Raw genomic sequence first — 72,089 nt, forward strand, 5'->3', positions numbered from 1 at the left:
CAATTGAAATGAAAAGACTACAACACTTCAGTTTCACTACTGATGACGGCACGAACACCTGTAATGTGACAACATTGCAACCATGACGAAGTACCCCGGTTTACGGTATACCTTGCAACATATCAAATGAAAGGGTGTAAAAAAAAAGAAACAGATTGGTAAAGGATATATTGAAATAGAACAAGTGGTTCCCCAGTAATGACAGAAAATGTACTGTTTACAATTCGTTTGATTGCAGTTCCTATTATCGAATGGATACTTTGTAGAAACGTAATATCAGCAAGCAAGTGTGTTGTGTATTTGATAACAGCCAAAGGTTAGCAGTTATGACGAAAAGAACTACCATAGACATGCATAGGACAGTCATCCCGTTTCGATAGCAACAAACTCAGGAATTGTAACTCCAGCGTAGTGTAGTAGTGCATTCGTGGTGACTGTGACCTAGTTGATTACTATCCAAGTTGTCGTGTCATGTTTACAGTGGAGTGAAGTACCTATGGCGATTGTTTAAGTGGGTAATAGTACGATTATAAACAATTGTCACAATGGTGTATACTTTACAGGAAAGAGTGAAAATTATTTTTATTTATGGATCTACTGGGAGTGCCAGGAGAACTGCGAGACTTTTTAATGAAAGACATCCCGATATAAATGTGGTCCACTCGTAAGTCCAGCAATTAGTTACTAAATTTACCGAGACTGGATCGGTGGCTAACATGAAGCGGAGTGGTAACAGAGTAATTGATGAGCTAGCTAAAATTGAAGTGATGCAAACCTTCATAGCTTATCCAACAACATCAATACAAAACGTTGCCGCAAGTACTAGATTGTCTGTAGGGTCTGTGCAGAAAATGCTAAAGGTTCAAATATGTCATCCTTACAAAATGTACATTTTACATGAACTACAAAAAGAAGATAATGAGAGGAGAGTGCAATTCTGTGAGCAAATGACTGAGTTACTTCGACAAACGCCCAATATAGTGAAACGCGTTTGTTTTTCCGATGAACGCACCCTTTATTTAGTTGGGTTTGTCAACAATCACAATTACCGATATTGGGCAGATGAAACTCCACATTCTTTTGTTGAAGGTCATTCGCAAACTCCACAAAAACTCAATGTATGGGCTGGAATGTTTGTCAACGCTACTGTAGGCCCTCTGTTTCTTGATACCAATTTAACTGCTGACATGTATCTACATCTACTTGAGAACGTCATATATCCATTACTTACTGAGTTAGTTGAAAATAATATGGATGAAGATGGTCACTTCGAGATCGATGAACACCTTGTTCATTTTCAGCAAGATGGCGCTTCTCCTAATTGCCTTTTTGTAGTTTGCAACTGGCTAGATCGCAACTTTCCTGACAGGTGGATGGGTAGAAGAGGACTAATTCAATGGCCCGCCAGTCCGCCCGATTTATCACCACTTGATTTTTTCTATTGGGGCATCTTAAATCGGTTGTGTATACGACAGCAGCAGCAAGTTTGGAGGATCTCCAAAACAGAATAAACACACGGTGCCAGGCTATTCCTAGACATACATTCGAAAACGTACGGAGTAAATTTGAAAATAGATTGTACTATTGTATGGAGACGAATAGTGAACATTTCCAACAGCTGTTACGAACTAAAGTAAACTCGGTATACAATGACTGTAAAATGCTTATGGAAAGTATTATATTTTGGTTCTCATGCTAGATTTAGTTATTTTGTTAAACTGACACTCAATGGGTTACTAAAATTATTGGAGCATTTGAAGACGTTAGTCTCATTATACATTCATACTGCTTCATAGTCTAAATAGGGACACTTAATACTATAAAGGTAACCAAAGAAGTTCTGTCGCTTTTTCACCCACCACCTTCGAGCAACGATATGTCACCTAAGACGTATCTAAAGATCAAAAATAATCCCCATCGGCATCGATGACCTTCTGCCAAAGTTCCGGAAGGACATGGATTCCATCGCGGTAGAACTTCGTGGGCTGTGAAGCGAAGAAGGTATCAAATGCAGTTTACACCTCTACTACGGATTTGAACTGGTGTATCCTCCAAGGAATGGAACAGGTGATGATCGGACTGTAATATGACTGAAGTTAATTGGTAAAGGGTAAATTATATTTTATTAACTTGATATTAATATTTTGTAAATTTTCATATTTTAAATGGAAATAAAAACTCAATTCCCACTCTGGTGCTGTTAGGTCGTTCACATGTGTATAGCAATTAAGGAATTCTCATAATAACTCAAAACAATCCAATAAGTTGGCATTGGTTCAAGATCCGGACGTCTACATACACAATTTATATCCACACTTAGCTCATGTAATAATAACCATGTTAGCATGGGGTCAATTTAGATTGCAATCTCATAACAAACTTAACCATTTAATTTTAGGTAGAGCAATAATTTGTTAACATGGATAGTTTTGGTTGGATAAATAAAATTAGAGATATCAGATTAGATAATTACCCAAAACTGGTGCTGTGGCCTTATGACAAAATCAATAATAACTGTCATATTAAATTAGAAGCTAGATTTTGATGTAATTGAAATTGATAATGAAGTCGAATAATAGATATGTGTTATCAATTCGTAACCAGCATGTACTCATCACGTTTTGATCGGAAAAGAATTAAGAGGACGAACCTTCTTTTGTGATGGTCACTTCAAAACTCTCTCGAGTTCACTCCTCTCTTTGTCCACCTTCCTTTTCTTCCTAGTTTTTGGTAGCGTCAATTTTTCCGCTTACAATTACATTTTCAAGAATTTCCTCATGACTCAAAGTAGGAAGTGTTTGTTATTGAGTTCACACATTGCTGCATAATATAAAGAATGTTTTTATCCAGACATAGTTTTGAGTTGTTACGAGACTTCCTTAATTGCTCTACACATGTGAACGACCTAACAGCACCAGAGTGGGAATTGAGATTTTATTTCCATTTAAAATATGAAAATTTACAAAATATTAATATCAAGTTAATAAAATATCATTTACCCTTTACGAATTAACTTCAGTCATATTAGAGGACAGTGTAATATCTGGGAAGTATGGCGGATGCAATAGTGTTTCCCATCCAAGACGTAGGCTGATATTCTGAGTCATCCTAGCCATGTAGGGCTTAGCGTTGTCCTTTAACAGGAAAATCCCTTTGCGAATCAGAAGTGCTGGTTCCAGAGTTTTGAGTTTTTCTTCAACACTTCTGAACTACTGACAGTACACATTTGTATTGATGCTCTGACCAGCTGGTAGCAGTTCCCAATGCAGGATGCCGCGAGCAGTCCACCAAACACACAGATGGACCTTCTGGTGCAGTGCTGGTTTTGGCTGTTTTAGAACCGGTTCATGGGATGCTAACTTATGATATCGGCACCGTGGAGCTTCGTACAGGACCCACTTCTCATCACATGTTAACGGCTTGTCCAGAAGTGGTTCCTTCCTCAGACGAGGCAGCAAAAATCACAGGTGTTTGTTCGCGTTGCCTTCTGGCCCAGAGTCAGATCAGCGACCCAACTTGTAGTGCTTCCCAAGTTTACGGAGGTGAAGCCGAATGGTTTCTCCACTTATACTGAATTGTAGTTCCAGTTCCTACATGTCTGGCCACTATTTGACTCAATTGCTGCCTGAAGATCTTCATTTTGGACATGTGTTGATCTTCTATCACATGGTGTGTCTTCTAGTGTTTCATCACCGTCCTTAAACTTGTTAAACCACCGCTGCACTGTCCGCATATTCACGACACCCTCACCAAAGAGCTGGTATATTTTCCGCCCCGCTGCGGTGGCATTTGACCTCAATTTGAACTTGCACAGCAAACATGCCCTTATTACGCTCTGTGGAGGTCAAATATTCACTCTGTCCTCAAGCAAGTTCACGGTGTTACTGAACTGCCGCAACAAGGTAGTATGTTGGATATACCTACATCAACAACTGACCTTCGCCTTATCTCCATTCGTAATCAACTTACTGTGTGAGCTCCAATTGAACACAGACTTCCACAAAAAGCGACAGAACTTTCATTGGATACCTTTATATGAGAAAACGTTTTCATCCACATCATGTACATTTTTTGTTGTTGCTGGAAATCCAATTGTCGATTGGAATATTACTTTACCAACCTGTTTTCTTATTCACACCCTTTCATTTCATATGTCGCAAGTTATATCTTTCCTTTTGAAATGTTTTAGTTGGGGGGCTGAGGAAGTGAAGAGAGATTCTCGGGCATCATCAATAACATACACATACGTCCCCTTCACCGCTACACGTTTCCCATGAACAGCATGTTCATATCTACCGTATTTCACCAGTAATCGCACAAATGTACACCCTGTATATTACATTAATCTCATTCTTTCTGTGAGAGAAACGGGTATTTCCGCTGGTCATTTATATTAAATATAATAGCACTATATTTTAATAACTGCAGTCAATAAGGAAGTGCGTTATTAATTTTTTATTATCTATTATGAATTTTGTGCACACATGGCATCAAAGTTTGTATTCGCGACTGTCCTATCGATCTTTTACCTCCACTTGGAATCGATCTTTTGTACTCCTTTGGATTCAATGTTTTGCCCCCATTGGATAATTAATAAAGTTAGAAACCAACTTTCTGATATTACAATACCTACAAAGGGCCCGGGACTCATATTCAAAAATTACATTCACCAAACGTAAAGATCTCATACATAGGAAAATATTTGTATATTTGGGAGCTTAGATGGTTGGCCAATTTACTATTCATCATTCGTTTGCTATAACACTATGTTTCATTTTTTTAAAGAATTAATTTATCCAACTCTTTTCGCAGATATCAACTAAAGGAAACAAAGTTCTAACTGAAAGTTACAAATCAATAAATAAATAAAAGTGGAAATTAATGAAAGAGCTTTAATGTGGTAAGAAATTAAATAATAAATATACAAATAGGGGTAAATAAAAAGAAATGAAAATAATAGGACAAATAGCGCAACAATGAAAAATTTAAACAAATTGATGGAATTACACTGTGACCAGCCGCGAAAGCACAACACTTGCGGCATCTACATTTGCGGCACTGCGACATTTACGGTACTTCGAGTATGAACAGTTCTGCCGTGTCGTGACAAAACGCTGTAACTTTGGCGGAGAAGTTTTGCGAAAATGAGCCGTAAAGTTTTCATTCGAAAATGTGATCTGTATCGTGTAGAACCAGTGTATCTTGACTTTGGAAACACGTGGTTACATGTAATGTTACGTAAATGCATGTTGTGTGATTAAATTTGGTGAAAATTGATTGGTTGACCATTATTGCCCAGTTACACTGGTTCTACACGATACAGATCACATTTTCGAATGAAAACTTTACGACTCATTTTCGCAAAACTTCTCCGCCAAAGTTACAGCGTTTTGTCACGACACGGCAGAGTTGTAGTACTGGGACATTTGCGGTGCTGTTCGAAATAACTTCTTATTCTCCAAGCTAAGAGAGTATATTTTCGAATGTTCAGTTAGAGGATAAGCACACAGTAGCAACTGCTACACAAAGACTAAGTTTCATTACATTGGCGGCGTAGCCAGCAAGTAGTTCTAGGGTAGAATAACGTGACTTTTTCAGGAGACTCAGGCTTTTTTGCATACTAAAAACAGATTAAAGATTTTTTTTAAAGAATATGAAACTATTATTAACTCACCATACATACCTACATACAAACCTTTCTAAGAACACTAAGAACATGTAAACCCAAATATAAGGATCAATTACACAGAAAAGAAATAAATACTAGGATATATGGTAGACATACCTGAAAAGTGTAAGCAAATGCTTGTTTGTGATTGGCCAAAACTTGAAAATGTAAACAAATCCTCATCTCTGATTGACCAAATACCTGTCTATGATATTTAAAGGGAACTTTTAGAAATATTTATATTTTTTGGTTTCTTTTATAGCTTTCATTAAAGTTTTTCAATAACTATTTGTCAGTATTACTCAAAATTGAACTAGAACATTCTTCTTCCTTCGTTTATAACATATTGAGATATTGTAATTAGGAGCTGGGGATTGATTTATCACAAGTCACTCATTTTGTACACAGTTGCCCATTGTTATGAGCTTATTTAGAGATTTTTGGTCAGATTTAACTCAAAGTAACTATAAGAAACAAAGTCATTAAAGAATGGCGATTAAAGAATTAGTAATTTATTTTCATGATTTATAATAGAGTTCAATTAGTACGTTAGAAATAAACACATAACAGCGTGCTTTGAAACAAACGCAATGTATAAAATTTAGACACAGTACTACATATAGTTAATAATGAACAGGTGTTTCGAGTACTGTGATAGTTTTCATTAGATGGCCCATGTGAACTCCTATTATACATCCAAAATCAGCCATTCAGAATGAATCACATAATATTAGGGTGTTCTATCTCCATACCCATCCCCTTCATTATTATATTCATTCTAATTTGGAATAACGAGAGTGAAATTAATGCTTTTAGTTCACCTTCCATGGTGTGTACTGCAAATGTCCCACTGTCTAAGAGAAAGTTTTAAACAGTACCGCAAATGTCCCAGAAAAACTAGTTTTCTAATTGTACCGCAAATGTCCAGTACCGCAAATGTCCTGATACCATCAGCCGCGGCGATGAGAAATTGGCTCCATGGTAGTTCGCAATGGATACTTTGATGATCAACTATATCAATTTATGGATGGCTGATTATTAAAATGAAATGTTTAAAACACACCACTGTTCAAGTGCAATGTACAAAAATTCATTTCAAAGGGTTCAATCGTTTCGTCGTTAAAACGTGTCAGGGAACTACGATTTCATTTGTATAATGGTAGAAATATGTTGTAATATCCCGCACATGAATGTTTACAATCAACACATACTTGTATTTATAAATAGCACCATATGTGTCCTAGTATAAACTACTACAGTCGCAGATGACAGAAACACCAGATACACTATTAGTCATGTGACAAAGAACAACCATCAGCACCACTTCCATATTGGAGCAGCTACAAGTATAAAATCAAGAAGACCTCCACATCTGGTATCAGTCTTTGGTTGGTCAACTCCACTCTCTCAGCTTGTCTGGAGCTTTGACAAGGTATCAAACTCAAGCCTTTTAGCTTGCTTGGAGTTCTAAGGCCTCTTATCCTCTGCACTCTCTTGTCTGGAGCATTGTGGGATTCCTAACTCAGCCACCCAGCTTGAATGGAGCTTCGTGGCTTTCTGACCTCTCTCTGCGTGCGTGGAGAATTCTAAATCCATCCCACTTAGTGTTTGTGTCGAACTCTTTGGCGATCCTTCCCTAGGCTTCCTGGACCTTGAGATACCTATTTATCCTAGTTATCTGAGAAATTTATACTATTCATAGTGATATTGTATTATACTGTATATAACAGGAAATTTGGTAATAAAATTGGTAGTAGGAGAAAACGATCCCCATGAGTGTGATAAGTTCTACCAACCTGCATTAAACAGAACTTTACAATAGAGATGAAATAATATGAAACCTACGTTTCTACTAAACACAAAACATTATTTTAGTTCTCTAAACGATAGTTTTGCTGCTAACCACATAATATTCTGTACAAGACTATCCACTTGTTAAATTTTTCCCCTTCTTTGTAATCATTCTCATATTGTATAGCTTTATTCTTTCAGCTCTTGGCTTTGGGTAACTGAAATTAGCTTAAGAAACAAGCCAATCTCACTCAACACAGTTCTTTATCGAATTACACGAAGTTCCCTCTGTTAATTTATCTTATTCTTCTCGGATGCCTGTATACATGTAACAGTGGTTACGTATTTCTACTTGTATTGCTACTATCCGTTGTATTGTTTCGTTGTATGTAATGATAAGCCTCTTTCTCCCTAGAGACAAATTGTTAACCAAATTATCTTGTTACGTTTGGTGTTTTCATGAAACACGTTAATGGTTTTTAGTACTTTTGTTTTTGCACTGATGAAATAGAACATCAGTAAGGAAGGAAGAAGAAACTTCAATAAAGTGCACAATATTTATTTTATAGCATGTACCCTACTGTGCACTGTATATATATGTATATATCAAAAGTAAAGAATTACGAATACCGCCAAGCTGCTTGTATTACCATGGCGATGGCGACGTGACGTCATTGTTTAACAACGTTATTAGAATTCGTACGCACGAATTCACGCCAATGTCTGACCATTTCTGGCATCATCAAACCGTCGGTGCCTCTTGTTAAATGGCTTTTTCTGTAAATGGCCACGTTTCTCTTTCTTTATTTTTTTCCTTTTACATTGACTTTTGCAGTAGAGAAGGAGATGGTGATGTTTCTTTTTTTCGTTTCTAACGAGACCCCATCTTGCGGAAGACGCTGATTTCCGTTTTGCCCTCTTTTGATCACATCATACGAACGTATCTTGGTCTGTTTCAGCAGAATTTTTGCTGCAAGGAGACGTGTGTGTCTCGTCTGTGGTTTTCCTTTTGCTTATATCCAATGAAAGGTAAGAGAAGAGTAGAGTAAACCAACGTCTCTGTCTCTTTCTTTCTCTTGCACCCCACATAACCACACACACACACACACACACACACACACACACATATATATATATATATATATATATATATATATATATATATATATATATATATATATATATATATATATATATATATATATATATATAATGAGTTACGTGGAAAGACAAGCAAAAACAAAATAAGCAATGAATTAATTAATGAATTTGTGATCATTTCACTACGTTTCACTTGTTCATCTTAGCGGTTAAGGCCAGTATATCCTCCCACACATCTAATTTTCCAGGAGCACACCTGCTAGGTCCTTTGTAGGCTAATGATCGGCAAGGTTGAGAATGGGTAGTTGCAAGATATACAGTAAAAAATGCCTTGGTCCTATTTAGGCTAATAGTCGGTATGGTTGTTAACGTGTAATTATAAGATATAAAGTTAAAAATGCATTATCCCTATGTAGGTTAATGGTCGGCAATGTTGGAATGGGTATTACAAGATATAAAGTTATAAAATACTTTCATCCTATATAGACTGATTGTTGGGGTGGTTGCAAATGAATAATTGGAAGATATAAAGTTTAAAAATACGTTGGCCCTATGTAGGCTAATGGTCCGCATGGATGAAATGGGTAATTGCAATAAATAAAGTTAAGAACAACGTCGACCTTATATAGGCTAATGATTGGCATGGTTGGGAATAAATAATTAAAAGATATAATTATTATAACGTTGAATAGAGCTTTGTCTATCATACGGTAAGAGGCTTTGTTGAATTGTTCATAACACTGAATCTCGGCTCCGCTGCTCCTGTTCTCTGGTCAATATACGACTGATCTAGCTATGATTTTACATATAAACACAATTTTTGTCTGAAAATGAATAATAACATGACGAACGAAAATAATCATACATTAGATCTGGTTCTGTCTAACATAACGAATATAAAAGACAGTAGGGAATGTTGTTAACTAATTCCGTAAGATGTACGTCATCTACCATAGTAATAAGCGTGATGCACCAGTGGACCGTGAAGATTAAAAAAAGAGTAATAATATTAGGATACAATTTTAGGTTAGCTGACTTCTTAGGGCTCTATCTTGAATTCTCTTGTATTGACTGGAACTGCCTAAAGAACTATGAATTGCCAACGACCTAGATAATAACCTCTATAATATTATTTATAGTGTATTCGACAAGTGGGTGCCACTTAAAACCAACTCGAGTACAACCTACTGGTGTTGGTTTACAAAAGAAATTATAAAAAATTCAAAACTAAAGAATTCTATCATTAAAATAACACAAATGTAATAACGGAGTAAATTTTCTCAATGAATTTAATGAATTACGTAATAAAATAAAGAAAGATACTAAACTGACGTACAGAACGTTCATACAAAAGTCCAGAAATAACATCAATAACAATACTAATGAATTGTGGAACTTTATAGAAAGCAAGACCAAACATTCTCCTGGGGACAAATTGAATTATGAGTAACATTAATTTTATCATAGTGTTGAAATAGTTAATGCATTTGAACGAAATTTCTCTTTCGTATTTGTGCCTGACACAGACGTTATTAATCATTACACTGATGTAAATAAAGGACTAGAGTCACTTAGCGTAGATGAAATAATTCAATCTGAAATAGAAATGGTAACGAAACATTTAAAGCCCAGAACTGCTGTTGGACCTGATGGAATACCTCCATAAAGCGGTATTTTGGTGTACTTGTATATCCGCCATGGATTGCACTCAAGCTCTCTTTAAAAACATGCATTTTTCAGACAGTTTGCCCAATACCAAAGACTAATAATAATTATAAAATAAATAACTATCTTCCCATATCAATTTTTCCTACTTTTGCAAAGATATTTGAAATATTTGAAATCCTAATCTAACCAAACATATTTGAAATCCTATACCGACGGATAACTGACCATATACATCCAGTAATCTCATCATATCAACATGACTTTATACACACAAATCAATACCAACAATCTTTGTAATTATCACAGACTCATAGCAAATTTGTTAAATGTAGAATGTCAGGTGAATGATATATATATATATATATATATATATATATATATATATATATATATATATATATATATATATATATATATTGTTGAGGCATGTCATTGATTTTATTCAGAAAGATATTATTTTATATATCTTTAATTAATAAGTATATTTAATAAATTGAATGTTAAGAAACTAAATGTTATCACGTAACGTAAACACGTGTGTGTGTTTATGTGTTGACATCAATGTTGTGTGTATGTAATGAATGTTTCGCTGCGGCTAGACGCTTGGTCGTCAGTTCGTAAGATATTGTAATTTGTATTTGTAATGTTTTTGAATTGTCATCAGATTGTCACATTGTAACATTGACACACTTTGACTGTGATATAATCGTTGAGTTCGCAGAAATTTGTGAGTCTGAGAATTTGATCACGATGTAATTCGGGTGAAACCAACGTTTTACCAATAGCTGAGATATACAGAAAGTCGACGACAATGAATTCCAAGATGTCTGGAATCTTCGTATAAAACCTTATAGTTTTTAGAGATTAGGAGTCTCTGGAGATCAGTCTCGAGAATCAGTATCAGAGGAGCATTAGTCTCAGAGTTCAGTCTAAGAGATCATCGTACATCGATTATTCACATAGTTACTCATGTCACAGTAGTTACTTCTCTGTGATTCGAAGTCCAGTATTAGATCAGGAGATCTAATAATTCAGCAGACCATTATAGTGGATAATGGTACACAATAGTCGACCATTCTAGACTATTGGCAGCAATATAGAGATCGTCCAGAACATCGACAGCAGTTCCAGTCATCAGTTGTATAAAGGTACGTGTATCTCAGCTATGTTTGAGTTCATCGTGGTTAACTTCCTAGCTGCTTAAAGATATTTGATCTTGCGTTTATATTCAGTCGACGATCAATCACAATAGTACACAAGCTTTCATGAAAATACAAAGTTTTAATTCAAAGTTAATCAATGTGGTTTCTTTCCGTCATCCTGTACCTACTCATTCTAGATGGTGAGTAGCAGCGATCTTCGACCGTCATTTAACATTTCATCCCCATGCTATATAGGCACGACGGTGGAAGGTTGTTATGGTGGAGATGCTTTCGGTTCGAGACCCAGGATGTGTATTCTAGAGGAGTTAGCACCAGTTTTATGGTGGAGATATTTTGGTTCGATTCCCGAACAGTGCTAAAAGTAGGACGCACCAATCTTATGGTGGAATTAGCAATGACTCGAATCACGAAATGAATAATTTTAGTGTTAAGAATATATTTTACTAGGTTATGGTTAAGTTCGGTTTATATTTAAGTAATTTAGTATGTTAAGAGTTTGTATTATAAGCGTTCACCACTTAAAGACGAGATATGGTTCGGATCTCGAATGACTAAGGCAAGTGACTCAAGTAGAATAAGTAATACGTTAACCCTCACCACCCACCCTCACTTCGTAATTAAAGTTGAATTAAGTATTTAGTTAAATGAATGAAAGAACTGTGTTAACTAGAGCACAGAAAGCGAGTAAGGGAATAAATATTGATGTGAATTTATTTGGTGTGAGGACACCGGAAAAACGAAATACTTCTTGTAGTCACGATAAGGTCGCGAGTCCTAAAATTGTTTTGAGTAAAGAACCAGTTTTTAATTTCCCAAGTAGTCCGGTGACGAAATCTGTATCGGAAGACTTTCCTTCAATTATAACTTTAGATCCGAAATTAATAAATAGTGAAAATAAGAATTTTACGATGGCGTCTAACATTACGTTTTATGCAGATATTAATAAATTGCCTAAATTCGATCTCAAGAACGATAGTGACATCGTGTCGTTTTTCGATGAATTCGACGATGCTTGTCAAATGGCAGGCATCGCCGAAAGCAAACGAAAGGAATTACTGCCCAATATTTTCAAAGGAGTAGGGAGGCAATGGATTAAATTGTTCCTGAAACGGAGAAACACGGCAGAAATACAGTATAAAGAGTTGCAGTCTGAAATAGTAGACGAGTTTACGAAATCTAATGTAACAATAGATATTGAAGATAAAATTAAGGAGCGGTTACAGCAGGAAGACGAAGCTGTAATTAATTACGTTTATGACATGCTCGTTCTTTGTGAACGACTGGATTCAAAAATGAATGATATTAAGAAGATAGGTATTATAGTTGGAGGTCTACATCCATACTATATGGAAAAGGTAGGAACGCGTGAATACTCTAGCTTAGACAAATTCGTGGAGGATTTGCAGAAGATAGAAAAGAATAAGTGTAAAATAGCAAAGCGTGTGAAAAAGGAATCCGGAAAAGTTACAATTAAAGATCTTGTAAAGAAAATTAGAGAGCAAGTAGAAGATGACGAGAGTGGATCTGATTCAGATCATGTAGTTGTAAGAAAACATAAAGAAGAAAGTAAGATCAAACAAGAACCTCAGAGTATTACACAAATCGCGGAATTAGAAAAGAAAATAGACAAATTACAGTTAGCATTGTCGGCAAAAACACAAGACGAAGAGAAACAAGAGAATAACGCGAGAAAGCAAGGGAAAAATCAGTATTATAGGAATAATAAGCAGAATAGAGGGAATTATCGAAATAATTACCGTGGAAATGGAAATAAAAATAAGAATTGGTACAGTAATAGTAACAAAAGTCAAATCAACAATAGAGGTAATAACGGTTATTACAATAAGCGAGGTAATCGAGGAAATTTTTGGAGAAATAATAGAGGACGTGGTCAGCAAGGAAACTGGCAAGGACATTGTCAGAATTCGTGTTGTCACCAGTCTTATAATTTCGAAAACCCGAATCAGCAGAGATTTGTGCAAGTGGTACCAGCACAAGTAAATGGTACTACTTACTATCAAACACCAGGCTCGAGTAATTTAAACGGAACACATCTGTAAATGGGAGAGGCGCATTTACAGGCAATCGAAATGTCCGAATAAGAGAAATAATTGCCTCAGTGAATTTAGACAACAACATGGTATATTTACCATTAGAAATCGATGATAGACAGATCAAAGCGTTACTCGATAGTGGGTCGCAAATTTCAATAATTAACGAGAAATTAGTGCCACCGAGTGCAAAAATAATCCCACAACAAACTAAGATCAAAGGGATCACGCAAAACACGCTGGTAATTAACAAATTAGCCATAATTAAGTTCAAAATTTTAAATCAAACGTTTCATCAGGCTTTTAGGATAATAAAAGACTTCCCATATCAAATGTTGATTGGGAATGATTTTTTGCAAACACAAAATTGTAGAATTGATTATGGAACTAGTAAAATTATTGTTCAAAGATTTGGGAAACCAATTAAACATTGTAGAAACGATCAGGAAACCAGAACAGTTTCCGATAATGTTGCAATTAGTATAAAATCAAGTTTAAAGCCAAAATGGGTTCTTGGTCATAGAGTGAAGTTGTTACCAAGAACTAGGACAACTGTTGAGGTTAACCTAGTTAATTCTTGGGAGAACAATGAATTTCTATTAGAGCCAGATAAATGGTTAGAGTCTCAATATAACATATTTGTACCTAGAGTAATTTTGTCGAATGAAAATAGGTGTTCCGTCAAATCCGTTCAATCCGTCAATCCGTCAAATAAGACGATCATGTTGACGAAAAATTTAAAAATTGGAGATGCAGAAGCATGCATGAATGAATCGGAATTAAGAAAAGAAGGATTATCAGAGGATGAAATTGAAGAGGTGTTAGAGGCGAGAAAAAACTACGATAAATCACGGTTAAAATTTGGCAATAAGACTAAACCAGAAATCAAAAAGAAATTAGAGACATTGTGCTACGATTACGCAGATGTTTTTGCGTGGCGAGAAAACGAATTAGGAAGAGTCAAGGGAGTAGAACATAAGATAGAGTTGGAAACGGAAGTTCCGTTTCGACGTCAACAGTATCCAATACCTATAGCTATGAAAGATAAAGTTAAAGAACAGATAAACATTTTACTCGAACAAAACATCATCGAGGAAAGTAGTTGCTCGTATAACTCACCTATGTTATTCGTAAAGAAGGCAAACGGATCAATTAGGGCCTGCTTGGACTGTAGATTGCTGAATCGGCACGTACGGTTCCATTCCGTGGCGTTGCCGCCTATCCATCAAATTCTTACAAGTATGGGTGGTCACAAATTCTTTAGTGTGTTGGACATTAAGAGTGCCTATCATACGGTATCAATTTCTAAGGATTCTAGGAAGTATACAGCATTCAATATTCCAGGCGTAGGAGCGTATCAATACTCGAAATTACCGATGGGATACATTCAATCGCCCGCTATATATACAAAAATCATGGCAATGACATTAGCTAACGTTCATCCGGAGGCGGTGTCATTTTACATGGATGATATATTTTTATATGTAAACAATCAGGAGAAAATGGTATCTGTGTTACACTCAGTTTTTCAAAGGTTAAGGAAATATGGTTTAAAGTTATCAGTAGAGAAATGTCACTTCATGGAAGAGAAGGTAATGGCTTTAGGTCACATTGTGAGTGAAGCTGGTTACGAAATCAGTCTTAAAGTGATTCAAGCAATAAAAGCTTGTAAGCCACCTACAAGCGCGAAAGAGTTGAAATCATTTCTTGGTTTGACTAATTATGTGAGGAAGTTTTGTAAAAACTACGCGGAAATGACATCTAATTTCCAACAATTATTAAGGAAAAACCATAAATTTGTGTGGACAGAAGAACACCAACTTTGTTTTGAAAAACTAAAAGAAGCGTTAATGAGTGCACCTTTATTGGCACCTTTCCGTGAAAATCTGGAAACTAGAGTGTATACGGATGCATCTACAAAATCAATAGGGGCTGTACTTATGCAGAAATAATTGAATGGAGAGTGGACACCTATAGCGTATTATAGCAGAGTATTGAGACCAAACGAAACACGAAGACATATAGTGGAACTAGAAATTTTGGCCGTAGTTAGTGCTTTTAAAGCATTTAACTATTATTTGTACAATAAAGAATTTGAGCTATACACTGATTGCAGGTGTATAAAATACCTTCAAACAACGCCAAAATTATCGCCGAAACTGTTACGGTATAGTTTAGAGATGGCACAGTATCAGTACACGCCAGTACATTGTCCAGGAGAGAAAAATCCTAGCGATGTATTATCAAGAAACACGAACATCCAACCAACTGATGAGGACATCGATCTAGATGCATTACCAGTCAAGACAGAAGACCTTGAAGTCAACATCACGTTCGACGAAGATGTGGATGTGGCTGAGTTGCAACGGAAAGACCCTTTCTTTGGTTCAATAATGAAGGCTATAGAACATCCGGAAGAAGCAGACGAAAAAGCAGAAAAGCAGGCACGCTGGTATGAAATTAAGGACGGAAAACTTTTCAGAACTCAAAAGATGGCTAATGGGAAGAAATTCCTATTATGCATTCCTTTTTCTTTGCGGGAACAAGTTTTCAAAAACTTGCATTGTTCGATATACGGAGGACATCATTCCTACACGAAGTGTTATAATCGAGCATTGAAATCCATCTATTTCCCAAACATGAAAAGATTTTTCCAAGAGAAGGTCAGCCAGTGCATCAGTTGCCAAATTCAGAAACGTAAAGCTGGTAGGACACCACTGCATCCGCAAACATACCCGAGTTATATGCCTTTCCAGCATGTAACTATGGACGAGATTGGGCCGTTTAAAAGATCGAAGAATCACAGGAATAAATATGTTATTGTATTTGTTGACAGCGCTACTCGATACGTAATTGCAAGAGCAGTTCCTGCTATAACTTCTGAAATTATAGCAGAAGCAATTTTTGAAGAATTAATTACAAAACATGGGATTCCTGAAATTCTTGCGATGGACCGGCATAGCACACACCGGAGCCGAGTGATGGAAGAGATGGCTGAACGGTTTGGTATGCGGTTGAATTTTGCCAATACAGATGCCCATTATAATATTGGAACATCGGAGAGAGCCATCGGGTCAATTCAACAAATTATGAAGCACTATATAGACCGTGAGTTTACAAACTGGGACGAGATCTTACCTTCAATTGTGTTTACCATGAATACACAGATTCATGACGGGACAAAACACTCGCCTTATTATTTGCTTACAGGGCGTGAACCCAGAACGTTCTTGGAACAGGATCTGGACATACCTTGTGAGTATGTAGAAAACGAAGAGCGAATACGAAATGTAAAGGAAGCAAGGAAGATCGCGTATCAGAATTTGCAGAAGCGGTTCAAATCCCAAAAGAAACAAATCGAGAAGAAGTTCTCTCAACCAAACTTCGACGTGGGACAAAAAGTTTGGATTCGTGAAATGCCAAGAGCAGGCATTCCAGCTTGTTTTGGAAAGCGATATAACATTCGAGGAGTAATAGTGCAAAAGTTGAATAATAACTCATATAAAGTGAGATACGAGACTAAGAAAGGACAAGAGAAGACGGATTCAGTTGACATAAGACGTTTGAAACCATTTGTAAGTGCAAATGAGGAAGATTCGGATAGACCAGAGGAAGAGTCGGATTTAGACAGTGATGTCTAATGAAAAAAAAAAAACAACGCGTGGGAAAAACCAAAAAGTTTTTCAAAAGGACTACATCACGAAAAAAAAATTGCAACTATGAAAACACGAATAAGTTTTAGTAGACAAGTTTAATATTTTTTTTTTGTTAGGTATCTGTAAACAACATGTTTTTGTCAGTGAAACAGCGAGTTGGACCGCTGTTTATCAACAAAAGTCCGTGTCCCGAAATCAAAGTAAATGTTGATTTCCATCTAAAATCCCTTAACTGGTAAAAGTATATTGTTTACAGAGCATAAAGTGACTAGGAAATTAGAGAATTTTTTTTAAATTAGAGAGATATCTAGTAAATATGTTTAAATTGGTAAAATAATCCAAGGTACACATACAAAGTAAACTAAATAAATAAAAACATAAGTATTAAATAAATAATAGATATAGAAATAATTAAAATAAATAAGTAAATTCAGAATAGTAATTCTAAGTTTTAATTGTTACAGTTATCATCATGTTCAAGATTGTCGTTTGTCTAGTACTATTGATTAGTATTGGGGTAGCTGAAGAAGAACATCAACAAATAACGTTATCAGATATTGGACTAGCATTGACACAGAATGCTTATGCTGTTCATGCGACGAACATGGTGTTTACGACCGTTAAAATGCATTTAAATTTTCAAGAATCAGTGCCAGTACACGACAAATGTACTGACGCATACGAGATTTTAAATGATTATGCAGTAAAAGTGAGAGAGTTTAGACAGAATATAGTAAATTTATTGCCATGCCATTTTGTTTATGAACATGGTAGAACGAGATGTAATAATAATCACAGAAATAAAAGATTTATATTTTCGTGGTTACTGGGATTGTCGTCCATTGATTTATCGACGTATAATTTAATACATAATAAACAATTATCTCAGTCTATTGATAAGTTAAGTAAACATGAGAATGTATTAACTAATGAAATTAAAAATCTAAAAGAATCATTTAATAATGAGATAACAGTAGTCCACGGGATAGTCGTAAAAGTACAACAGGTGTTGCAAGATTTTAAAAATAAAATTCAGGAGCTATACTGTTATTTGCATCAATCCCAACGCAAGATAATGGCAAACTTGTTTGTTCATCTTGTACAGGAGAGAGTAAATAAAATAGTAAATAGCATTTTAAATAATGAGTTAACATATCATATATTATCTAATGCTGATGTTAAAAAGTTAATTAATTTTCATGATGTTTTGAAAAATACTATTTATAGGTCAGACATTGGAATGTTTTACCAAATGTCTAGCGTATATTTAGTAAAATACCATTACGAAGATAATAATGTTGATTTAATAATAAAGACTCCGATAATATATGATACTAGTATTTCAATAATGTATGACGTAACATCAATGGGCTACTTAATAAATAATACAAGAATATTTTATCAATTACCGGAAGCAGTCTATTTGGCTGAAGGTAAATTTCACTCATTGGATAAAAGTAAATGCGAATTTAAAAGTTTTCTATATTTTTGTGAGAGCATAACTATGGATTGTGAATCGAAATGTTTGAATAATATTATTTTAAATAATTCTCTAGAAGGATGCCAGCAAAATTCGGAAAAATTTTTGGGGAATGTGATATTCAGATATACACACGCTGGTGTGATGTATTCTTCTATTGAAGAAGCGTACATGACAAAAGTGGGTGTACATCAAGAAGTTACTTCAACAAAACTTGATCAAACCAAAGCTAAATCAAATTTCATAAACTATGATAAATTTGATAACATAATAATTGGAGAGCTGGTCATTCCCTCCAAACGGATAATTCAGATTCAGAATAAACACATTAAACTGATCGGTAATTGGACTGAGAGACAAATAAATTTCACCTTGCATACGCAAGAGCTAAATAGTTTAACTGAAAAATTGTTAAAATTGAAAGTCGATACTTCGATCCCAGAACTACATTTAAAAACAGACTATATCATGTATGTAATTTTTGGAGTAATAATATCATTAATTTTGACAACAATATTGTTATTAGTACTGTATTGTAAGCTTTATAGAGCAATACGGAAGTATAAAATTCAAAATCAGGAATAATAATAATAATAATAATAATAATAATAATAATAATAACAATCATAATAATAATAATCATCAAAAAGCAATAATAAAGTAAGCGTAGTATGTAATTCAATATCGTATGTGCCTTGGGTTATGAAAAAAAAAAGTTTTTACATTTATGGATATGAAGAAGAATGGAGTTTATTTAAAAAAAATCTAAGTTGCAATAAAAAACCTGAAAAGGAATATCGGATTAACATTTAAGACAATTGGTAATGTGTAGACATACTTACCTACAGCGTGAAGTAGTTGTGAGTTGAAAAGCCTTTGGTTATGTCATCCTAGATAAAACTAGGATTGGTCTAGTTGAGTCGGTAAAACGATTAAATTGTTGAATAAAAAAAGAATGGTTACGTAGTACTAATACGGCAAAACTCTTTGTTTTGGTAGAAAAGAAGCAATAGAAAATAAGCATAGATAATAGATCATCATAGACAAGAATAGATATAAGTATGTAAATAGATAAAAGCTAAGTTAAATAACATCAGAATATTAGTGAAATCATTAGCTTCAAGCTAGAGAAAACAAAAGCGAAAAGAAGAAAAATAGAAAAGTTGTCTATTAGTAAAGCTAGATAAATAGACAAATCATAGATAAAGTAGATGCTAGTGTTATGAACTAGTTCAAGTAAGCTTGCAAATCTACAATAAGAAGTCGTTAAAAGTACGAAAAAGTACGGAAAAAGTCGTTAAAAAGAAGTAAATAGTTTGAATAGAAAAGTAGGAAAATCATACATAAGAGATGAGAAATAGTTGGAAATAGAATACAATCATAATGCATCATATCAATAATCATCATTAACTTGTATGTAAACACATTATTTTTATCAAAATTCATTTTCTAAATTCACGTTTTTTTTAAAATGAGAAGAATTATTGATTTATTATTATTATCAAATGATCAATTGGCCTATAGATTATTTGTATAATAATCAGTTATTGTATTCAGTTGATGAATATCTTTGATATTCATGAGGATACAATACTCCGTTTAGTAGTTTTCTGTTTTCTAAAACATACTACTTGCGGAAGTTCCGACGGAAGCCTGTTGCTTGCAGCTCGTGCGGACGAGAGAGGATGCGTTGCTAGGGGGCGTGACTTACGAGAAGATGGCCGCCGTCTTAGCAACGAAACCACTCCCACTGAGGATGAGTGTCTTTCATTTACATTGTTTTTGATGCTTTATGAATGATTTCTAAGTACAGAGAGTGTTGGAATGTTAAAATAAGATAGATTGAACATCAATAAAGATAATTGCACCTACAAACAACGTTAAAACTAGTAATAAAGTGTATTTAAGAGCTGAAATATGCACGAAAATGTAGGATGTTACGACTTAAAAAAAAAAGACAATAACAGCGTCAAACGAGTGAAAATGTAACAAGGATAGCATTTTTGTATCCGAATAGGTTACATAACGATTAGAACACTAATCATTATTTAGAATATGCATCGATTATGCATTTTATAGAGAATAATGAACGATTAATGAACATTAACATTAGGCCTATGCTGAAAGTATGAATATATTGTTCAGAAGAGAGTCATAGACCGCGATATAGTTATATTAGTTTTTAAGAAAAATAAAAACGCGATTTCATACTTAGTTATCTATATTTACAGGTATTATGGAAAAGAAGTTTACCGTACTTGCTATTGCTTTAACATCGTTATCAGCCTTAGTACTAACAACGTCTATAATTATCATTTATTTAATTATTAAATTACGTAGATTTAGTAGAAAGAAAAAACAGGAAGGAAGAGTAGAGAATAAAAAGGTGTATGACGATATTAGTAACGTAGAAAACTGCGGATTATTTCCAATCTATGCAGAAATAAATAAAAACCACACTAAAAAGCACACTATTTGCACAGAACAAAATGCAGATCACTATCTCAAGCACAAAGAGGAACCACAAGGTAACTTGAACATTGTTGGTATGCACTGCACCAAAACCAAAGAGGGATGTGTCACAAATCACGAATTATCCGGTTTTGAAGCGGAAAAAACGGATAAACATTTTGTCACAAACTTGAAACACGAAAAACTGTACATTCGTCCATGCGACGTAGTGGTCCTGTGAACATTTTGCCGAAATTTTCACGAGAAATGCGGAGCACGTATTCAAAGTTAACTTTATACATCGAAGCAACGCGGCAAACAGGATAAGACGTGGAAGTTTTTCAAGATCAGTGTCACAAAACGTTGCTGACACAACATTTTCGGGAGGAAGTGCATCAAGAGTTGCTAACTCTATAGATAGCAAACTTACCATAAGTGAAGTGAATAATATTTTTAAATTTTATTTTTGTGTTTTAAAATCAGGCAACGACAAGAGACGTTGTTGATTAGTGTATTAGTGGTTTATATCAACATATCTAGTGTATATTGAAGTGCATTATATTTATGGAAAGCATCAGTGATATGGTCACTGATATTAGTGGAAACTATGCGGAGACAATAAACACTGAGTTGAACTTTGCGACTGAATTCAGTGGAAACTTTTCAAGAACGAGAACGAGAAAATATATGTATGTGCAGTTCCGAGCACAGGAAATGCAACACAACTTCAAGTAGTTATATATGTAACTCAGTAGATGGCAGGAGCTCATATTTTATGAGGACTCTTGAAAAGTATTTTTTTTTAAAAAAAAGAAAACAATGATTGTAAATAAATAATGTTTTTATGATTTCTCTCGAATGTGATAAATGAATATAAAGATATATACAGGGTGATGGTTGAATATATATGATTATTTTATGTAATATATGTAATTAGTTTCCGGTCAATTTCAGGGAAGAAATTGAGTCGAGAACGGAGTTCTCTCATTTTGAAGGAGGGGCATGTTGAGGCATGTCATTGATTTTATTCAGAAAGATATTATTTTTGGTAAAGGAAGTATATTTAATAAATTGAATGTTAAGAAACTAAATGTTATCACGTAACGTAAACACGTGTGTGTGTTTATGTGTTGACATCAATGTTGTGTGTATGTAATGAATGTTTCGCTGCGGCTAGACGCTTGGTCGTCAGTTCGTAAGATATTGTAATTTGTATTTGTAATGTTTTTGAATTGTCATCAGATTGTCACATTGTAACATTGACACACTTTGACTGTGATATAATCGTTGAGTTCGCAGAAATTTGTGAGTCTGAGAATTTGATCACGATGTAATTCGGGTGAAACCAACGTTTTACCAATAGCTGAGATATACAGAAAGTCGACGACAATGAATTCCAAGATGTCTGGAATCTTCGTATAAAACCTTATAGTTTTTAGAGATTAGGAGTCTCTGGAGATCAGTCTCGAGAATCAGTATCAGAGGAGCATTAGTCTCAGAGTTCAGTCTAAGAGATCATCGTACATCGATTATTCACATAGTTACTCATGTCACAGTAGTTACTTCTCTGTGATTCGAAGTCCAGTATTAGATCAGGAGATCTAATAATTCAGCAGACCATTATAGTGGATAATGGTACACAATAGTCGACCATTCTAGACTATTGGCAGCAATATAGAGATCGTCCAGAACATCGACAGCAGTTCCAGTCATCAGTTGTATAAAGGTACGTGTATCTCAGCTATGTTTGAGTTCATCGTGGTTAACTTCCTAGCTGCTTAAAGATATGTGATCTTGCGTTTATATTCAGTCGACGATCAATCACAATAGTACACAAGCTTTCATGAAAATACAAAGTTTTAATTCAAAGTTAATCAATGTGGTTTCTTTCCGTCATCCTGTACCTACTCATTCTAGATGGTGAGTAGCAGCGATCTTCGACCGTCATTTAACATTTCATCCCCATGCTATATAGGCACGACGGTGGAAGGTTGTTAATATATATATATATATATATATATATATATATATATATATATATATATATATATGTATATGTATAGATAGATAGATAGATAGATAGATAGAAAAGGCGTTAGACAGAGTCAATCAAAAAGTATTATTGCATAAACTAGCTAAGTATAATGTATCATGTCCCTTGATCAAGTTCCTTCTCACCATATTTAATCAATCGTAAACAAACCGTTATCCACAAAGAGTATAAATAAATTGATTATAATGTATATTCTGGAAATCTACCGGGCTTCAACCTAGGTCCGTTATTGTTCCTTTTATTCATTAACGATTTTCCTGGTCATACATCATTAAGTGACAAATTGCTTTTGCGGATGACCTCAAAATATACACTAGAATAAAGACCATCCGTGACTCTCTTAATTTACAACATGACTTAGAAAATTGTACTAACTGGTATTCTCTTAATAAAGTTAAAATAAACATAAACAAATATAACATTTTATCGTTTACTAGAAGCAAAAATTAAATAGAGTTTAATTATTCAATTGATAAAATCTTATTAAATAGATTAAATTCAGTCAAAGATCTTGGAGTTACATTTGATGCGAAACAAACATTTAATAACCATATCGTGCACATAGTTAATGGATCTCTTAAGATGTTAGGGTTCATAATTAGAACTGGAAAGGGATTTAACAATATTACCACACTAACAAAAATGTATTACACCTATGTCCGTCAAAACTGGAAAATGTCCAATCGAAATTTATCAAATGCTCGGCATACAAGAGAACTGGAATCTACTTCTGTATCCATCTTATGAAAACTGTCTAACATTAATGAACAATTTCTGTATCCCTACACTTGAAAAAAGACGAAACGTGGACTATCTTTTATTCTCCATAAAATAGTAGAGTTTAATTGTACGGATCTGATATCGACAGTAAATTTTCATGCCCCAACACTTAAAACTCGTGCTGATAATTCTGGCCTGTTCCATTACAAAACAACAAAGACCAATGTATTATTGAAGTCACCAATCTGGAGAATATATGTCGAACACAAAGGAGTTGACATCTGTATTGCTGTAAATATATGAACTATATATTAAAAAAAAACTATTGTATATTTATTTTGTAATGCCAACACTATAATTGAGCTTATACTCGTTATGTTAATGACAAATAAATAATATATCATGTATTATGTACTGTTTCTAAGAGTTCCTACTTTACAGACAAGCTGCAGAGTTCTAGCATCCATCTATATGGTGTTCCAGTACCTCTTTAACACTTTACAAAAATCATAAGTAGTAGTTAAATGGCACATCTAAAAAATTTTAACTTTCTATGAAATGTTATATCAAATTAAGACTTCGCTGCTTTTGTCCGTTGTGCTGTTTCTTCCGTCGTGGCTTTTTACTGTAATGATTTTCTACTCGTGATTATTGCGGAAAATCACGAGTCCCGGAGTCGATTTCGGGGCTAACGTTGAAGAACTTCTAGGTTCCATCTGAATCGTGAATAAAAGCAACAAAACTAATCAATAAAGATTAACAAACTCGAAGAAGTTTTTCGAATCGCTTTTCTTTAATCTTCAACTGAAACAAAGCAACACACCATAATCGGAAAAGATACTACATAAGAAAGCACAAAAAATACTGACATAAACTAGCGTAATAAACCTCTAGGTATGTCTTCTTGCTATGATTTATTAGTTATTTAGTTAATTAATTAATAAGACAACCTTGTTGTTTGTCGTTCTATGTCATTTTATATTCGTAATTTCTTTAATAGCTAGCATTTATTTATGAAAGTCATTGTTTACTTTTCGTTTGATTATACCAGCACAATGGTTAATGAATTATTTATGAACACAGAGTTGCTTACTGTGTGTTCTCTTTTGTTTCTGTATTATGCAGAAGACACATTCTACTGCATTTATCTTAACACAAATAACATGATCTACTACTGTTTTTAGTAGAAAAAGAATAGAGCGTTTAGCTCCTTGCTTTACATTTTTAGGAAATATAGAAACTAGGAACTCAAAGGTTTGTGATTTGACTATTAGGTTTATAGATATTAGGTAAACAAGGTTTGGGTAGTTAAGACTTCGTTACACATATTTGGTAGAAGACATATTGCGCACATATAGTGTTAACTAAAATGACTTTTTTCTGTTTCTACAAAGGTATGTTGAGTGATTTTGAACAGCATAATATGATTTGTAAGTACTATGTCCTGAAACGAAAGATAGGTGACAATTTGAAAATGGAATGAAAAATGAAATCTTTGAGTTTTACGTCCCACGGTTATGCCGGCTAAGCTTAAGGAGACGCTGATGATGTAATAATGAATGAAATGGTGGAATGAAGAAAGTGGGGGGAAACTGGAGAACCCATTAATTACTTTATGAATAAGTACTGAGTTAAAATTAATGTTTAGAATGACAAACAACAAATTGTACATGTTTTTAACAGCGATCTATCATTGAATGAAAATGGAGGTTGTTTGCGTTAATCTTGAAGGGGATTATTTAGACAGATATAAATATTAACAATATGACTCGTTACGTTAGCTATACGTTATTTAACTGAGTGAGTCTCATTAGGTTGAGGCTTTGGCTTATAGCATTAGGCAGTTCATTATTTTATTTCAGATTATATAGAGATATAAATATTCATATAAAAGAAAAAGTAGAATTACGAGTTTTTCTATTATATATATACTCACTATATATTTACAAACACTAACATGTGCTCTCATTTATAAACAAGAACCATGAGCACATTGCTGAGGAGTACTACATCTGCAGACTACGGAGATAACAGGGCATCACCAGTCACATGACGACGAGGGAACATCAGCGCCACCGCCTCACTTGGAGTGCCTATAAAACCGAGAGGATTTCAACGACAGCTACCAGTCTTGATTGGTCACCCTTTCTTTAGCTTGCTCTGGAGCTTCAGGACATTCCTAACTCAAAGCCTTTAGTTTGCTTCGGAACTCTAGGCTTCCATGCTTCCCACTCAGCACGCTTCGGACTATGTCGGAATTTCTAACCTCACTCGCCTAGCTCGCTTCGGATCTCTGTGACCATTTACCCCCAGTCTGCTTGCACGCAGAATTGTGGATAAAACATATGGTTTTATATATATATATATTGATAAAAAAAGTATTTGTAAAACAGTAATTAAGTTGAACGTATGAGACGATTGGTTTATTTTTATATCAAGTTTTTTTCTTTTTTTAAATTTAGGATAGATCATATTGATTATTAGAAAAAATCATTTCTTTATAAGCATTGAATCTTTAAAAATAACAGTAAGTTATTTTAATGAAAAGGAAAGATTGTTTTCTGAAGGAGAATGATATTTTCTAAACTATTGTGTTAGGAAGGAAAGGATAATGTACGTGTAAGTAACCAGACATTTGATCTATATTTTAACTCAATTCTTTTTAATTTTCTTAAACAATTAACGTACATTTTTATGGGTGAGGAATTTGATTACACCAATTCGCAGTATATGATGCGAATTAAAGATTTTAAATGCGTTGAATATGACTGACGATTATATTTGAAATCAAAAGTAAAATTAAAAATCATAGATATCGACGAAATTAACATTAGTTTAATGCCTGTTATATGAAGAATATTTCGGATATGTTTAAGGCAGAGGGAGTATGAGTATAAGGTATATCATGGGTGCCACAATATCTAAATGGTCAGAGCGATGAGTCTGTTGATGGACAATACTGCACAGTGTTGGAGGTGTTAGCTGGTGTTTCTAGTTCAATGCTATGCGTAGCACTATAATCTAAATGAAACTGAAAGATGCTGAGCAAACACGTCTACGAAAGTGTCTACACAATGTTGGGCAAATACAGTAAAACGAAGGTTTTTACATCATTTTCTCAACTTTATCAGTGGAAGAAAACATATATGTTTGCGAGATATGAAAGGAACATTATCTCCAAAAATAACAAGAAACCAGTAAGAATCCCACTTTTGGATCAGCGGAAAGCTTCACGAATTAAAGAATTAAATAGAAAATCGAATCGGAGTTAGTGCTTGTAAACTGGGATCCAAATTCGGTGTCAAAGGATACTACTGTCTGCCACGTTTTGAAGAAATTTGAAGATATCGACGGGAATGTGAAATCCAGATACACCGCCAAAGAATTGCAAGCTATTCTCAAAAATTGAGGCAAAGAGCTCTGAAGGGAAATATTGCCATCGCTATGGACGACAAAAAGTACTATTAGTTTGCCAACAGCAATGTTAGAAACTAGGGATTTTACAATGCAGACAAGCCAACCATACTCGTTTGTGTAAATTGTGTCCGGAAATAGAAACTGAGCGTAAGGCTTTAGCATGGTGCGCGATATCTGCAAGAGGTATTTCCAGCTTTTTTGTTGTAACGCCTAAAGAAACAGCTGTGAACATGGAAGTGTATATTTCAAAATGTCTGCGAAAACTGCGTCCGTTTGTCAATAAACATCATCAACACAACAAAATCGTATTTTGGCTGGATTTTGAGAGGGCATGAGCAATATTATTGCGACTGGTATACATTAGTGTTTGGAAGGTAACGCCAATCGAACAGTTACTACGATGGATTCTCTCTTGTTAAAAAAAAATCTGCATTGCATGATTACCGATGTTCGTAAGAAGCCACGAAAAATTCAAAATATTGGCAGTTGACCGTATAACTCTGTTCTATTTGTGCACTAAAGTATTCTATATGCATGTAGTAACAAACAAGCCATGGTCCCTCTCTTTTTACGTCGTTAATTGCAAATAAAGGGTTAGAATTTGTACTTCTATTTCTAATACTTTTATTTGTATGAGGATCATATGTGATGTATATAGCTTAGTGAAAAGATTATGGGGAAAGACTTTTTGGGAGGCTAAGAATATTAGAGAGCAACAAAATTTTAGACTTTATCAGTGAAATATTTTTTTACAAGGCACAATTTAATATTTGTATTAATAATCGGTATAGATAAAGTTCTTCAGTTTAATAACGTATATGGTTCAAATTATTTGTAAACAAGTAACTGTCCTTGACATGTGTATTTAAAAAGTAAATTTATATTATTTATATATTTATTATTTTAAATGATATTAACATTTTACTTTGATCATGCCGTAACTAATTTGAATTATTCTTTTAAAAAAGCAAGCTTAAATGGGCGTTATTTATATTTTAAAACACGTAATTCTATAATAACTTAATTCAATGTATTGTATTTACAACCATATAATGAGATTATTATGATATTATCTATTTATTTGAATGTAAATCTTATTTGAAGGCAATAATCATTTCGTGGAGTTCATTTATTTGATGTGCATACTCATTCGAGCGTAATTGAAGTCACGCTTCAAAAGTGCATGAAATTGAAAACACAATTACATCGAAATAACTTTCACTAGATTAATAACATGAAACTAGAGTTTTGTGTAATTTTATTTTTATAATATTGATATTATTTATATGTAATCTCATTTTAAAAGTACTTTTTCATACCATTACAAGAGCACATTGATGGTATATTACCTTCGATTTTAATTTTAACAAAGGGAATGTTAACTCGCCTTTTAGGTGAAAGGAAACATTTGAAATGGCATGTATTGTCTAGTGTAGATGTTTCTAACAAGTTTCACATGTAACACATTAGAATATTATAGTTCCTGCACTGTATGTTTGGTGTTCAAACCAACATACACTTAACGTATAAATTGGAGTATTTTCAATTAATCTACTTAATGTATGAAGATTCTAGTGTGATTTGACTTGATGATTTATTTTGTTGATTTAATTGATAGCTAGTGGGTAACTCTCTTCACTGATTTAATACTAGCTTATGTGACTTTGCTCTTGGGTTAATTCCAGGTGGGAGAGCTTTCAACGCATTACAGTTCTTCACATATCTCTTTAAGCTGTAGGTCCCGTTCTATATAACCACGCTGGTGATAAAGAATGTATAAAGGTAACCAAAAAAGTTCTGTCGCTTTTTGTGGAGGTCTGTGTTCCATTCGCCCTCACAACGTGAGTTGAATGCGAATGAAGAAAAAGTAAAAGTCAGTTGTAGGTGTGAATATCCAACATACTAGCTGGTTGTAGCAGTTTAATTACACCGTGAACTTGCTTAAGGACGGAGTGAAAATGAAACCTCCACAGAGCGTCATAAGGTCGTGTATGCTGTACGAGTTCAAACTGGGGTCAAATGACGCTCCAGCGGGGCGGAAGATATGCCACGCCTTTGGTGGCGGTGTCGTGACTCCGTGGACAGTGGAGCGGAGGCTTACCAAGTTTAAAAACGGTAACGGAATACTGAAAGACGCACCACGGCCGGAAGACCAACACATTTACAAATTAAAGATCTTCAGACAGCAATTGAGACGAACAGTCGCCAAATATATGAGGAACTGAGACTACAAATCAGTGTGAGTAGATAAACCATTCGGCAGCATCTCCATCAATTTGGGAAGTACTGCAAGTTGAGTCGACGGGTCCCACATGATTTGACTCAACATGAGGGTGATAACAGCGAAGTTCCGAACAGGTGGTTTAGGGGATGTGCTCAGGATGATTTGCCACTCTTAAGGTGGTCCACAAGGTCTCGCGATCTTACAAATTGCGATTTTTCTGTAGGGATATGGAAAGAGAATGGGTTATATTACTCATTACTCCCAATTTTGAAGTAGTTACTCACATTGGTTTGAATGAAAGGAGAACTGAGCACTACTCGTCTCAGCTGACCTCGGTGAAGCTTCTCCCCTTTAGAGCAACCACACCTCTATTCTCGAGCTGAGTAACTACTCCGCGTTTGGTATCAATAAAATTCTGACACGGAAGGGTCCCACAAGTTGTGGCTAAAATCTGATTGCCGCACACCACATCTGATAGAGCATCATGAGAAATGAAAATAAGCAAAATTTAAGGCGCTATGGTCCATAAGGATAGGAGCTACGGGGATTCAAAATTTGAATATCCAAAGAATTATACCATAGAATTATGTACCTTTAAAGTAAATATCTTGAAAACCGTTAAAGCAATTAAAACAAAAGTTGCACAATATAATCAAAACAAAATGCCATATCGAAAACTATAAACGTGTTTCCATAGGTGAAGCAGTGTTGCCAACTCACCATAAACATGTTTTGTTGGTAATAGCACCATACAAGTGTGTACAGATATAAAATGCACTATTATCACTAAACATAACAGTGAAGTCTAGTGGTGCAGTGCTGCACAGTATTGGAGCTACCTGTGCTGAAAATGTAGAATGGAGAAGTCTGATATGTGGCAACAGATGATAATAAAGGAATCTGGGCCTCATACTATGAATTTAGTTCAAATGCATTACACAGATAGTATAACATAGCAAAATGTCAGCAGTATCACAAAATATTGATGCATTTGAAAAACTAAATTGAGTAATGCCATTTTTTCGTCCTGTGTCAGCTCCGAAGCACATCAGAAAAATGGAAACACCTGTAGTTGGCAACACGTCAGATGTATGGGTTGGCAGTGGTGTCGTGGCGTCGGCAGCGCCGGACCGCTGGTGGTGGTGTGTTAGGTCGGTCTCCATACTACGTAAGGCGCAGTGGAACAGCAGTGTCCAGTGGCTGCAGCAGACGGAAGTAGTGTAAAATGGGAGACCTCTCAGATTTTCAAAGAGGGCAAATTGTTTGTGCGCGGTTATGTGGAGTGAGTGTGACGGCAGTGGCTACTGTGTTAGGTGTGTCGCGTGGGACAGTGTCGAAGGGGATGACGGCCTACACAACATACGGGAAAACCACATCGGGGAAGCGGAACAGTGGGCGGAAGAAAATCATGAGTGACAGGTCACGCCGGGTATTAAAGCGCATTGTCACGCAGAACCGTCGTGCCACTGCGGAGCAAGTGATGGAGGAACTCAATCAACACCTCCCCTACCCTGTTTCGACAATCACAGTCCGCCGCGAATTATATGACATGAACTTACGGGGTCGTGTTGCACGGGCCAAACCGCTCATCAGGGACCATAACGCTTTCGCACGACGCAAATGGTGCCGCGACCATGCAACTTTGACCGTTGAGAACTGGAAACGTGTAATGTGGTCGGATGAGTCATCCTTCACCCTATTCCCAACCACGGGCCGTGTTTATGTGTGGAGAACGCCCAAAGAAGCTGATGATCTGCAGTGTCTCCGCCCAACTGTGAAACATGGCGGCGGCTCGGTGATGCTGTGGGCCGCCATATCATGGTTTTCATTGGGTCCTGTGATCACACTTAGCGGACGAATCACTGCCAACGATTATGTCGCAATTTTAGGAGACCACTTGTATCCTATGGTCCGGATGTAGTTCCCGGACAATGACGCCATCTTTCAGGATGATAATGCACCCATTCACACAGCTGGCGTTGTTGCAGCGTGGTTTGAGGATCATCGGGATGAAGTTCAACACCTCCCCTGGCCCGCCCAATCCCCAGATCTCAACATAATTGAACATCTGCGGTCCGTTTTGGAAACACGACTCCGGCGACGATTTCCACCTCCATCCTCTCTCAGAGAACTGGCCGATGCCCTGCACGAGGAATGGTGTAAAATTCCACTTGCTACCATTCACGACCTCTATGCCTCCATACCACGTCGCATTAAGGCTGTTCTGAAGGCGAAAGGTGGCCCGACACCATATTAATCTGGTAAGTTGCAATTTCGTTCAAGTGTTTCCATTTTTCTGATCACCATCTGTATATAGGTGTGCAAAGTGGGATCCGAATAACTATGAAACAGAAACATGACAATGAAATGTAAGGTGAAAAATACAACAAAAACATGTTCGAGGCTAGGTTGGAACCCGCGATGCCTAATATGTCGGTTGTGTAGCCTTCTAAACCACACCCCTATCCAGCCCGGCTAAAAACGAAATGAGGTAATAATAAAATAATTATATTTCCAATGTGAATATGGTAATATTACAGTGTACAAACATACTCATATGGTATGTAGGAGAGGAAGTAAAAGCATATATCACTTAACACGAAAGACACAAACCAAGAAAGTACTCTTCCAAATATTGATAAGATAACCTGGAGAACCAGTTTACAGAATTAGAAAACACGTGTTTCTTTTTTCGCGTGTATCATTTTGTTTCCGTGAGTTGTCTGCTTATTCATCGGGGCTACAGAAGTATATTGCAAAATCCTCACTTTTTTCTAATGCATTCCGTTATTATCCTTTGTTCCCACATATCAGTCTTCTCCATTGTACATTTTCAGCACAGGTAGCTCCAACCACACTGTACTACTACACTTCACTGTTATATTTAGTGATAATAGTGCATTTTAAATCTGTGCACACTTGTATATGGTGCTATTTCAAACAAAATATTTTATGCTGAGTTGGAAACACTGTTTCACTTATGACAAAACTGTTTATAGTTTTCGATATGGCATTTTGTTCTGATTATATTGTGCAACTTTTGTTTTAATTGCTTTAACAGTTTTCAAAATATTTACTTTATACGTTCATAATTCCATGGTATAATTTTTTGGCAATTCAAATTTTGAATCCCCCTATCTTCTATCCTTCTGGTCCATAGCACCTTAAATTTTGCTTATGTTCATTTCTCATCATGTTTATCAGATGTGCTATGTGGCAATCAGATTTTAGCCACAACTTGTGGGACCCTCCCGTGTGAGTACACAGTCTTACCTTACTCGATGTAGTGTAAAATTTTTTGGATGTTTCATTACAAGTCCTCACGTAGTTTCTTGTCTGTCTATAATAACTCTGAATTACATTTGATAACTTACCATTTACTTCCCTGTTTTGAGACTTTTCCATATTTCCTCTCTTCTGACAGTATCAAGTGCTTTCTTTAGATCTATGGAGCAAAGATGGATTTCTTTGATTTATTCCTATTTCTATGATTTGTCTCAGCGTAAATATTTGATCTTGTATGCTTCTGTTAGGCTTAAATCCACTTTGAGAACCTTTCAATTGCGATTCGATTTCCTTACTGTATTGGCTCCTTCTCTTTCAGTGCTTCTTCGAAGTATTCTCCCCATCTTTTTATTATCTCCTCTCCCTTAACCAATACTTTCCCCCCTCTTCATCCTGTATTGTTTTAATTATTGGTTCTTTTTGTTCTTTTCTCTTACGAGGAAACCGACTCAAATGTGACACGAAATTGTGGACGAGTTCATGCGGAAACGAAGTATTTTTGTGTACAATTAAACCCTTTAGAGGGAAAAACTCTCGATCTCAACCGTTCCGAGATATAGATGAAAAAGTGGAAGGCAGGTGCTCCGATATTTTGCGAATTTTTGAATATGTAGCGTTAGTAGAAGTAAAAGAGTCTTTTAAAAATGTATAATTCCTTTATCCAGGAAACTGTAGTAATACGTAGCCTTAGACATGAGGGTTATAAAACCGAAGAGTCCATAAAAAATTCTAGGGGAAGAATGTCTTAGACTGGCAAGGCGAAAATACCGGAGTTCCATTGTTGCCTGAAATAGGCGTGTCAGGTATCTATGTTCAGGTTTCTTGTTACTCTAATTAGAATAAAAGTATCATCAGTCAAATAGGATGAAAAATGTAAAAAATGGTGGCCGTCCGAACTTTCTAAACATTTATAATTTCCACAATTATTAACCGATCGGAACTGTATTTAATATACAGTACATAAGGCATACCGGTTATCGTTTTTTAAGTTGAAGATACTATTTTTGCCTATTGATCCATACATTGCGTTTTAACATATGTCACACAACTACACACTCGTACTTACGTTTGCAACAATATGTGTTTATGATTCATATTATTTAATTTGTTTTTCAATAGCACTTTTACACCGAATATAACATTGTATTTTTTTCACACAATAACGTCTCTATTATTTTGGCAATATAATTAATACATTTTTATATCACCTATCCTCATTTTCTACGAACGAACGACATGATATATTAGCATGTAATATCATATAATTTTGTTCTTCGTTTTAATGGCGTTTGTTATTCCATAAGCTCCTTCTTTTCCCGGCCCCGGGTAAAAGCTACGCCGCTCACATCAACATTTAACCCCACTTTCATACCACCCTGGTGCATCTTTCTTAACGTTTCAATGCTTTTTTCAAACATATTCAGTCACAACATAGCCGAAAATTCGCAAAATATCGGAGCACCAATCTTCCCCTTATTCCTTTATATCTCTGGAACAGTTTAGATCGAGGGTTTTTCCCTCTAATGGGTTTAATTATACACAAAAACACTTCGTTTGTGCATAAACTCGTCCATAATTTGTAACGTTATATAAATATCTTTTTCTTATCTATTTTGTCGTTATATATACCGACAGCTCGAATCACTGAAATCAAAACAATCGAGTACCTTAAATTTTACCTGCAATTGCAATATTTAGCAATTATATCCCTTGGAAATCAGACACATCAAATATACCATAATTAACTTTTTTATTCCCTTTTGAACTCAATGCCTCTTTATTTTTTGTTACCATAGCAATTACTGACAAATATCTATCTTCTTTCCAATAGCTGACATTTCATTATTATCTATATAGAATTAACATATATTCTACATTCTTCTTCTTCTTATCAACAAATTGTGCGCTTCTAAGCACCGTTGTCCAAAATCAAGATATAAAAATGAAAGTAAATCGCACGTAATTCGCAAAACAGATACATAATACCGTTGTATTATGGCTCCCGACGAGGACTTCTTGAATTGGTTACAATTTAAGAAAGAATCCTGGACCGTCATATATTTTTACATATATGGTTACATTACTTTCCGAATATCCCTCATATATAAATTATAATACATATATAAATTTCATTTTATCTCAACAATAATATTACATTTAATTAATAAATAATTTTATTTTTAATAAAGTGATTACAGAATTATTTATAGTAGAAAAAGGAACTCAACACAAGTATGTCGACAAATTTAACAATGCAAGACAATTTAACAATATATGTGTAAATACATAGACTATGAGAACAATAATATAAATGTTATTTACCATAGTAACATTTATTATTTGATACAATATAACACAAAATTCTGCTATATAAGCTTGAAGAATGTAGCTATTTAGATAACAAAATATACTGTCCAAAATTGGAAACGAAGTGAATACCACAAGGAAGGTCCTAGAGTCAATTACATTTTAAATATTTTAAATATATGAAAATGGTTGATTCTTCGTCTAGTAGCAATTGCGAGAGTTTGGTGAGAGGAAACTGATTACAAAAGGAAGATTTCGTCCAAAGCTTTTCTCCGGGGGAGAGTTCCTAGCATCGCTGCTACGTTCCCTCTTTGCGCAGCCATACTTATTCTTTGTATAAGATACGATGAAGCTCGGGTGTCGCCTGCGTTAAGAGTTATGCTGTATCCAACTTCATTAATGAAGTTTAGACCTTCCTGACCCCAGGAGCCACAAGTTTCAATGGCTATGGTGACGAAGTGGTATTTGTCCAAGAGGTTGTTATATTTTTTGTCTCTTTTCATATTCTCTGCGAGTTGCAACCGTCCCAGCTTTTGTGGAAGATGAAGGAAGATTAGAGGGGGCTAGCGTATCAGTACAAGTGAAATCCCATATTTAAGTCTTCCCACGTTTCCAAGGCACTTAAGACATTCCGTCAGGTCTCTTGCCATCAGAGCGACTACGCCCCATTGGCTCTTTCACGGAATTCGTTCCAGAGGAGATGAGGGCTCTCATAATGAGATCGTTAACAGTGGAGTATCGAGAGTATCTGCTAGCACTGTGAACACATGATAGGCCATGTATACCTTTCTTATCCACTAAACTTCCGCAAGCAGGGCACTGGTGTTGTTCACAGACATCTGCTCCCAAACGTAACGCACAAGCGACTCGAAAACTTTCGTCGGGAAGATGCAGCCCTAGGGATGAAGATGGGATAGCTTGTAACCAGGCACCTGGGTTAGGGGAAGAAATAGCAAGAAGACGTGCCTTATCTTCAGGATTGGTGGAGGACTGAAGAATAGAAGATAATCTGGAGTCTATAAGAGAAGCGTCCCATGCAGATTGAAAAATTCTCTTGTCAAGATCCGGTAGATCGAGTCCGCCGCACGATATCCACTGGGAGATACAATTATTTATCTCAGCTTTTGAATCCTGATGAATATCCTGGCGAAGAAGGGAAGTGATCAAAGGCATAGAGCTATACATGGATGAAAGGAAAGATGGAGTAGACAAGTCAAGAGCTTGACGAATTCCTAGACCTCCGTGATCCACTGTAATAGATGCTTGTAACCGTGAGTTATCTCTGAGAGATCAGTTGAGAAGAGATTCTAGGCCAAGTCAGATAGATTCATCGTATTGTTCCAAAAGATCTGTCTCACGCCAGGAAGGAGAACTACGAAGGAAATATAACAGTCTAGGAATGGCTAATGAGACCAGTAGGAGATAAAAAGCTGAGTGGGTTGATATCTTAGATAGACGAGTGAAAAAGAGAACTAATTTAGATATCTTGTCCAATAACAAAATGCGTCGAGTATCAGTGTGTAGCGCTGCACCTAAAAAGGAGGCTCTGTCGGATGATATAAGTTGAATTCCATGTGCAACTTCGTTGAAAAGGGAGTAAAGGGTGTTAGCCTGTTCGTTTCAGACTCCCAGGAAACCAACTTTACATTTGCAGAAATTGAAGTGTAATCCAATGTCACGAGATTGAGTACAAATCTTTGACAAAGCTTCGAGGACATCCTCCTTGTCTCCAGCTATAGTCCCATCATCGAGGTACCAAATGTTTAACTCAATATTGATATTTCTGACGATAGACTGAAGTGTTATTGCAAATAAAGTGGGTCCTAGGGAGGTCGCCTTGTTGAACACCTCGCTGGGAGAATATGATATCTTCATCAAAAAATAGATGACTAGGCTGTGAGTAGCACTGATGTATGATGGCGTATATATAAGGGAAGTGCGTTTTTACAGCTGTAAGCATAGAGTCTCTGTTGATTTCGTTGAATGCATTCTGGAAATCTAGTTTCAAGAAAATTTTTTCTTGTTTGTGGGGACGAGAATAATATAGTCGTGCGACATGGGCTGTAACCTCTGAGCCATGAGGAACGCACACTCCCAGCTGATGTGATGACAAGAAAGTAGATAACGATTCCCTAATTCTTTGGCATATTATCTTAGCTGATAGCCGTCTCCAATCGTTACCGACAGCGATGGGGCGTATATCAGCACCTTTCTTCCTTAACGCTATAAGCAGCGCTCCGAAAAATAGTTGTTTAATTTCTGTAGGTACGTTTCCAATGAGAATTATGTGAAGAAAATCACTGATAATGCTTAACAGACGGTCTCTAGAATCAATGTCCTGGCACAGAAAAAGATCCTTGAGATACCTCCTGCAGAGCCGGAAGGGAAGGATAGAAGAGCTTTCTGTACTTCTTTCACAGAAACTCTAGGGACGACTGGAGCGTTGTCAATGAGTGCAGGAGGTGTGAAAGTATGACTGTGTGTATGGTGTTTGTTGCGTAATGCATCTAGCACTAGCTTCTAGAGGCGCCAAAGTGTCATCAGAGCTGAGGAGTCTGACTGCTCCATGGACATCGCCATCGGAAAGTTTGTTCTCGATAACCTTGATGTTGAAGGAGATTGGGTCTGTCGCTCGGCGAGGTTTGGAGGGTCGTTGGTGGCGATAAAGAAGTGCATCGCTGCGAGAATTAGTCCAACTTGTGATTCTTTGTTTTACCCATGTATTGAGATTGGACACTGTTCGTTCTTGTTGGTAAACAAAGAGTTACGTAGAGGAAGAAGAAGAGCTCCTTCCACGATTGCAAACTATTAGTAGATATAATATTCTGCAGAACGTGACAGAGGGAGTCAGCCAACGTTGGTCTAGCTCCTCGAGGAACTCTACGAAGAATAGGAGTTATGGACTTTAGTTTTACAAGGGAGGAACAAAACAAATAAAGAAGTTATTATATTAAGAATTAGCAGTTAGTGTGAGTTAAAATACACTACAGTACAACATGCTGTATTTATTCAATCAGAATTTTCATAACTTTGATAGGCAATATTCATATTCATACCGCAACGTGCTGTATTTTAGAATCAAAGAATTGAAATTCTAAAGATTATCTGTATATAATTCAAATAAAGTATGAATTGTAAAGGAAATCATAATATTATTTAAAGTGAAATAAAACGAAAACCCATTGAATATGTTTTTACTGACGCCACAGCTTTAGCTTAAGTTACATTACCAAAGAGTTTGTTTAGGTTGCATTGAATTACACAATCATGAATACAGTACGGCGTGTCCTATACTTCAACAGTACTTTGGTTTTTATTTCGAGAATTTCTGCCATCTGGGTAACTATTACGAAATTTAATTCGATGGAAATTAGATCTATTGTTTGACGGATTCCTAAATGTTGTACGATTACTATTTCTGTTACTTCTGAAATTAGGTTCGGTTACATTACCGGTACAATTGATAATGCACTGCTCCGTATTCGTGTCCGATAAGTGTTCCTTATCAATCCAGCGGAATGAATTTTGCGAAGATCCTGGGCCACGTTGTCTAGAAGGAGCTCCATTATTTTCCTCGTCGTTATCCCGGTCTTCCCCCGCTGATTGTCTAACGCTGCTTCAATTAATGATTCAGTCGAACTAAACGGCAATCCTGTTTGTTCCATTTTCTGACGAAGAGCCATTTTAATTCTTTATGAATCCAATCCTATTTGAAGAGCAGCCACAGCGAGCTCGGTGTTCATCAGGCCTTGCACTTCCTCATTCGTTACTTCTCGAAGTTGATGACTGGAAACAGGAGGCACTACTCGGTTTTCTACAGGACGTTCTTGACAAGCTACATGACTTGGAGACTCAATAGGTGGACGTTCTCTGATCGCCTGCTTCATAAATTCTTCACCTTTCACCAAAGCAACAAATCCACAATGTGGGAACCATCGTGCATGCTCTTGCCACGGTTTATCTCCCTTCTCCCAATGCCTAAGTCCTCCGTCACAATGGACAGTATCTAACATTATCTCTAACATAGTAAAACCTTCAACAAGTATCTAATATTATCACTTACACCAACGAGGTAAACTTCAGACTGGGCCATTTCTTCTGGAGTTTCTACCACTTCTACAGAATTTTGTACGATTTTAAATTTGGTGTTGGCTTGCTGTGTTATCTGATCTAATTCATCATCCATTCGCTGAGTCATAACCTGTGTAATTTGTTTAAATCTAGTATCTATTTGCTGAAATTGAATATCCATTTGCTGAAACTTTTGTTCAAATTTAGTGTCCATTTGTTACAGTTGCTGCGATAAAGATTGACCTAACTGTTTTATAAAGTCAACTACAATTGTTGTTGTCATCCCAACTGAGGTTTCACCAGCTGCTTCATTATTACTTTCAATTCTAGATATATCCATTTTACGATTTCGATATATTTTTCTTTTACTTCTAAGCAAAGTGCACTCCGTCTTGACGTCCTTTTTGAGATTCCTTACTATTCTTCATGCAACTCTCAAGATGTTTCCTGGGCGAGATAACACCATTTATATGTAACGTTATATTTATATATTTTTCTTATCTATTTTGTCGTTGCATATGCCGACAGCTCGAATCACTGAAATCACCACAATCGACTGCCTTAAATTTTACCTGCAATTGTAATATTTAACAATTATATCCCTTGGAAATCAGACACATCAAATATACCATAATTAACTTTTTTATTCCATTTTAAACTCAATGCCTATATTATATTTTGTTACCATAGCAACTACTAACAAATATCTATCTTCTTTTCAATAGCTGACATTTTATTATTATGTATATAGAATTAACATATTTGGTCTAGGAATTAATTCGTGCGGGTGGACTAGAGATGGCGCAACGAACGGAGCGTCCCACAGTTCCGTGTATCCACACATGTGTTGCAAACCCCTGTCATCGCGTATCGTTCGTAGTATAGGGCAGTGGATTAAAGCGTCAACAACACCAGTTTGTAGTTAAGTGAACATGGCGCAATTTGTGCCTGATAAAGTGTTTTTGCGGGGTGTCCTGCTGCATTACTTTAACATGCAGAAAAGTGCGACTGAAAGTCATCGTATTTTGGTGGAAGTGTATGGTGACCATGCTCTAGCTGAGCGAACGTGTCAGAAGTGGTTTGCACGGTTTAGAAGTGGTGATTTCGGCTTGGCAGACCAAGAGCGAGCTGGACAGCCAAAAAAATTTCAAGACGAAGAATTGACAGCATTGCTCGAGCAGGATTCGTGTCAAACGCAGGAACAACTTGCAGCAGCATTAGGCGTTGATCAAACAACAGTCTCCAAACGCTTGAAAGCCATGGGAATGATTCAAAAGATGTCACATTGGGTTCCACATGAATTGAAAGACAGAGACGTTAAAAGACGAAAAACCATTTGCGAATTGCTGCTTCAACGACAGAGCAGAAAGGGGTTTCTGCATCGAATTATTACGGGTGATGAGAAGTGGATCCATTACGAGAACCCTAAACGAAAAAAGGCCTGGGTGAAACCAGGTGAACCAGGTCCATCACAACCAAAACAAGATATTCACTGTGCAAAGGTTATGCTGTGCATATGGTGGGATATGAAAGGTGTGGTGTACTATGAGCTGCTGCAACCGGGTGAAACTATGAATGGAGAACGTTATCGACGACAATGAATGCGTTTGAAGCAAGCTCTGGCCAGAACACGACCAGAATGGGAGAACAGACATGATAAACTTATTGTTCAACATGATAACGCTCGCCCACATGTCGCAAAACCGGTCAAAACCTATTTAGAAAATGTCGGATGGGAAGTTTTACCCCACCCGCCGTATTCACCAGACGTTGCTCCTTCGGACTACTACTTGTTCGATTGCATGAACAACGATTTGATTGGACAGCGGTTTACTTCTTCAGAAGATATCGAAACATGGGTCTCTGACTGGATCGCTTCCAAGGATGAGGACTTCTTTCGCCACGGAATCCGTACATTGCCTGACAGATGGGTGAAAGTGGTGGCTAGCGATGGACAATATTTTTCTTAAGGTATTTATGTATTTTGTGTTTGTACTACAGCTTCAATGTGTGCGTACCAACCGCACGAATTAATTCCTAGACCAAATATATTCTACATTCTTCTTCTTCTTCTTATCAACAAATTGTGCGCTTCTAAGCACCGTTGTCCAAAAGATATAAAAATGGAAGTAAGTCGCAAGTAATTCGCAAAACAGATACATAATATCGTTGTAAATTTCGTGTCACACTTGAATTGGTTTCCTCGTTAGATTTTAGTATACCATAGAATAACTTTACGTTTCCTTGATAATTCTCCTGTAACCTTTTCCTGAAGTCTTCCCAAGCTTCCTTTTTACTTTTTATTACTAGATACTTTACTGTTTTCCTCTGTTCTTTGTATCTTTCATAGTCTTTCTCCGTTTTCGCTGATAGAGTTTTTGCATCTCTTCTTCTCTTTGACTTCCTCTTGGATTTCTACATTCCACCATAAAATTCTTTTAATTCTTCATCCCCGAATTTTGAACTTCCCGCATACCTGCTTTGCCTTCTTTATGATCGTTGTTTTAAACTGCTTCCATTGTTCTTGTACGTTCTCTATTTCTTCCTCTCGTAGTAACCTTTCTTACACTTCTTCTGTTTCTTGTGTGTATGCTCTTCTAGAGCCTTCTTCTGACAATTTCTTCATCCTTATTTTCTCTGTAAGTTTAGTTTTTCTAGTAGTTGGTTTCCTTGTGTTTTCTCTAATAACTATTAATTACATTGCTAAAAGAAAATGATCATTTCCTACTTCTAGTCCTCTCATAACTCTTACATCCTTGATTTCCTTCCAGATTTCTCTAGGTACTAATATGTAATCTATTTTAGACTTATCTTTTTCGATGGTTCTTCCCTTCTATGCAGATGGATATTCTTGTGTATAAATTATATGTGTTATTACTAGGTAGTTTTCGACGCAAAACTCTAAGATTCTTCTTCCTTTGACCTTTTGTATTATTGTTTCACCATTTTGCTCTAGTAGACCGAAGAGATTTTAGCAGATATCTGCAAAATTTCCCAACCAACAAATTCAGGGTTGACAGTACACCAAAATAAACCGGAAATAAAAATGAATGCAATCATGGGCGGTGCCTACATGACTTATTTCAAAGACAGCAAATATCTACCACATATATGAATACCAAACAGCGCTCGAAAGAGAATCAGATAGAAAAAGTAATAGAATCCTAGTCATAATTTACATATGTTTCATAACATTTCCTCGTGAATCTAATTCTATATTTCCGGTGACCCCCACACCTGAATTCAGAACTACATAACTTATATCAAAGACAGAGCACATATCTTCGACATATATGAGTATCAAATTGCGCTCGAATGTGAATCAGGTAGAAAAGGTCATAGAATCCTTATCATAATTTACATATATTTAACAGCTTTCCTTCGTGAACCTAATTCTATATCTCGGGTGACCAGCCTCCAAATTCAGAACTACATGACTTATTTCAAAGACAAAGCCAATATCTACCACATATATGAGTATCAAAGTGCGCTCGAAAGAGAATCAAGTGTAAAAGATTATACAATCTTAGTTATAATTTACATACATTTTTATGAACATTTCTCCGTGAATCTAATTCTATATCTCCGGTATCTCCCCTCCGAATTCAAAACTATAAGACTGATTTCAAACACAGAGCACATATCTACCACATATATGAGGACGAAAGTGCCCTGGAAAGCGAATCAGGTAGAAAAAGTCATAGAATCTTAATCATAATTTATATATATGTTTATTAACATTTCTTTGTGAATCTAATTCTATATTTTAACTGACCCCATCCGAATTCAGAACTACATAACTTATTTTAAAGACAGAGACATATCTTCCGCAATATATGAGTATCAAAGTGCGCTCGGAAATGAATCAGGTAGAAGAGATCATATAATTCTAGTCATAATTTACATATATTTATTAACATTTCTTCGTGAATCTTATTCTATATCTCCTGTGATTCCCCTCCGAATTCATAACTACATGACTTATTTCAAAGACAGAGCAAATATCTACCACATATATGAGTATCAAGGTGTACTCGAAATTCAATCCGGTAGAAAAGGCCATAGAATCCTAATCATAATTTACATTTCCTCGTGAATTTAACTCCATACCTCCGGTGACCCTCCTCAGAATTACGAACTACATAACTTATTTCAAAGAGAGGGCAAACGTCTATGACATATATGATTATCAAAGTGAGTAAGAAAGTGAATCACTTAGAAAAGAACATACAATGCTAGTCATAATTTACACTTCTTCGTGAATCAAATTGTATTTATCCGGTGCCCCCCTCCGAATTCAGAACTATATGACTTATTTCAAAGACATAGCATATATCTACCACATATATGAGTATCAAAGTGCACTCGAAAGTGAAACAGGTAGAAATGGTCATAGAATCCTAATCATAATTTACACTTCTTCGTGAATCTCATTGTATTTCTCTGGTGACCTCCCTCGGAATTCAGAATCACATAACTTATTTCAAAGAGAGGGTAAATATCTTCCACGTATATGAGTAACAAAGTGCGCTCGATAGTGAATCAGGTAGAAAAAATCATAGAATCCTAGTCATAATTTACATATATTTATTAACATTTCTTCGTGAATCTAATTCTATATCTCCTGTGACCACCCTTTAAATACAAAACTACATAACTTATTTCAAAGACATAGGACATCTCTACAACATATATCAGTATGAAAGTGCGCTCGAAAGTGAATCATGTAGAAAAGGTCATAGAGTCCTAGGAATAATTTATATATATTTACTAACGTTTTTCCGAACTACATAACTTATTTCAAAGAGAGGGCAAATATCTATCACCTATAAAATTATGAAAGTGCGCCGGAAATTGAATCACTTAGAAAAGAACATAGAATACTAGTCATAATTTACATATATCTATTTAATAGCATTTCTTCGTGAATCTAATTCTATATCTTCGGTGACCCCCCTCCGAATTAAGAACTATATAACTTATTTAATATACAGAGCAAATGTCTACCACATATATGAGTATCAAAGTTCGCTCGGAAGTGAATCAGATACAAAAAATCATAGAATCTTAGTCGTAATTTACAAATATTTATTAACATTTCTTCGTCAATCTAATTCTATATCTCTGGCGACCTCCTTCGAATTCAGAACTACATAACTTATATCAAAGACAGAGCACATACCATCCGCATATATGAGTATCAAATTGCGCTCGAATGTGAATCAGGTAGAAAAGGTCATAGAATCCTTATCATAATTTACAAATATTTAACAGCTTTTCTTCGTGAAGCTAATTCTATATAACTTATTTTAAAGACAGAGACATATCTTCCGCAATATATGAGTATCAAAGTGCGCTCGGAAGTGAATCAGGCAGAAGAGATCATATAATCCTAGTCATAATTTACATATATTTATTAACATTTCTTCATGAATCTTATTCTATATCTCCTGTGATTACCCACACCCGAATTAAGAACTACATAACTAATTTCAAAGACAGAGCAAATATCTACCACATATATGAGTATCAAGGTGTTCTCGAAATTCAATCCGGTAGAAAAGGCCATAGAATCCTAATCATAATTTACATTTCCTCGTGAATTTAACTCCATATCTCCGGTGACCCTCCTCCGAATTCAGAACTACATAACTTATATCAAAGACAGAGTACATATCATCCGCATATATGAGTATCAAATTGCGCTCGAATGTGAATCAGGTAGAAAAGGTCATAGAATCCTTATCATAATGTACATATATTTAACAGCTTTCCTTCGTGAATCTAATTCTGTATCTCGGGTGACCACCCTCCAAATTCAGAACTACATGACTTATTTCAAAGACATAGCACATATCATCCGCATATATGAGTATCAAATTGCGCTCGAATGTGAATCAGGTAGAAAAGGTCATAGAATCCTTATCATAATGTACATATATTTAACAGCTTTCCTTCGAGAATCTAATTCTGTATCTCGGGTGACCAGCCTCCAAATTCAGAACTACATGACTTATTTCAGACAGAGCAAATATCTAGCGCATATACGTATGAGTATCAAAGTGCGTTCGAAAAGAAAACAGGTGGAAAAGATCATAGAATCTTAGTCTTAATTTGTATACATGTTTATGAACATTTCTCCGTGAATCTAATTCTATACCTCCGGTGACCCCCTACCGAATTCAAAACTATAAGACTGATTTCAAACACAGAGCACATATGTACCACATATATGAGGATGAAAGTGCTCTGGAAAGCGAATCAGGTAGAAAAAGTCATAGAATCTTAGTCATAATTTATATATATGTTTATTAACGTTTCTCCGTGAATCTAATTCTATATCTCCGGTGATTCCCATCCGAATTAGTAGGGATGGGATGGGGATTCTGCGCCACCTCATCATTTCCAATAACAATCTAGCACACCATCAATAATAATAGCGCACTCCTAATAACAATAGCGCATCCCCCTACCTCCAAATAACTTCTAAACTACCCCTAATAATTTCTACCGCACTCCCTATTTCCCAAATAACTTCTATCACCATTTCAAATAACTTCTATCTTACTCATAATAACTTCTAATGCATTCTATTACTAAATCTAGTTACAAAAACCAAAAAAAAATATCACTAAATCTAGTTATAAAAATCACTAAATTTAGTAAAATAAAATTATAAAACACTTTTATGATTTTACCATAAAAGTTAACTAAATTCTACATAATTACATAATAGTTACAAATTAGTATATTAATAGTTACAAGTTCGGATATTGATAATGGAATCTTCTGCTAACCTCGTTCTCTATAGGAAACAATGACTTCTTAAACTCTGTCCACTGATCATAATTCAAACTGAATAGACAGCCGTTAATATCAAAAACAACTTGAACTTCGGTTTGCACATTTTTCACAATTACATTGAAGTTATTAGTAAGTATAAATTTCTTTTGAGGATCCATTCTATTCACTCCATTTTTTACTTCTGACAACATATTTTTGATCATTTTTATTATTTTTTGGATTCACATACAGAACACAACAGTTGGATAATTATCTTTTAAACCAGTGTATTTGATTTTTATTCCATCTTTAACGATCTCATCAATCATTTTATCTGTTAAGTGTTTTGTAAATCTAGGTGGAAGAAATACCTTAAACTCTTCACATTCAACTAAAATGCTCTTTCCAAACTTAGTTTTAATCTTTTCCATTTTCACAATCTTATATTCTGTATTTAATTCTAATTCTCTTAATCCAATAACCTGTTTTTGTTCAAGACTTCCAAGTTTATTTAAAAGTTCAATATGACTCGCCATCGTATTTATTATATTAAAACTTTTTAAAAATCAGTTTCTAATAGCCTCGAATTTCGTTAAGTATGTCATTGATTCTGTTAACAATATCTCTTACATTTTCATCTGTTAATTCGCCATTCATGAGCTTAATTACATTAAGCTCATCTTTAAACATCCCAATTTGATTCACCATATTTTTATAATATTCTTTCTTTGAAGCTATATTAAACCGTGTTGATAGGCCAGTGATAACAGCAGAAGCCGAAGCAAATGCAGTTGTAATAATTGAATACACTGTAACAGGAATAAATACATTGATGAACCCTGTAGAAGCTGATAATAGAATTGATAACGTAATAAGAGTAATATAAACACATTTTATTCTCTTAAACTTCCTTTTATTTTTCATTAATAACTTCTCAAGATTTAATGTAGTATCTTCAATTAACACAATTAAATTCTCACGTGGAATGTTATCTGGAATAGTCATTTTATTAAATAAGTTTTTATGATAATATCATAAAAACACTTACAAACTAAACAAATCTAATAAACATATTATATAATTGATTTATATCTTCTCAATTATTTTTTCTTTTTCAACATCATACTCTAAATTTTTCTTACCAATCATAACAACATAGCAAATTGTTTTATCTGGTACATCACTTTCAAAATTAACAGTCAGTTTCAAATTAGTTCTATCACTTACAGTTACTGATTTATGCTTGCTTGTGTTAATTACGAACATCGGTCTATTTTCTAAAAATTCCTTAGGATAATAAAACATCTCAGTATTTCCAATTGTAGCTCGCTTATATACCGTATACATTTCATAAACTTTCAAATACTTATGTTTTGCAAAATCTAAGTTTAAAGATTCTAATGGGAAAGATTCATTTCTAGAATTACGAAAATGGATATTCTGAACTTTACAATGATCAAAATAGCTTGAATCTCTTTCTTGATTATCATTTCTATCAGTTTGGAAAAAGGCAATCACAAAATTAGGCATATCAAATTCACTTGAGTTAAATTGTGTGGTTAAATCGAATTCTAAATATTTACCACTAACTGATTTCTGTAAACATTGATACGTGTTAAATGAAATAGGAATCTTACCTTCTTTTAACATATTAGATCTTAACAAAGTGGCATAGTTAGGATCATAATTAACAATAGGCATTCTTAACTCCATATTTGTAATCTTAATTTTACCTGGATGTGGTTGATCATTCTCAAATGTTCCATCCTGCTTTTTTGTTTTCCAAATAGCAAATGCATTATCATCAGAACCACTTCTTTTAAATGTATATTTCAATCCTCCTTTCCACATAATATCTTTAAAATCTGAACAAAATCCTGGTAAAAGTCTTAACAAAAACACTATTTCTTCATCTGTTCTTGCCCACGTAATTCCTTCCCATCCACATTCATCATAGTGATTTGCCTCTGGTTTTGAAATCGTACATGTGTTTACAGCTGTTGAAGTTAAACCAGGATAATCTATAATATCTAATATCTGTCCATGCTTACTAACTTGAATTTGAGAAAACAAATGTGGGAAGAAATTATTAATAAGTCTAATATTTTGACCAGTAGTATATTCCCCATCACCATCTCTACCTCTAATTTCAAAAGTTACATAAATATCAGCATAATAAGGATGTATGAAGCCATCACCCACGTCAATATCAAATTCAATAGACCTGTTTGGCTTATTTAAATTCTCGATTGTTTTTTGATTAGGTTTAAAGGATTGTAATTCATATGATTCTATCTTATCCATATTTATTATAAAAAATATTTATAATCGTTTTATGAATTAAGCCCATAAAATAAACCCATAAAAACTTAAATATAACTTCTCCAAATATCCTTATTCCTATTCACCTGACTAATAATTTCTGAAAAACTATACCCATCTGTAAACATTTTTAACACTGTAATGCATAAATGTCCACAAATTACCTCGTTAAAATGTTGTATACGGCTGCTATTGTACTTTATATTATGACCAAGATATTTTACGAGTGTTTTTGGTGGATTACCTCCAAATGAATCAAACACATACTTTCTATTTCCTTTTTTCCAATAACAAATCCAATGCGTTCCTATATTCTTAGACGTATCAAAATTAACAATACCACACTCATTCTTCCTTGGGTGTTTAGGCAATTCATCACTCATAAATACACCTCTAAAGTTTCTTATCTTAAGTTTTTTAACAAGTTGTATTAGGTCTAAATTACTTAAAGGTTTAATTTCTTCTTTTTCTTTACTGTTTTGGAGTTTACGTTTTTTGAAAGCTTACCACCTTGTTTTTCTTCCATTGCTAAGTTATGTCGCTTTTGTTCTTCTAATTCCGTTTTATTCTTTTTTGCATCATCTACAGTCTTAGCAATAGCAGCCGCACCTCCAGCAACAGAACCTAGAGCACCTATTAAAGCTAAAATCGTTGGAATAGTAAATATAAAACCACCATAATGAACTTTATTATCATTTGCCTTCATTTCTTTGTTTATTTTCTTAAGTTGTGGTATAGAAAGAGATAGAGACATACATTGTCCTTTACTTAGTTTTGCCTCCTTTTGTTTGAGTTGTTTGTTAGTTAAAATGCGATCTATATTTAATTGTTTAAGTTCCTGATTAGGAATCGTAAATGTAAAACCTTTTAACTGCATATTTATTATATAAATTAAAAGCTTTTTATGAAAAAATTCCATAAAAAGTACATATATAAACCTAAATCTAAAAAATACTTATAAACCTAAAACTAAAAAGTACATATATAAACCTAAATCTAAAAAATACTTATAAACCTAAACCTAATCTTACTTTCATTACTTATAAACCTAAACCAAATCTTACTTTTGTATTCATCATTAAAGCAGTTCCAAGAGCAGGTGGTTTTTCAGTTATTAAATTAGCATCTTTAGCAAAAACTCTTTCCCAAGCTTTATTTTCTAATTCCTTATCTGCAATGTGTCTTGATTCTGTATCTTTATTATCCCTATAGTATATATCATGTTCTTTACAAGCCTCATCTAATTTGTTAATACCTTCATCACCTCTTTCTAATCTTTCTTCTAACTTAGTCCCAGGCCCGCAAAATCTAAATCCTGGAATATGCAACTCAAATGGAAGTTTATTAATCAAATCATTTACTAATCCTTTTCCATACTTTTCACTATTCCAAAATTTTGGTGGCAGCGTATTCAATATCTTTATCAAATAACCTATACCTTTTGGATCATTAGGTACAAATTGTGTAAGTTTAGAATTAATCATATCCACTATGCCTACTTTTTCATTGTAAAAGTTATCATTTCCAGATTTTTCTTCACCATCAATAACAATCAAACGATCAATCAGTTTTCTCACATCATCCATCCATATGTATTCTTTTGATAATTCGTTATATACCTTTATTCCTTCTCCAGATTTTGGTTTATTTTTTGAAGGTGTTGTTGGTTTTATATATTCATCCCAAATAGGTTTGATAATTTCTTTATATTTTTTACCTTTACTTGATTTTTGCTTTCTTGTATTCGGATCATTATTATGAAATGCAACACTAGAATCAATTACTATTTGTTTATATTTTTCTAGATCATCATCATTATAATTTGTTGGATTATGTTTTGTCAATAATTCCCATAAACCTTCTGTTCCTGTATAATGTCGATTATTAATAACTAAATCATCACCATGAATTTTAACTTCTGCATTTCCTATCATATGTATAATTTTCCCATCTTCATCATATGGTTGTATTCCAAAACTTTTATCATCTCTAGTTGCATAATATCTTGAGGCAATTTTACCCAAATGAGTTGTTGCTAAAGATTCTATTCCTTCTACTTTATATTTAATTTGTTTTTTCATGTGTTTTATTTCTTCTGTTATAGGCGTATCACTATCATTTATAGGACTATCATACAAAGGTGGTGTTTCTAATAAGCTTGAATCCACTCTCGCACTTTTATGTACAACTGGAACTAACTCTGGAATTAGATTTTTGTTTTCTTCTGCTACTTTTGATATATCTTGCCCTAAATCTTTAATTGCATCAATAACAGGCTGATCTTGTTCTTTAAATTTTTCATACTTACTTCGATTACTTTGTTTAATTTCCTTAAATCTTTTAATAAGTTCTTCTTTTAACTTAATATACTTCTTAGCTTTATTAACATCCATTTATTATATAAAGAAAAAAATAAAAACATAACATAACATAACATAACATAACATAACATAACATAACATAACATAACATAACATAACATAATATAACATATACGTTCACCTACATTCATATACGTTTAGTTCACACTTTTATAAATTCTTTAATTTTATTTCTATATTTACCATTATTCACCTTCCTAGTCATATCTATTGTTAAGAAACCATATTCTTCACTCCAACACTTGCTACATAATAATTGTAATTTTTCAAACGACATATCAGATGCAACAAATTCATCATATATATGTTTTAAATTTACATTGTCCTGTCTAAATATACAAATAAAGTTTAAGTTGTCCCTAATTAATTGTTTTGGCACTTTAGAATATGTTTGTCCAAGATAGAAACAGTTCAAACCCTTATGACGCCCTCGAGTAAAATATTCTCTAACGTGATTTTGTTCTTCTAATATGAAATCATCAAATACTACCACAGAATAATCCTCACATTTATCTAATGGAATAATCTCTTCATTGTTTCCTTTTATTATTGCTATTGTATCTTTAATATTACGTTCTATATCTCGAAAAAGTTGTATTAAGTGTTGGTATTTAGGTTGATTTAAACTTTTAGAATATATATAAACATTTGCATATTTTAACCATTTAGGTGCCAACAAAAAATTATCAATCATTAACGTCGTTTTACCACAACCACTAGGCCCAACTATTAAACATCTTATATCATTAGGTAACAACTCTCCATTCCTCTTACTCTTCGCCGTTTCTTCTGTTAACCTTACTTTAATATCCCAATTATCCATTTTAATTATTTATTATGTAATAAATGAAAGTATTTAATTTAAATGGTTATTCATCTGTATTAAACATGTCATTGCATTACCCATTTGAAAACGATTTAGAAGTAGCTGTTGCAGGATTTTACACAACATACTTAACTCCAAACATTACAGAAAAGAACAACAAATTAACGTTTTGCACTGAAGAACCTGAAGTTACAAGACAAGCCATTGTTCAACCTGGTCAATATAGTTTAAAAGAATTAGAAGAATATATTAAATCAAACCTTCCATTCTACACTGATGAATTCAAAGATACTTTTGAAATTACAGAAGACAGGAAAAGAAATAGAGTTAAAATATTTAGTGAAGTTTGTGATATAACCTTAGATACCATTAACACTGTATTAGGTTTTAGTGATAAAAACTTGGCTAATAACATAGAACATATTGGAGATAAACCACCAAGGTTTCATCCGTTTGATACTATAAATATTCACTGTGATTTAGCAGAAGGTATGATTTTAAAACACAATGATACAACACACAACGAAACAGACTTAATTGCAACATTTAGAACAAATGCAGAGTTTAGAGAACCAATTATATATGAACCTAATGAAAAGATATTTTTCCCAATACATCACAATAAATTTAATAATTTCAAAGTTTCAATTAAAGATGAAAATGGTGATTTGATTGATTTTGGTGGAGCTCGTATAACTGTTTTACTTGCTGTTAAATAACTCAAATTATTATATAATAAATATGGATATTTTTGGTAATACTAAAAGGAGGACTACAAACCTCAATCATGTAAGTGAAGTTTTTACATCAAATATAACATGGGTTGATTTCAAAAACAAAAGACTTGTTAATGTAAGTGATGCAATTGATCAACATGATGTAGTAACTTTACAACAGCTAGATTTAATAAATACTAATGTTAATAGTCAATTGGAAGGTGATAGAAACAAATTTGAAGATGTATTAAAAACATTACAAGACACATATATAAAGAAAGATGATTTTCAAAAGATTAGGATGGATACTACTAAATTGATTATGCAGAAAGAAACTATACCCCTAATATGTCGATTGAGAGTTAAAAATGTTGAGGAACCAATCTTTAGAATATTTAATCTCTCTAATGCTTACAAATTTCTCTATAATGGGAAAATAATGCACATGGAATTAAGTTTGGATAAATACTTTCTAGATATATATTTAGGTGATACTTTGATTGAAAATTTACCTGTAAACATTAAAAAGGGTGATATAATTACGTTTCAAGCAAATAAGAATTCAGCTATGGAAGAAGGGCAGCCATTGCAAGTTATTATGTATATAGAAAGAGAGCTTTCATAAAACCATTTGCTATATTCAATCTATATAATAACATTCTAATTCAATCTATATAACAACATTCTAAATTGAATTATACAGATGAATTATAAATTGTTATATAGATTGAATTATTGTTCGAATTATAGATTAAGTTATAGAATGTTATATTGATTAAATTATATAGATGAACAGTGTTTGAATTGTAGAAGTTATTATATAGATTGATTATAGATTGAATTATAGATTGAAGTTCATGATCAATTATAGTATTAATCAACAACAGCATTAATTATAGTATTAATCATCAAATACCGACACCTGTTAATTATAGTATTAATCATCAAATATCAACACCCGTTAATTATAGTATTAATCATCAAATATTGACAACAGCATCAAACAAACATATGCTTAAATTATAGTTTGAATTAGGCTAATCTTTAGAATTATATTGTTAGTTGAATTATAGTTTGAATTAGGTTGATCTTTAGAATGATGTTGTTAGTTGATATAGTGTTTCAATTATAGATTGAGGTTAATAATTTTAAATATAATAAATAGTATGATGTATTGTGTTAAGTGTAAGAAATCAACAGATACAAAAATAGATAACATTAGAATAGAACAAACAAAGAATGCAATATATGTTAAGAAAGGTATATGTGTTGTATGTGGTACTAATAAATCCCAATTCATTAAAAACCCCGATTGACTATATGAAGGTGAAGGTATTAGAGAAGACATTATAGAAGAAATTCATAAACCATCTAGAAAAAAATATCCTAGGTTAAGTGTTATTGTTAAAGGTATAGATGATTTATGGCAAGCAGATCTTGTGGAAATGGATAGTGGTGTGTTAAAAGGTGTTTCAAAATTAAATAAAGGTTATAAGTATTTGCTAACGATTATAGATGTGTTTTCAAAATATGCATTTGCTGTTCCTGTTAAAGATAAGAGTGGTAAGAATGTTACAGAAGCATTTGAATCAGTGTTAAAAGTAAGAAAACCTAATAATTTACAAACTGATCAAGGTAAAGAGTTTTACAATAAAGAATTTGAAGATTTGATGGGAAAAAACAATATCAATCATTACTCAACATATAGTGGTAAAAAAGCTTCTGTTGTTGAAAGATTTAACAAAACACTTAAACAAAATATGTGGAAAAAATTTACTGTTCAAGGTAATTATAAGTGGTTAAAAATATTGCAAGGTTTGGTTGATGAATATAATAACAAAGTACATAGAACAATTGGTGTGAAACCTGTAGAAGTGAATAAGAAAAATGAGCATGTGATATTGAAAAAAGTGTATAAGAAAGAATATAAGTCTGTTAAGTTAAAGTATAAGATTGGTGATTATGTTCGTATAAGTAAAATTAAAGGTTTGTTTGAAAAAGGATATACACCAAATTGGTCAACAGAAGTGTTTGTTATTAATGAGGTTATACCATCTAATCCACCAACATACAAAATTAAAGATTTAAACAATGAAGAAGTTAGAGGAAGATTTTATGGACCAGAATTATTGAAAACTAAATATAAGGATGAGTATTTGGTTGAAAAAATATTGAGAAAGAAAGGTAATAAAGTGTTTGTTAAATGGTTAGGGTTTGATAATTTACATAATAGTTGGATAGATAAAGAAAATGTTGTAGTGTAAATTTAATGTGTTTAACTTTTATGAATATTTTCATACAAGGTAATAAAGTGTTTGTTAAATAATTAGGGTTTATTAAATGGTTAGGGTTTAATAATTTACATAATAATTAAATAAATAATTTGCATTAATAATTAAATAAATAATTTGCATAATAATTAAATAATTAGAGTTTATTAAATGGTTAGGGTTTAATAATTTGCATAATAATTAAATAAATAAAAATAATATTATATTATAAATGTTGTAATGTAATTTAATTTGTTTAACTTTTATAAATATTTTCATAAAAGGTAATAAAGTGTTTATTAAATGGTTAGGGTTTAATAATTTGCATAATAATTAAATAAATAAAAATAATATAATATTATAAATGTTGTAATGTAATTTAATTTGTTTAACTTTTATAAATATTTTCATAAAAGGTAATAAAGTGTTTATTAAATGGTTAGGGTTTAATAATTTGCATAATAATTAAATAAATAAAAATAATATAATATTATAAATGTTGTAATGTAATTTAATTTGTTTAACTTTTATTAATATTTTCATAAAAGGTAATAAAGTGTTTATTAAATGGTTAGGGTTTAATAATTTGCATAATAATTAAATAAATAATTTGCATAATAATTAAATAAATAATTTACATAATAATTAAATGGTTAGGGTTTAATAATTTGCATAATAAATAAATAAAAATAATATAATATTATAAATGTTGTAATGTAATTTAATTTGTTTAAACATGAAAAATATTATGAAAATGAATTTAAAAATCTGGTGAATATAAAAAACGATACAGTGTTTTTTCATATAAGGTGTGTTATTATATGGAAAAACACTGTATCATTTTTTTATGTCGACATTAACAGCTGTATTAGAAAAATAAGTTGCTAATGTTGGTATAAAAATATTATGAAAATGAATTAAAAAATTTAGTGAATATAAAATTACGATACAGTGTTTTTCCATATAAAATGAGTATGAATAATGTTAATTTTACTGGTGAGGGGATGAAGGAGATGTCAATTACAAAACTAAAACAAATATGTAAAGTCAAGAAAATCCGCGGCTATAGTTATTTAAATAAGAGTGAATTAATCAAAAAAATCGAACAATACCAAAATGAACCAGATGAATTGAAAGTTATATACACAATGAAAGTTGATGAACTAAAAAGACCATTGTAAAAGGAAGGGGATAAAAGGTTATTCTAAATTAAGAAAGGCTGAACTTATTGACCGTATTATAAAATATGAAGATGAACAAAACAGATCACAAATTAGAAACATATTTCCATTTAAACAAGATATTTTTGAAGAATCCAAACCACAACGAATACCAATTAAAGTACAAACAAAGGAAACAGCAATACAGAAACGATTACAAACTATCACAATTGAAAACATAGGAGGATATAAAGATCCAGTGAAGTTTTTAAATATAAGTGGGAAAGTAGTTATTAATAAAATCAAGGAAGAATTAAAGCACCACCCATTAAAAGTCAACCTTGTATTCATTTGTGATTATATTAAAGATAAAGAAGTACAAGAACGCAATTTTAAAACTATGAATGAAAGAATATTACAATCAACTGACTTAGATGAATATATAACCAATGCTAAACAAAAACTATGTAGAAAGATGGAGGAATTTCAAGGAAGAGGTTCAGGTTGGTCATTACATCAAATTAAATATTTAGAAATCAGATTAAATAAATATGTACCATTACGAGCTTCTTCCTATATTGACCTTCCTAAACCAATTAAAGATAAAAAAGCAGTGATTAATGTTCAAAATAAAGATAATAAATGTTTCTTATATTCTATTGCGTGTTATTTAAAACCTATAGATCATCAATCACATCCTCAACGGCCTTCAAACTATACAGAAATTGTGGATGAATTACAAGAGAAATATTGTAAGGGTATTGAATTTCCTGTACAATTAAAAGATATAGTAAAGTTTGAAAAAAGAAGTAACATATCCATTAACGTGTATACCTATGATGATGAATATAATATATACCCAATTCAAATCACAAAAAATAAGCAGGATAAACACATCAATTTATTATATGTAAAAGATGAAAATAATGATCACTTTTGTTGGATAAAGGATTTATCAAGATTAATAAGAAGTCAAGTAACAAAGCATAAGGAAAAATTATACTTTTGTGATAGGTGTTTAACAAGACATTTTAGAAATGAGATACAATTACAAGAACATGAACTATATTGTAAGGAGCATGAATCTGTTAGAATAGAACTTCCAAAACCATATAACAATCAAATACAATTTCAAAATTATAATAGATCATTGAGGGTACCATTTGCGATATATGCCGATTTTGAATGCTTGTTATGTAAAATGGATGTAGACCATAATTGTTCTAAAACTGTGAAGTATCAAAAGCATTTACCAATGAGTTTCTGTTATTATATTAAATACTCAAATGGTGTGTATAAACTTCCTGTTAGTTATATTGGTTTAGATGCTGCAAAGGTGTTTGTGGAGAAGTTAAAACAAGAATAGAAATAAAGAAAATATATAACAAAAGAGTTGAAATGAATAACCTAACTAAAGATGAGGAAGAGTTATATAATAATTCCAATAGTTGCCATATATGTGAGAAAAACTTGAATGATTTACCACCCGCAATTGAAAAACAAATAAATGTGTTAAATAAGAAAATAAAATTCGCTAAAAATAATGATAGCATGGTTGAAAAATTAGAAGAATGGAAACATGAATTAGGTAAATGTTTGAAAAATATAAATATAAATAAAGCAAAAGTAAGAGATCATGATCATTTAACTGGAAAGTTTAGAGGTGCAGCTCACAGTTATTGTAACTTAAGCTATCGAAATCCTAATTTTATTCCAGTATTTATTCACAACTTAAGTGGTTATGATACTCACCTGTTTGTTAAAGAACTTGCTTATGATAAGAATGAAATAAAACTAATTGCAAATAATGAGGAAAAATATATAACATACTCAAAATATGTGAAGGTTGATAAAAAGAATGGAATTAATTTACGATTTCTAGATTCATTTAGGTTTATGTCAAGGGGTTTAGCAGAACTAGCAAATAACCTTACAAAAGAACAATATAGAGAAACGTCAAAGTATTTCACTTATGATTTATTAGATTTAGTAATTAAAAAAGGTGTGTACCCATATGATTATATTGACTCAATTGAAAGATTGGAAGAAACAAAACTACCTTCAAAAGAAATGTTCTTTAATAAACTTACTAACACCCACATCAGTGATGAAGATTATGAGCATGCGAAAAATGTTTGGAAGTCATTCAATATTAAAAATCTAGGTGAATATACAGAACTTTATAACAGGACAGATGTATTAATATTAGCCGATGTATTTGAAAATTTTAGAGATGTGTGTTTAAAGGCATATGGTTTAGATCCTGCTTGGTATTTCACTGCTCCTGGTTTATCGTGGGATTCAATGTTAAAGGTGACTAAAATCGAACTAGAAATGTTAACTGACTATGACAAAATATTAATGATTGAAAAAGGTATAAGAGGTGGAATTTCACAATGTAGTAAGAGGTATGTAAAAGCAAATAATAAGTATATGAAAAGTTATAATAAAGATGAACTTTCAAAGTATTTAACTTATCTAGATGCAAATAATTTATATGGATGGGCAATGAGTCAATACATGCCTTACAAAGACTTTAAATGGGTTCAACCTTACATAAACATAATGAATATTCCACATAATTCAGAAACTGGTTACATATTAGAAGTTGATTTAGAATATCCAGAATACTTACATGATAAACATACAGATCTACCATTAGCTCCAGAAAATATGTGCCCACCAGGATCGAAACAATCAAAATTATTAACAACGCTTTACAATAAAGAAAGATATGTTATTCACTATAGAAATTTAAAATTATATATGTCACTTGGAATGATATTAAAGAAAATTCACCGAGTATTAGAGTTCAAGCAATCAAACTGGTTAAAGGAATATATTGATCTAAATACAAATATGAGAACACAAGCTAAGAATAATTTCGAGAAAGATTTTTACAAGTTAATGAATAATAGTGTATTTGGTAAAACAATGGAAAACATTAGAAAGAGGCCATCTATTACCTTAGAATGTGATCCAATGAGGGTGGAAAAGTTAATAGCGAAACCGAACTTTGATTATAGAACAATATTTACTGAAGATTTGTGTGCGATACATATGAAAAAAGAAAAATTGACCTTCAACAAACCTATATATGTTGGTATGAGTGTGCTAGATTTGTCAAAACTATTAATGTATGACTTCCATTACAATATTATGAAACCTAAATATGATATTGATATAGGGTTATGTTATATGGATACTGATAGTTTTATATATGAAATTAATACAGATGATTTCTACAAAGACTTAAAAGAAATGGTTGATTTATTTGATACAAGTGAATATGGAAAGGATAATCAATATGGAATACCACTAGTAAACAAAAAAGTATTAGGAAAGATGAAGGATGAAAACAATGGTAAAATAATGACAGAATTTATTGGGTTAAGATCAAAGATGTATGCATTTAAAGTTGAAAATAAAGAGAAGAAAAAAGCAAAAGGAATAACAATGTGTAGTATCAAAAGAGTTACAATTTGATGATTATAAGCAAACCCTATTCAATGATGTGAAAACATACAAAAATATAAATCTAATTCGAAGTTGTAAGCATGATGTATATACCATAGCTGTAAATAAGTTAGCATTAGATTCAAATGATGATAAAAGATATATACTAGAGGGTGGTATAAGTACATTAGCTTGGGGGCATTATAAGATATAGTTAAAATGTATTTATGTGTAGTCTAGTTTTAGGTCATATTAATTAACTTTTATGTGTAGTTTAGTTTTAGGTCATATTTAATTAACTTTTATGTATAGTGTAGTTTAGTTTTAGGTCATATTTAATTAACTTTTATGTATAGTTTAGTTTTAGGTAAATTTAATTAACTTTTATGTATAGTTTAGTTTTAGGTAAATTTAATTAACTTTTATGTATAGTTTAGTTTTAGGTAAATTTAATTAACTTTTATGTATAGTTTAGTTTTAGGTAAATTTAATTAACTTTTATGTATAGTTTAGTTTTAGGTCATATTTAATTAACTTTTATGTATAGTTTAGTTTTAGGTAAATTTAATTAACTTTTATGTATAGTTTAGTTTTAGGTAAATTTAATTAACTTTTATGTATAGTTTAGTTTTAGGTCATATTTAATTAACTTTTATGTATAGTTTAGTTTTAGGACATATTTAATTAACTTTTATGTATAGTTTAGTTTTAGGTCATATTTAATTAACTTTTATGTATAGTTTAGTTTTAGGTCATATTTAATTAACTTTTATGTATAGTTTAGTTTTAGGTCATATTTATATTGTTTAAGTCATAAAAGTTGTTTTTGTAATTTTATCCTTAGATATAGACAACCAGTAACGCGTTAGAAAAAATTATAAAAAATAGAAACCATTTACCGTTTGAATTTTGAAAATCGGTTAATATTTGACGATGTTGTAGTCAATTCAAAATTTCGGGAATTTTTTACGGGTTTATTTTTGAGTTTTCGGGAAAATGTTATTCTTTAAAAAGTCTTAAAATTTTATTCTAATTATGGTAGTATTTTTATTTTTTCGATTTGTTGAAATTTTGTGGAGATATTGAAAAAGGGAAAAGTATCCTTTGGGTTATGCAGCCATTTATGCATTTTAAAAAATTGGTTATGTTATTAGTATTCATTTGCCGTTTGAATTTTTTAAATCGGTTAATTAGGGACCGAGGTATTAAATAATAACGTTATTTGGGGGTGGGACTCCCCAGTGTTGCCAACTCATTTTTAAAAATTATCATATTTATTAGTAATGGGGTGAATTCATCCCGATATGTTTTAAAGCGATATCTTGAAAAATTAAAATCCTGGAACGTTCCGAAAAAATATATTGAGTTAGCAACCCTTATATGACGTAATCTAACAGTACGTCATCAGCATACAGCTCCATCTCTCACGAGTGCTAGCTAAAAAGTTCTGTTGGTGTTAGGATAAGGAAAGAGAATCGGATTAGATGGTCCTGTGCTGGTACTGGAATCGTTCAAAATGAATCAGTGACAGATCACCTGTTCCTTCTCACAGAAGTTGTATGTATTCCTTCTCATTGAGTTTTTAAAGCTAATTATTAACGGATTTTCATGATTCAAGTGTCAAATGAAAGCTTATAAACTGAAGATTAAGATGCAATAAATATATTTTGTGTAGGATTCCATTGTAATATTTTAGATATAAGTTTTTATGATTTTTGAAGTCAAAACCGGTTATAACCAGATTTTTGTAACTAGATTTAATGATTTCTGAAGTCAAAACCGGTTATAACCAGATTTTGTAACTAGATTTAGTGATTTTTTGAAGTCAAAACCGGTTATAACCAGATTTTGTAACTAGATTTAGTGATAGAATGCATTAGAAGTTATTATGAGTAAGATAGAAGTTATTTGAGATGTGATAGAAGTTATTTGGGAAATAGGGAGTGCGGTAGAAATTATTAGGGAGTAGATTAGAAGTTATTTGGAGGTAGGGGGATGCGCTATTGTTATTAGGAGTGCGCTATTATTATTGATGGTGTGCTAGATTGTTATTGGAAATGATGAGGTGGCGCAGAATCCCCATCCCATCCCTACTCGAATTTAGGACTACATAACTTATTTCAAAGACAGAGGACATATCTTCCACAATATATGAGTACCAAAGTACGCTCGGAAGTGAATCAGGTAGAAGAGGTCATAAAATCCTAATCATAATTTACATATGTTTATTAACATTTCTTTGTGAATCTAATTCCATATCTTCGGTGATTCTCCTCCGAATTCATAACTACATGACTTATTTCAAAGACATAGCAAATATCTACTACATATATGAGTATCAAAGTCCACTCGAAAGTGAATCAGGTAGAAATGGTCATAGAATCCTAATCATAATTTACACTTCTTCGTAAATCTAATTGTATTTCTCCGGTGACCCACCCTCCGAATTACGAACTACATAACTTATTTCAAAGAGAGGGCAAATATCCATCACCTATATGATTATCAAAGTGCGCTGGAAAGTGAATCACTTAGAAAAGAACATAGAATCATAGTCATAATTTACATATATTAATTAATATTTCTTTGTGAACGTAATTCTCTATTTCCGGTGTCGCCCTCTGAATTCAGAACTACATGACTTATTTCAAAGACAGGGTACATACCTATTATGTATATGTGTATCGAAGTGCGCTCGAAAGTGAATCAGGTAGAAAATATCATAGAATCCTAGTCATAATGTTCATATATTTATTAACATTTCTTCGTGAATCTAATTCTATATCTCCTGTGACCATCCTTTAAATTCAAAACAACATAATTTATTTCAAAGGCAGAGGACATCTCTACAACATATATGAGTATCAAAGTGCGCTCGAAAGTAAAGCATGTGGAAAAGGTCATAGAATCCTAGGCATAATTTATATGTATATACAGTGTGTCTATAAAAGAACTCCGGGGTTTTGAGGCAAAATATTTTAATTAAGTAAAAAACGTACATACATGTGTTATACATGATTGGAAAGCTTACATTTTCAAGTTTTTTTTAAACAATTTAATAAAGTTCAATATGAGCCCCGTGAGTGGCACGGCACACATCGTAAGGTACTATATCTCTTGCCATGTCCTGGCCAGCATGTCTAGGGGGACGGTTGCCACGCTCAAAACACTTCCTGTTTCCCTGAATGCAGTTAACCATTTTCGAATGGTTTTGTCCGTAGGCGGGTCAACGCCATAGCTACGTCGAAAGTTTCTTTCTTTGTATGGTAAGAACAGACTTAGTTTCTATGAGCCAAATAACACATTGAGTCTTTTGTTGTGGCGTCACCATAGCGCGAAGCGCAACAATCCACACTACACTGATTCACTGACTACCGCAGCCGCTACGTCGTCTTAAGTTCAACGTTCCGCAGCGCTGCCACCTGTTGATAAAAACATTTCCAATTAGTGACTAAAACTTTTTGAGCTAGTCGTTTCAGAGAAATTAACTAAATTTTGCTCTCTTTTATCGTTAATAAGATTTGAATTTTTAAAACCTCGGAGTTCTTTTATAAACACCCTGTATTTACTAACGTTTTTCCGAACTACATAACTTATTTCAAATAGAGGGCACATACCTATCACCTATATAATTATCAAAGTGCGCTGGAAAGAATCACTAAGAAAAGAAGATAGATTTCTAGTCATAATTTACGTATATTTAATAACATTTTTTCGTGAATCTAATTCTATATCTCTGGCGACCTCCTCCGAATTCAGAACTACACAACTTATATCAAAGACAGAGCACATATCTTTCACATATATGAGTATCAAATTGCGCTCGAAAGTGAATCAGGTAGAAAAGGTCATAGATCGAGCAGTCCACCAAACACAGAGGAGGACTTTCTTCTGCCGCAGTGCTGGATTCGGTTGTTTAAGAACCGGTTCATTGGAGTTCCTCACATATCGTGGCACTATTTGACTCAATTGCTGCCTGAAGATCTGAATTTTGTACATGTGTTGGTCTTCCAGCACGTGATGCGTCTTTGATTATTTCGTCACCGTCTTTAAACTTGTTAAACTACCGCTGCACTGTCTACGTAGTCACGGCACCCTCACCAAAGCCTGGCATATCTTCCACTCCGCCGCAGTTGCGTTTAACCCCAGTTTGAACTCATGCAGCATACACGCCCTTATGACTCTCTATGGAGGTCCCATGTTCATTATGTCCTTACGCAAGTTCACACTGTAACTGAACTGCCACAACCAAGGTAATATGTTGGATATACTCACACCAACAACTGGCCTTCACCTTATCTTTATTTGCATTTAACTCACTTGAATGCCAATTGAACATATATCTCCACAAAAACGACGGAATTTTCTTGGTTATTTTATATTTCTTCACTTGCTAATGAGGCCAAAAGTACAAGCAGATCAATATCCTCCCCGATAATTGAGACTTTATGTGGCTGTTTGAGAGAAAGTTTTCTATTGCTGTACGCACAATCTGGGTATCTGCATCTCCAGAAGCTTCAAGAACACTGGTGTCAGCAGCCGTGAGATGCTTAGAAAGTATTTTAAAGATCTAGGTTTATTTTTCAGATTCGCAAAGAACTTCTCTTGAGATGTAACAACTGGCGTTGAAGAAGTAAACATAACAGTTGGGGAATATATCTCGATAGAACGTCTTATTCGCTCCATGCGTTGTTAAGGAGTATAGTCAGGTTCCTTAACGTGTCCCGTGTGCAGTGTGATGGTTAAGTATTGCGGGTGGTTTCATCTTTTCAGACGCATGTTGGAGAACACAAAAAGCGATGGTGGAGGTCTGAGGTTCGCGACTGGCCAATATGGCGGCGAATTCAAGATGGCGACCAAGCCATGTTTAAAAACCGCTGTATCTCGTTTACCTTTCATCCGATTTTGATGCTCTTTTTTTTAAATTGTAGATCTATATTAAAACTATATTTAATGTTATTACACATTTTACGCTAAATACAATAGTTTTCCAGGTATTTCGCAAAAAACGATTTTTTAAAACAAAAGTTTTATGTTTATTAAAACAAAAAAAAATGTTTTCTGTTCATCATAAAAAATAGTATTGCGGGTGGTTTCATCTTTTCAAGTACTTCTTGGAGAATAAGAAAAGCTATGGTGGAAGTCTGAGGTCCGCGACTGGCTAATATGGCAGCGAATTCAAGATGGCGGTCAAGCTAGGTTTAAAAACCGCTGTATCTCGGCTACCTCTCGTCCGACTTTGATGATCTTCTTTTAATTGTCTTAGGTCATTATTAAAGCTATATTTGATGTTATTACACAGTTTACGCTAAATACAATGTTTTTAAGGATTATAGTATAACATTAATAGAATTGTGTGACATTTTTATATTGTTTGTGTGTAGTAAATTTGTTTGAGTGTATTTTTAAAAAAAATGTTCTACATATCTCTGTTAGGAAGGAAAATAGAGAGTTACCAAACTCAGTATACTCAATGCAGCCCTTGCTCATTCCTAAGTTGTTGAAACCTAATAGTCCAGTTATCTCTATAGACCCCCCACCAGAAAAAAGCCTGAACTTTAAATTTCTGCTGCGACCAAAGATTTTGTGTGGATGTTAACTGGTTGCTTTGGTATTGAAAGTAGTGCCAGCAATCAGTCTGAACTACCTCTAACATGGTCTGCACATAATTTAATGGTAGGTAAAAGCAATGCAAAAACGAACAACATAATGTTAATACTTCCAGAAACACAAACCAATGTTACTGTGTTGTAGTCTGTGATGAGTCATTTGGAGAAAGTAAATAAAAAAGTTCAAAGTCAGTCTAAGAAATTGGTTGTCACAGCTGGCTTGGGCATATATCGACCACTACTTCATTTAAAAATGACTATTGCGAAGGAAAATTGGGTTTTGATACCTGGGGACTTGCATATTTTAATGGCAGAATTAAGAGCTATAGGTAGCTATATTGACGAAAGTGGTATTCCTGAGATTTGGGTTGAAAGTGGGATATATAGCGAAAATATTGTCAAGAGAATGTTAGAAGGGAAACCTGTACGGCGATCACTTCGAGCTCATATACTGACACTTCATGCATTGTTCAGTCAGCAAGTGGAATGGCACTCCAGGGACGAAATAGACCTTAAACAAACAGTCTCCACATGCAACAAATCTATGGGAAGCGTAGCAAAAAGGAGACAGTGAAGAAGTATCCTTAAAGAATCATCAATTCAACACTGCCTTGGTTGAAGAAAACACGCTTGAAAAGCTTGATGAATTCTGTGAAAAAGCATGTTCAGGGAATCAACGTCCAACTTTAAAGTTTGTTAAGAACAATGCTGGCTTTTTAAAGAGCAATTCGAAGTCGTGACTGGGATCTAAGGCTAGTAGCTTTGGAGTTCACAAAGTATTTTTTTTTTTTTTTGACATGAATATGCGAAACTATAATGCATTATGTGCTTGGCATACAGCTGAAATGAAATTTTTAAAGACGTCAGATACAGAAACTTGGACCAATATTAGGAAGGTACGGGCTCCAAATAAATCTGAAGTCTTATTTTGTAATCTTGGATCTGATGAAGCTCTTGAACAGGAAATCCGTAAAATGAAGGTAGCAGGTGGAGTAGTAGGCATAGCACAAAGCCCACAGACCCTCACCAAATTCTTTTTGGTAACACCTGAACTAGCTAAAATTTGTTTAGAAGTAACAGAACGTGTTCCAGGTGTTCAGAAGGAAAGAAAGACTCATAATGAGGTAAGCCGACTCGCTACCAAAATAATTTGACCAAGATGACTCTCTGTGCCCAGAATTTTGTAAACCCTTTCAAACATGAAGGCAATGACCTGATTAACCATGTAACAGTGACTGTCGCACCACCTGAGGTTGTCAATGATGTCACTTCCATGCCAGTCCAGGCATTAGCACAGGACAAGTCTTTTGCAGAAGAGCTGATAATGATACGGACAAGAAAGTTTTGGGATACTCTTCCCCAGAAGAAACTTAAACTGTTTAGTTCGATGGGAAAGAAAGTAAAAGTGCAAACTAAAGAGGGGGTAGTGGAGGTTAAGGAGGACAGAAAGTTGTTTGCTAGACTTGTCCTTTTGTGTCGAGCACGAACAGATGACTGTATCGGTATATATGAGCTGAGTGTCGTTCCAAGATCTATGTTTTGCAGTGATGGGTCCATGCATCGTATACAAGTTAAGAGCAAGCTCCTTCATCATTTAGAATAGCTTCAAGACAAGGAAACATGCGAAAATCCTGATGAATCATAAGTGGCAGCTTCTGACAGTCCAGTAATGCCAGTTGCAATTGTAGATGGAATGGCAGAGCTCAATTCTCTGAAGTTGGACAATAATGTAAAGAATGTGTCAGACTTAGCAAATCAGTTCTGCAGAAAAATCTTTCGGAAATATGGGCATTACTCTGAAGTTCATGTTGTATTTGACACATATCTCGAAACTTCATTGAAATATGCTTGTCGTGACCGTCGTCAACATAGAAAACCACCTGTTCAATATAAAATTGAGGCTCACACCAGCATCAAATCAGTTCCCATTAAGAAACTGCTTTCACATATATAGACTACGGCATCCCTGACGGAGTATTTAAGTAAAGAACTAATCAAAAAGGCTAATGACAACAATAAAATCATCATTGTGTCCTACAAGGACATTGCAGAAGCTTCAAAGTTAGTTGTATCAGATTTGAAAACTACTCAAGAAGAGGCTGATACGAAAATTATCTTGCATGCCCTACGTGCCACTGGAAGAGGTGCAAAAGTCATAAATGTGTTCTCCCCTGACACTGATATATTAGTATTGCTCATCGGTTGGTATCCACAGCCCCCAACGAAAACATTCTTTTTTCTCAATGGACCTAAACCTCGGAAAATTGAGATAGAGAAAATGTATGCGAAACTGGGACCACAGCGAACAAATGCACTGACTGGGATGCATGCTATATCTGGTACTGATGTCACTGGTGCTTTCTCTGGAAAAACAAAAACTACTTTTTGAAACCACTTCATGGAAGCAAATGAAAGAGTGCTTCACGCACTTTCATCTCTTGGCAGAACTTTGCATGTTTCAGATGAAATCTACAATGGTTTGGAAGAGTATATTTGTTCAGTGTACTTACAAGAGCCGAATCTTCAAAAGTTAAGTGAAGTAAGATGGTGGTTATTTAAAAAAAAAAAGTTGAAGGGACCAGTCTTCCTTCAACTTTATTTTCATTTCGTCCTGAAGATAGGAGAGCACATTTGCAAGCAATGATTTGGAATACATCAGATATTGCTACACCTTGCCTCCCATCTGCATTAGAATGTGGTTGGAAGTTGGAAAATGGTCAGTTTGTTACAGAGATGAGTGAGCTTCCCTGTGGACCTCTAGAAATTCTGTCATCCATACAATGTTCGTGTGTGCAATCACGTTGTGCGCCCCTCTATAAGTGTTTCAGGCATGGAATTCCATGTACAGAGATGTGCAGCTGTTCTGGAAATGAACAAAATTGTAACAATCCTTCAAATGAGGAATGTGAACAATTTGATGACAGTGATGAAGAAGAGTTTGACGAAAATGACAATGAGTAAAGGGCACAGAAAATGGAAACTATTAGTCTTAAATACTGTAAATTATGGTATAATTATTTAGTAGTACAATTAACAATTCATAAATTATTCATTTCAACTTATATATTTTACGTATAGTATTGACTCATCAGAATAAAAGTTTTTAATGAACACCTGGATTTTTCGAACACAATACAAATTTCCTCATGGATGTACAATTTCTAATTTTACGTTATAGTCAGGTTCATTAACGTGTTCCATGTGCAGTTTGATGATTAAATATTGGGGGTGTTTTCATCTTTTCAAGTACTTCTTCGAGAACACGAAAAGCAATGGTGGAAGTCTGAGGTCCCAGACCGGTCCGCGATCTTAAATTCGCCGCCATATTAGCCAGTCGCGGACCTCAGACTTCCACCATCGCTTTTCGTGTTCTCGAAGAAGTACTTGAAAAGATTAAAACACCCGCAATACTATTTTTTTCTGATAAACAGAAAACATTTTTTTGTTTTAATAAACATAAAACTTTTTTTTCTAAAATTGTTTTTTGAGAAATACCTAGAAAACTATTGTATTTAGCGTAAAATGTGTAATAACATTAAATATAGCTTTAATATAGACCTACAATTTAAAAAAAAGAGCATCAAAATCGGATGAGAGGTAAACAAGATACAGCGGTTTTTAAAGCTAGCTTGGTCGCCATCTTGAATTGGCCGCCATATTGACCAGTCGCGGACCTCAGACCTCCACCATCGCTTTTCGTATTCTTCAATATGCACCTGAAAAGATGAAAGCACTCGCAATACTTAACCATCAAACTGCACACGGGACACCATGATTGGCCCCTAAGGAACCTGACTAGTAGTACTTTATTTGTTATTTCGATTCTATCACTACGATTTCAATGCAACTTGGATACTATTGTGTGTATTATGGTGTATTCAATGTAAGTTTAATTGCTACTCTCAGAGGACAAGATTGTCAACTGATTAAGAAGAAGTAATCGGAAGAAGAGAAAGTTTGGGGATTTCTAAAAAATACCTCCGTTACTTCCTTCATGTGTGTAGTAGACTAGTAAGTGTCTGTAAGCGTAGTCCTTTGTTATTCGAATGAACTAAAAGTAACATCAATAGTGCAAATACAACGTGGGTTATAGCTATTAATGTGAGAACCAGTTATTACCTTTTAAAACCACTATTTATCGGTCATTTTCCAATATGGCGACCAAACCCGTCACCGCATTTTTCAAGACTTTTAGTATGTTGTTATATACATCTTCCCAAAGGTATGTGAAAAATTTCAGCTTATGATTTTTTTCTGGTTTAGCTTTTTTTCTTTTTCTTTTCTTTTTGTCTAAATTGACTGAAGTAATGAGCAATTTTCGAGCGGTTCGAGCGGTAACGAGCAATGAATGTAAGCAATTTTCGTGCGGTTCTGAGTTTCGAAGTGCGGTACTGAGTCACACACATCCCTTGATAGAACTCCATTTTTGAACAAGTTTGATCTAGTAAAAGAGTTTTTAACAGCTTATAAAAGAATCGATTTTCACATGTTCCATAATGTACGTATATACAATCTGATGTTAGACTTTTGTTGAAGACTTTACGGAAGTTTATCTGGTTTTGGTTTCTTCCATAAGTAGTAAATGTTGATTTAATTGATTTGTGTTTACTTAACAATTAACTACTCAAGAATTGATGTGGAATCCTTGGCGCTGTCCTTGTAATATTGTTTGACCAAAAGTAAATCCTCTAGCCATATTGGATGCTTGAATGAGTTTGTTGTGAGAGTTAATTATCACATACTGATGCTACTGAGTTTGTCACTGTGTTAGTTCACATATCCACACTTCCCTTCCTGTGATTTTCTGTATGACTGTGTGTGTGTTCAGTTCTGAAGATGACATCTGTATCTGACGCATGGATCAGCGAACTGGAAATGACCACATCAGTCTGGTGTGGAAATATTACGTGAAAATGTTGCGCGTAAACCACTGATACTAAAACTAAATTTGAAGCTTCAAAAACTGCTGCTTTATGCTTATGATAAACTTACGAGAGTATTTGGTACATCATAACATTAGCAGCCATACGATTGACAATATCAACTTCTGATTTTTGCTTTCTTTTTTTATTTTGAACATAATTTTATAATTTAAAACTTACTTTTAGATTTTCAAATTGTATGCGGAAATTAATAGAACGACTATTCATCACTCTGCACGTCTTTTGATAGCAAAAAGGCCGGATATAGCGATAAATTTATTATTTTTATGGACTTGATTCAGTCTTTCCAGAATTCCTTCCATGTTTTACCTAAACTTCTACTCAAACCAGAGATGGCAGGAATCAACCACTTCCGGCTTCAGCACTGAGAACCATACTACAAAAACGGTAATAGATAGCGAGAAATGGCTTTACGGAGTGGATTTGTCGTCCAAAGGATAGATTTTCTGTTGACTTTTATTCCTCTAGGAAAATCGTAGAAGGTAGAAATTTAGTGCCACTTCTAGTTTTAATACTGATCTCTATAGAGTAAATGATATATGAGATAGTGAGTAGATCCTGAGACAAATATTCGGACCCAAGAGGAACGGGAATGGGTAATGGCGAAAAATTCATAACGAGGAACTCCGTAATTTATACTGTTAGAAACAAAATCATTGTTAGGGTCATCTAGGCGACAAGATTCAGGTGGGCAGGTCATACAGCCAGAATGGAAGAAATTGGGAACGCTTTCAAAGTTTTAAACAGGAAGTCCAATCAGAGAATGACCATTACGAAGACCTAGGCGTAGATGGGAAGACAATATTAGGATGGATCCTGCAGAAATAGGAATACAAAGTAGAAATTATATCCTGTTGGGCAGAGGTCAACGAAAAGCTTTTCCGAACGCGGCATTGAACCTCCGGGTTCCATAAGCCATAGAGGTAGTTAGTTCTTTAGTTACGGATCCAGCATGTGAATAATAAATTTCGTCTTGATCTCAATCGACCTATTCAAACCGAAAATGGTAGAAATTGATGATTTCCGGTTTCATTATTAACTAGTATAAGGGAAAAAATGGACATAAGTAGCGAGAAGCGGTTTCTTCATAATGAATTCCGTGTCGCAAGAATAGATTGCGTCTCCTCACTTATCTTTCTAGACAAACCGGAAGTTGCAAAATCTTGTAACAAGTCCCGCTTTCAATTCTGATTTCCTTAGAACAAGAGGGGACACGGTGGCTTAGTGGTAGAGAGTTCCTGTTTGGCGCATGGTTGTCTGGTTCGATCCCACCTCGCGGCAAGTGGGCTTTATGGTGGATAAACACCGTGTTATCCTAGTTTCTTCATACCCCTATTGCATTCATTTCTCATCATCACCATCTCGTGTAGCGTAGGTGGCATAACCGTGAGACACAAAACTGAAAGATTTCGATTTCATTTTACTCAGAGCAAGAACAGTAATAGAATTCGGTAAATTCTTTTTCCGTATGGATTCAGTGTGTGAAGAAAAGATTTCACCTCCGATCTTATCCCTCTATTGCAACCGAAAGTGGAAGATCTGCCACTTTCAAGTCTCAACAAAAATCCTCATAAAAGTTTGGGAGACTACCGTAGAATCACATTGTGAAACGAAACTCACTTTTTAAACAATGTTTTAAAAAGTTGCGTAATTTTCTCTTCTACGTGTTAGTAGTGGTAAGGCAGCAAAAAAAAATGAAAGAAAAAATGAAATTGAGTGGATATGCAAAGAGCGAGAGAGAGAGAGAGAGAGAGATCGTTAAGGGAGGAAAAAGGATAGAAAAAAATAGAATCGATGACTCTGTTAATGAAGTTTGGCGTCTGCGAAAGAAAAACATTGCCTACAATTCCGTTCTGAAAATCGGAAATGAGAATTGGCCTTTGCAATTACCTTTCCTCTTCGTTTTACAATTATAAGGAGGGCTAATCACATCGGTAGCCATACTATCTCTTTTCTTTACTCATTCTACTTGTTTTATTTTTTGGAAAAATCAATACTTTTGAAAGCGTTATTCCTCCCTCTTCTGCTCCCCTCTCTCTCTCGATATATATATATATAAGTTAATTGATAACTAACCAAATGAGTTCTGCAATTAAAACGCTTACATGCTGACAGGCTTTGGAAAGAATCTTCTTCTTGCCAAGGACAAAGAATCAATTAAAGACAATATTGGATGATCCAAGTACAATTTTCAAGATTGCTTTAACGAGGTTAGAAGAAGACAGAGAATAGGATTCTTTTCTAGAAAAGAAACAAGAGAAATTAGAAAACAATAATACGGTTTCCCAAAAATGAAACTGAGAATGAAATTAATATCTAGAAAAAGTGCCAATGATTATGAATTTAAGTGCAAAACTAAAGAAAAACAGAAACCTGTTAAATGATGATAGTTACAAATTATTTCTTTATGCTTAAAGAATTATGCTAAATATAAGTACAATGCCAGGTCCATTCAATAAATAACCGGAAAAGTTGTATAAAAAAAATTGAAAATTTCGACAAAGTTTGTACTGCTTT

This window comes from Thermobia domestica, chromosome 7 (genome assembly GCF_964235325.1).
Source record: "Thermobia domestica chromosome 7, izTheDome1.hap1.1, whole genome shotgun sequence".
NCBI classification, from domain to species: Eukaryota; Metazoa; Arthropoda; class Insecta; order Zygentoma; family Lepismatidae; genus Thermobia; species Thermobia domestica.